We start from the raw sequence: 72,089 nt of genomic DNA, 5'->3' as shown, positions 1-72,089 counted from the left end.
ATGAGCTAATTTGAAGTAATTTGGATAGAGATAGTGGGGTGCAACCCCTCCACCAAGCAGATTTTAGGGGAATGTACAACGAAAATGGGATAAAAACTCTTGACACAAGGAAGTAGTTTAGATCGAGGGGAGATGCTGATGCGACTATCTATGATCCAGACACTTTGTCACTTTGTTTAGGGACTTCCTGATTTTACTTAAACCATCCTTGCCCTTATATTTGCCCGTTTACACTTTACCTCCTTATGAGGGAAGTGCCCCTTTACCTGACTTGCTGAGCTCCTGACTGATGGCGAATCAACTGATGTCCTGAGGACGAAGACAGAATCTGCTTGCTGACCTAATACGGAGGGTAACTATATGACAATGAAATTGTGATTGTCTATTTGCTTTTCCTTTCTCGGTACCAACTGCTTCTCTTTTGACAGAGACCATAGCTAGATGTTTTCTAAATTGGGGTTGCCAAATTGTTTTGCATGAAGCCCAACATGTCAATGCTAATTCGAGATTAGATGAGGGGTTCACTGACCAGACGCAAATAGACAAATGACTGAATCTATACTTTGTTGAACAATGCGTTAATGATATTCTGTTAAGGATAACCTATGTTGACGCTGTGTTATGTTCTAATATTTGTGATTCTTGCTTTGATGAAATCTTATCAGAGTTGTCATATTGTGACTATGCTAATGTGTTTCTAGGTTTTGAGATTAATAAACTTGCTAGTAGAATTGTAACCAATAGGGAATAAATATCACTAAATTCATACTAAACTGGTGTGGTTATTCATGACTGCAAGGTCATGGTGGTTTCTGAGTTTTATTAATATTTTAACTAATTTGAACTGTCTTATTCTGGTAAATATTGATGACGTTATTGACATATTGATTGACATGTTGATTAGCTTTCTTGTCCTAAGGTGTCTTCAATCAGGGTCAAAAGATTCATTGGCCTAAAACGAGTCCCAAAGTGAGTAAATTAGTCATAAAGGGACGCGTTAGCAGTTCTGGTAGCAGAGCGACGGTTTGGCCCTTTGGGGGCCCTAGGACGGAGAATCATTGTTTAAACTTGCTTTTCGAGATAATGCAAATTGAAGGTATGATGTGTTTCTAAATTCCCCATGACTTTCCTGGAATCTCGGAGCCTGCCTAAGTGAATTGGGTATGTTCTCAGTGTTTTAGCATGTGTGGTGTAGAATTTGCGCTTGCTCAGCTTATGCATATTGCAGGTGATTCGTGAAGTTTGTGTGTTTAGGCCAGGTAATGTTGTTTTAGTAGGAGTGGACGTACTCCGCAGTATGAGAGGAGGGAAGTTGGCGAAATTCATGTGAGAGTGGCACTTTGTTCTAAAAAATTATCCACGTGGTTGTTGGTGATGTACGGACCCGTCGTGGTCTAAGACTCCGGAGTATATTGACAAGTGTAGGAGACACTTGGGTTTATGTTGTAATTTGTGCGGTTTAGTAGGTCAATTGGGCATGGTTGACAAGTCGCGTTTGAGTCAAAGTGTGTGAGTGAAACCTTCGATGGAGATTTGGCAAGTTCTAAAGTGCACTAGAACAAACCATTGACAAGTCGAGAGTAGGATTTGCGGGTCGAATTCTGCTTGTGTATGCAGGAGCTGAGAAAGAGAGAGTAGTGGCCGAGGATCCAAGTGAAATCTCTGTAAAGTTCTGAAGCGATTGTGTTACCCTTCCTGTAGTAAACCGGCAAATTTGGGTTTTGTTGTTAAAGGTGCTCGCAATATATTGCATTAGTTTTGTGTGAGGAGGACAAGCTGCAAGACTTTGTCAGCTGTAGTGTGTGTGAGTGTGACGTCAGTGGTGCCACGCTGGGATAGGTCAGTTGTCGAGAGGGGTCGCGCATGGATTGGCAGCCGTCCATGAGAGGCAATAGGTTGAGATAGGTGGGTGAAGAGTGTTCTGGGAATTAAAGTCACTTCCTGATTAGATTCTAAACAAGATAAAAGACGCGAAAATTAAGTTTTTCAAGGCTCTAAAGAGTGCTTTGAAGGGAGATACATATATTATGGCGAGTGAAGGGGAGCCTACACCGCCTGAGGGTACTCCAGCTTATATCGTAATGGAGTAAAAGGGAGTCGTGCCACGCCTTTGGATGAAGCAGTGGCGCAAATTAACAAAGAAGGAGGGATGTTTGGCGTTTCCGGAGTACGGAACATTTAATACAAGAATTTTTGAAAATTTGAGGTGGATGTTAAGTATACAAAAGCCACCTCTGAGACTAGCTCAGTATGAGGCATTAGCAATCTGGGATTTAATGGCCATACGACAAAGACAGCAGAAATTTGAAAGGAGAATGAAAAGAGCAGAAAAGACTTTAGCTGAGGCTAGGTGGGACAATGAGAGCAAGATGTGGAGAAGGGGAATAGTGTACAGACTTAAATTGTTTCCGGCAATAACACAAGAAGATGAGACACAGGGAAAGAAAGCCACCTGTAAGACAGACAAGGGCTCTAGTAAGCCAAAGGAGACACAGAGGTCTTGGGTTGACACAGATGACTCAGACGACAAAGAGTTTCTCAATCAATTGTTACATGATCGCCCGCCACCATATGCTATAAATGATAACGCACAGAGCACTAGTGTGGGTTCTGAGGACCGGGCACAGAGTAAGGGTATCTCAAGTACAGTGCAGACAAGTGATACAGTTTTGATACAGAATGGTGTCAGTGTGCCCACTGCATCAGAAACACAGATACAGTTGCAGCCACCACAGATTCAAAGGATTTATCCAGATGTCCCAGTACTAGAGACAACTACGAGTCTGATGGTGCAGCCTGATCCCGTATACACGAGATCAAGGCTAGTGCAGATTGAGCCAACTCCGCAATTGCTGCCTCAGCCGCAGCAACAGCTGGTTCCGAATTACAATGCAGTCGCAGGATTGCAGTCAGTAGCTACAGCTATGGGAGTTAATGCTCCACAGGGTTTGGGACTTGGACAGTCACCAGCTGCCATATCATTGCCAATTACTGTTGGTCCACCAGTACCGTTGTATGCGCAAGGTAAGCCTGGCGTATGTGAACAGGGAGTAATGACTCAAGAGGCAATAAGAGGAGGGTTCACAGGAACTTCCCAAGGAATGACACCAGTGAACAGATAGCAGAAGGATCTAGATCTTTGTTAGACTTTAGTCCGATTGGGGTTCCTTTGGAGACCATGAGGCAAGCAGGGTTAGGTGCACTAACCCCACAGATAATGAGTACAAACACGACACAGACACCATTGGTGCAGTCTGGAAATATCTCATTGCAAGGCTTAACAGCACAACAGTTGAATGAGTGGTTAGACAAACTCAACCCTTCGCAGACTACTGCAGTGACTGCAGAGAGGTCAGAGAGGGATGAATACCTGAACTTTTGTGATGCTATTAATTGTGTTTGACCAATGACTTTGTGTTTCACCACTGCGCATATTAATTGCTCAATGTTCACCAGTAGCACATTACATGTTGTGTTCAGTTTAGCTGCCTATTGACTTTGACATGGCATTAGCCATTACATTTTGTATTCATTTTAGCTGCCTATTGGCTTTGACATGGCATTAGACATTACATTCTGTATTCAGTTTAGCTGCCTATTGGCTTTGACATGGCATTAGACATTACATTCTGTATTCAGTTTAGCTGCCTATTGGCTTAGACATGACATTAGACATTATATTTGATATTTAGGTTAGCTGCCTATTGGCTTTAACGTGGGGTTAGACATTGCAGATGAGCTGTGTTTTTTTCCAAGCTGTGTTTTTCCACATGGTAGACCAAGCAGTGTTGTACACACCAGACCTTAGCTGATAAGAGCACGTAGATTTTGTGTTTACCTCGCAATTCAGTCTGAGAGCGAGGAGTTCGGGAGAATTGGCCACTCTCCAGGTTTCTTCGGTTCTCACACTGAGTTTGCTTTTATGGATGACTCTGGGCTACAGCAGAGTAGATTGAATCTGCTTTGACTTCAGACAGGAGCTAGACGTCAGTTGCCTGTCTCCCGTTTGGGTAGAAAATCTCTTTCTTGCAGTTGACCGGAGTCATCAACTTGCAGACCCCAGAAAGATGAAGCTGAGCTATAGGCCCTACGGTGATGAATTTTGACTTTTATGCTTTGCTTTGAAGTTATGCTATGATATAATCACCTATATTTGCTGTGTACATTGCAACTTAGAAGTACTTTGATATATTTTGCTTTCATTGCTGCGACTACTTTTGAACGTGTGCTTCCAATCTACTAATTTCGTCTCTCAGGAACCTTGCGGTGGAGAATTAATAACAATAAATGTCTTCTTTAAACTCAGAAGTGCATTCCAGAGAGGTTCTGTAAGCTTGGTTATGAGGTAAGAGGGAAAGCAGAACAACTTTGTGAGACTGGGTGTAGAAGCCATGGAATTAGTGGAAGGAACAATGGGAGTGAACAGGTTAGAATCATACACAGAAGTAGAATTGAGGTATCTATGCCCCAAAATCACTAAAGAAGTGGGCAAGGTACATCAGAGGTTGGCAAACCTGGCAGACAAATACGGCATAGATATTGAGAATACTAAGCATCTGAACAGGAGCTACAGATTAGACTTTGAGTCTAAAGATTTTGATCACATGAAGTCTACCGGAATGAAAGCACATCTTAAAGAAATACTGCAAAGTGCTCAAACTTGGGGAGCCTTAGAGAAGTGGGAAGGCAGATGGGCAAAGAAGAGAGATAAAGAGAAAGGAGATGGTCCAGAACCAAAGCAGGTTAAAGCCGCACCGGATACGGGGACAATAAAAATGTTACCAATGAGAGAAACAGCCGGAGGGATTTTAGTCCATGTACTGTGGTCTAGAGGAGACATTCTGTCATTCACAAATGATTATCCCAGGTTGAGGGAGAAGCCGATAGAATGGTACCAGCAGACAGACAGGTTTGTGAAACTTGCGAAATGTCTCTGGGAAGACTTGAATACTCTGTTTGAGATTATAGTTCCACCCGATTTACGGCTTGAGTGCAAAAGAGGTGTGGACTGGCCGACAGAGGAGCCAGCAAGGGACAAGGTTACTGGAGCACCATCACAAGAAGTGATGAAGTATTATCATAAAGTGATTGAGTTTTTGAAGCAGAAAGTGTCGCCGAAAGTGACTGATTGGCAGAAAATAGATCGAACCTCACAGGAAGCCAAAGAGTCGGTTCATGCTTACTATAAGAGATTGTTAAAAGCATTCAAACACTACAGTGGTACTGAGGTCATTGAGCCGAAAGGCATGAATCACCTAGTGTTCAGATTTGTTGAAGGGTTGAGGACAGAGATTAGCCAGATGATTAAGAATCATTTGATCTGTTGGCAAGCAAAGCCGATTGATGAGGTGTTGCAGTATGCGAAATACTGTAGTGACGAGATTGAGTTGAAGCAGAGAAAGTTGAAGGAGTAGGTGATGGTGATGCAGATTAAGGCAGCGCAATCAGGGATGCAGGGACACGGAATGCAGCAGGTGATACAGCAACAACCGCAGGGGAAAGGAGTGTTTCAGGCACAACCGAGAGGTTGAGGACGAGGAGGTTTTGTGAACCGCGGTCCAGACTTGAATACTGTTGTGGTTCAAAATGATGTCCAGGGGATGAAAAAGGTGTCACCATGTCACACGTGCAGGGGCGTGGGGCATTGGAAGCGGGAATGCCCAATGGTGGTGCAGGATGGTGTTGTTCAACAAAGCAATGATGTCAGGACCTTTCAAAATGTGAGGGGTCCAAAGATGAGGGGTCAAAATCCAAACTTCCAGAATAACATGGTTTAGATGCAGGGGTTACAGCCCATGCAGCAGATACAAATGCCACGTGTTCAACCAGCACAAATGCAGCAGGTACAACAGCAGTTTCCCATGGTACCTAGACAGCAAATGGAAATGCCTTTAGCTCCAATGGGACAGCAATAGGTGATGCTTCCTCAACAGCTCACAGGCCAAACTATGAGTCAAAATAATACAGTACAACAGTTCCCATTGCCTGGTGAGGATAGAATAAACGATGAATGGTCGGATGATTGTTTAGACAGTGAGGAGTGCAGGCTTGCAGCGTCCCTAGAGCTAGATCAGAGGGGTCCCTATGTAGAGGGAAAGGTAATGGGACATAAGGTTTCATTCCTAGTTGACACAGGAGCTACACGCTCTACAGTCAGAAGTGCAGAGGTTCCTAAATTGCCACTTTCGGGGCGTACTATAAGGGTGGTAGGAGTAGCAAATCAGTTCCTGACAAACCCGATTACAGATCCAGTCCAAGTTGAGATTGGCAACTTTTAGGGATTACATAAATTTGTAGTCTGTGATTCTAGTCCTGTATCCCTACTGGGAAGAGACTTATTGTGCAAAACAAGGTGCTCGATTACCTGTTCCAATGAAGGGATTGAGGTGCAGACAAACAGTGATGACGAAGGAGATGATGGTCAGTTTCCAGAGTTAGAGATGGATACCGCAAATGAGGAATACCCTTTGATAACCTTATTCCCGATGCTTACAGTGACTGACTTACCACCTGAGCTGCAGGGAACAGTGACAGAAAAGGTGTGGGACCTGACAGGAAAGGAAGTGGGACTGATAAAGGGAATAGAACCGGTTAAAGTACAGTTAAAGCCGAATGCAGTGTTCCCACAGGTACCGCAGTATCACATGGCCCAAGATGTCCAAATTCAGATAGCGCAGATAATTGCGGACTTTGTGAAGCAAGGGGTCCAGAAAGAAGTGCTGAGTAGCCCGTGTAATTCACCAATAATGGGTTTGAAAAAGCCTTGTGGGAAGGTACGAATTGTACAAGACTTGAGGAAAATCAATGAGATTGTGGTGAAATGTTGCCCCATGTGCCAAATCCAGCTGTGATCATGTTTCAGGTTCCGTGTGATGCAGAGTGGTTCACAGTTGTGGACCTGTCACAAGCATTCTTTTCGGTGCCTCTTCATGAGGATAGCCAATTTCTCTTCAGTTTCAAATTCCTGGATACGGTGTACAGTTGGTGCAGCATTCCTCAAGGGTTTTCTGAATCACCTTCCATCTTCAATCAGATATTGAAAAAGGATTTAGAGTCTTTGGAACTGCCTTTCAGTTCGACTCTAGTGCAGTACATTGATGATTTGTTAATTGCGTCCAGGACAAAAGATGACTGCAGGTCTGACCCCAATTGCCTTATTGAAACATTTGGGAAAGAATGGGCATAAAGTGTCCCCAAAGAAGCTGAAATACTGTCAGAAAGAAGTGAAGTACTTAGGTCACTTAATTGAGAAGGGATCTAGGAGAATATCCAAAGAGAGAGTGACAAACTATACTGCAGATGAATCCCCCGACCACAAAGAGAGATGTCAGGATGTTCCTGGGAATGGTGGGTTACTGTCGTCAGTGGATCCCCAACTTCTCGATTAACTCTAAACCTCTAGTGAAGTTGACGGTTAAGGAAGTACAGGATGACCCGGGTACCATAACCATGTCCGAGAAAGAGATAAAGGCATTCCTGGAGTTGAGGGAAAGCATGTGTAGGGCATCAGCTTTAGGTATGCCTGATTACACAAAGCCTTTTCTACTGTTTTGTCATGAACGTGATGCTTGTTCTTTGTCTGTCCTGACACAGGTCCATGGAGGTGCAAATCGCCCAGTAGCATATTTTTCAGCTACTTTGGACCCTGTCGCAGCAGCCTTACCAGGTTGTTTGCGTGCAGTTGCACCAGTTGGTCAAAGCCTCACTCAGTGTGAAGGTATACTGATGGGACATTCCTTAACAGTAATGGTCCCTCATTCAGTTGAAATTCTCTTAACCCGAACCAAGACGCAGGACATGACAAATGCGAGGTTGACTAAGTATGAGACAATCATACTGGGGTCACCCAATGTTTCCCTTAAGAGATGTACTGTATTGAACCCAGCAACTTTACTTCCCATTGAAAATGCAGACAATGATGATGCTGAGGAGGTAGAACATGATTGTCTTGAGGTAACAGAACTGTGCACTAAACCAAGACCTGGCATTAAAGATACCCAATTGGAGGAAAATGATTACATTATGGGGGTTATTACAACTTTGGAGGAGGTGTTAATCCGTCGCAAAAGTGACGGTAAAGTGACGGATATACCACCAGCTGTATCACGAGTTCCATAGGATATAATGTACTCGTAATACGGCTGGTGGTATATCCGTCACTTTACCGTCACTTTTGGGACGGATTAACACTTCCTCCAAAGTTGTAATAACCCCCTATGTTTGTTGATGGTTCATGCTTGAGAGACTCAGTGGGAGTACTGAGAGCCGGATATGCTGTGTGTACAATCACTGGTATTTTGGAAGCTTCCTGGCTCAAAAGAATATACTCTGCTCAAGTGGCTGAATTAATTGCTCTTACTAGGGCATGCCACACAGCTGAAAACCTAAAAGTCACTATTTATACTGACAGCAGATACGGATTTGGAATTGTACATGATTTTGGCCAGTTATGGTCAGAAAGGGGTTTCATGACCTCTTCTGGTTCACCAGTGAAAAATGGCGAAAAGATTAAGGATTTGTTGCATGCAATTCAGTTACCTCTTGAAATTGCCGTGGTTAAATGCAATGCTCATGTTAAGTCACAAGACTTTGTGTCAATGGGAAATCGATATGCAGATCAAGTTGCAAGGTTTTGTGCATTGAACTGTATATTGTTTTGAGATCAGTGGGGATTTGTTACCTGAAACTGAGAATGAAACATGCTTAAACTTTGCATTAAGGGTAGTTGACACATTAGATGAGCTAACATCACTGCAGGGACATGCCAGCAATGAAGAGAAACGCTCCTGGCAGAGAATGCAATGTGTACAAAGGTCTGATGACTTATGGGTCTCAGAGGAGGGTAAAATGGTTTTGCCAAACAGTCTTTTGTGACAGTTTGCAAGGTTTTACCATGGTCAAGCACATGTTGGGAGAGACACAATGATCAGACTGTTCAAAATCGACTGGTTCAATCCAAAATTCAGAAAAGCTGCAGAGGTTATCTGCCATAGGTGCATCATCTGTCAGCAGATGAATGCGGGAAAAGGGACTGTGGTGAATATGAGCCACATTGGGAGAGCTGGAGGTCCCTTTAGCAGGATGCAGATGGATTTTATTGAGATGCCTGTGTGTGGAGGCTTGGGGTACGTGTTGGTAATTGTGTGTGTTTTCAGTCACTAGATCGAAGCTTACCCAACACGTAGGAATGACAGTCTCACAGTAGCAAAGCTGTTGCTTAGGGAATTGATACCACGTTTTGGATTCCCGATCTCTTTAGAATCACATAGGGGCAGGCACTTCGACAAAGAGGTGATTAAGCTCTTGTGTGCCGCGTTAAACATTGAGCAGAAGCTGCATTGTAGCTATCGCCCAGAAGCATCAGGACTAGTGGGGCAGATGAATGGTACCTTGAAGTCAAGAATGGCAAAAATGTGCGCAGCTACCAATTTGAAGTGGCCAGATGCATTGCCCTTAGTGCTGATGTCGATGAGAAATACACCTGACAAGAAAACAGGACTATCTCCTCATGAGATTCTAATGGGTTGAGCTATGAGATTGCCCGCAGTGCCTGCAAATGCTCTTGTGAATATCACGGATGATATGGTGTTGGACTAATCAATCAATTAAGAAATTTGTATAGCGCGCTACTCACCCGGAGGGTCTCAAGGCGCTGGGGGAGGGGGGACCGCTACTGCTCGAACAGCCAGGTCTTGAGTTGCTTCCTGAAGGAGAGGTGGTCTTGGGTCAGACAGAGGTGGATGGGGAGGGAGTTCCAAGTCTTGGCTGCCAGGTAGGAGAAGGATCTTCCTCCCATGGTGGCTTTTCTAATGCGTGGCACGGCGGCGAGGGCGTGGCTGGTCGATCGTAGCTGGCGGGTGGGAGTGTAGAAGGTCAGGCGGTTGTTGAGGTACCTGGGGCCCAGGTCGTGGAGGGCCTTGTGTTCGTGGGTGAGGAGGCGGAACGTGATTCTCTTGCTGACGGGGAGCCAGTGCAAGTCTCTCAGGTGTCCGGAGATGTGGCTGTGTCGGGGGATGTCAAGGATGAGGCGTGCGGAGGCGTTCTGGATGCGTTGGAGTCTTTTCTGTAGTTTGGCCGTGGTTCCGGTGTAGAGGGTGTTACCGTAGTCCAGTCGGCTGGTGACGAGTGCCTGGGTGACCGTCTTCCTGGTTTCGGTGGGGATCCATTGGAAGATCTTTCGGAGCATGCGTAGGATGTTGAAGCATGATGATGAGACGGCGTTGACTTGTCTGGTCATCGAGAGGGAGGAGTCCAGGATGAGGCCCAGGTTGCGTGCGTGGTCCGTTGGTTTGGGTGCGCTGCCCAGGGCAGGGGGCCACCAGGAGTCGTCCCAGGCAGAGGGTGATGATCCAAGGATGAGGACTTCCGTCTTGTCTGAGTTTAGTTTCAGGCGGCTGTTCATCATCCACTCGGCTACGTCTTTCATCCCTTCGTGCAGGTTGGTTCTGGCGGTGGCTGGGTCGTTGGTGAGGGAGAGGATCAGCTGGGTGTCGTCGGCGTAGGAGATGATGTTGAGGTTGTGATGGCGTGCGATGGCTGCGAGGGGGCTCATGTAGACGTTGAAGAGGGTGGGGCTGAGTGATGATCCTTGTGGTACGCCGCAGATGACTTCGGTGGCCTTGGATCTGAACGGGGGGAGGCGGACTCTCTGGGTTCTTCCGGCGAGGAACGAGATGATCCACTCTAGTGCCTTCTCTTGGATTCCGATGTTGCTGAGGCGCTGCACTAGGGTGCGGTGGCAGACAGTGTCGAACGCTGCGGAGAGGTCCAGGAGGATGAGGGCCGCTGTTTCCCCGTTGTCGAGCAGGGCTCGGATGTCGTCAGTGGCTGCGATGAGGGCGGTCTCGGTGCTGTGGTTGGCTCGGAAGCCGGACTGCGAGTGGTCGAGGGATCCATTAGTCTCGAGGAAGGCGGCTAGCTGTCTGTTGATGGTCTTCTCGATGACTTTGGCAGGAAACGGGAGGAGCGAGATGGGGCGGTAGTTCTTGAGGTCGGTAGGGTCTGCTGATGGTTTCTTCAGGAGGGCGCTGAGTTCGGCATGCTTCCAGCTCTCCGGAAAGGTTGCGGTGTTGAAGGAGCAATTGATGATGTCCCGGAGATGGGGTGCAATGACGGAGTCGGCCTTGTTGAAGACGTGGTGGGGGCATGGGTCGGTTGGTGATCCGGAATGGATGGTGTTCATCGTGTGGATGGTGTCTTCGGTGCTGACTGGGATCCAGGCGCGGAGGGTGGTGTTGGGGGGCGTCGGTGTGGTGGTTGGGTGCGTGGTCTGTGCGCCGAAGCTGTTGTGTATGTCGGCGATCTTGCGGTGAAAGAACGAGGCGAGTGAGTCGCAGAGGTCTTGTGAGGGGGTGATGTCGTTGTTTCCGGCGCTGGGGTTGGAGAGCTCTTTGACGATGCTGAAGAGTTCCTTGCTGTTGTGTGCGTTGTTGTCTAGTCGTTCTTTGAATGCTGTCTTCTTGGTGGTGTGGATCAGCTGGTGGTGTTTGCGGGAGGCGTGCTTGAGGGCGGTCATGTTGTCTGTAGTCGGGTTTTTTCGCCAGGCTTTTTCGAGGGTGCGGCAGTTCTTCTTGGAGTTCTTGAGGTCGTTGTTGAACCAGGAGGCTTTCTTGCTCTTGGGCCTGATGGGATGGGTTTTCAGAGGTGCGAGGTTGTCAGCGCAGTTGGTGATCCACTGTGTGAGGTTGTTGGCTGCTTGGTTGGGGTCCGCTGAGCTGGCGGGAGGGTTCTGGCTCAGTGATGTGGAGAGCTGGTCGGTGGTGATCTTGTTCCAGCTTCTGCGGGGAGCCTGTTGTGGGTGGTGGTGAGTCGTGGTTCTTCTGAAGCTGAAGTGGACGCAGCTGTGGTCTGTCCAGTGGAGTCCGGTGGAGTGGCTGAAGGAGATGTACTTGCTGGAGGAGAAGACTGGGTCAAGCGTGTGTCCGGCGTAGTGGGTGGGGGTGTTCACCAGTTGCTTGAGTCCGAGGTTGGCGAGGTTGTCCAGCAGGGTGGTGGTGTTGTTGTCGTTGTTGTTCTCCAGGTGGAAGTTGAGGTCCCCTAGGAGGATGTAGTCAGCGGAGGAGAGGGCGTGAGGGCTGATGAAGTCTGCGATGTCTTCGCTGAATTGTGTGCGGGGTCCTGGGGGTCTGTAGATGAGGGAGCCTCTGAGTGTGGTCTTGGGGTCGGTGTGAATCTGGAAGTGGAGATGTTCGGCAGCTGTGAGGGTGTCGTCGGAGTTGGTCGTGATGCGGATGGTGTTCTTGTGGACGATGGCAATGCCTCCTCCTGTCTGGTTGATGCGGTCCCTCCGGGTGATCTTGTATCCGTCCGGGATGGCGATGGCGATGTCGGGCGCTGAGGAGGCGTTCATCCAGGTTTCTGTGAGGAAGGCGACGTCTGGAGATGTGGTGTCGAGCAGGTTGCAGAGTTCCACGGCGTGTCTGTGGATGGAGCGGGTGTTGAGCAGGATGCACTTTAGGTGGTTGCTGCTGGTGCTTGGCTTGGCGGGTGCGGGTCTGGATGCAGGAGAACTTGCATGATTGGCAGGCGAAGGGTCCGTGGGTGCGTCTTGGGTCGGCACGGCAGCACCCGGGGATCCGGCTGGTGTTGAGTGCGAGGAGGGTGCCGGTGTCGTAGGTCCGGCGGGTAGGCTGGCAGCGGCGGGGGCCAGGGGGTCTGGCACTGGGCGCGGTCCAGGCGCGGATGGGCACAGACGGGCTTGCCTTTGGCGCACCTTCGGCGCGCCCGCTGCGCGGCCTCCATATGAGGGGAAGAGGGAGGGAGGAGCAGCTGGGAGGTGGGAGCGGGGCGGCCAATGAGGTGCAAGGGGGCAGAGCTACCGGGACGCGGCGGCGGGAAGAACGGGCGGCGAGGGGGAGACGCGGCAAGACGAGGGAAGCTGAGAAAAGGGAGCACAGTCAAGGCAAGGCAACAAGTAAGGGAGAGCAATCAGGGCAACAATAACAGTAACAATACCAGGGACGCAGGCACTCGGGGCACAGGATCGGCGGACACTGGCGCTCGGTCACAGGAGGCAGGCACAGGCAGTCAGGGCACGGCAGCGAGAGCGGTCACACTGGGGACTGCGTGGCGGTGAGGGGAGTGACCTGCCTGGGAACCAGGGACTACTGCAAGGGTCTGGCTGATGTGGTCCGCTCTTTCTCTCACCAGGTGGAGGTTACTACATTGCCACCGATAAGTGATCCAGGTCATACTCTGAAAGCCGGTGACTGGGTTTTTGTCAAGAAACACGTGAGGAAATCGTGCTTGGAGCCGCGTTGGAAGGGGCCATACCAAGTAATACTGACAACCACCACTGCTGTGAAATCTGCAGGCCTTCCGAATTGGATACATGCCAGTCACACAAAAAAGGTGACGTGTCTGACTGATGAGGAACTTGAAGTGTCCAAAACAACAGCTGCAGAAAAGGAAGTCTCAGGGCTGGAGAGTATTCAAAGGGGAACTGAGACTGAAGGAGAGCCCGCTGAGGACGGCTTAGTCACTCAAAGTGAGCTCCTGAGGGGTGACGGTGAGCCTATCTCAGCTGAGGTAACAGGGGAACCGAGACAAAGAGAGGTTCTCCCAGAAGCAGATGGATACAGGTTTGAAGTTGAGCCCGTAACAGACCCTGAAGGCGAAGAAGAAGAGCCAGAGGGAAGTCAAAGTGTTCCGACTCCTTCTGAGCCGCTTGCAGGTCCATCAAGAGAAAATACCATAGCACAAGAGGAGGGTGCTGTTCAACGTCCTGAAAGGCCAAGCAGAAAGAAAACACTTAAAGGAGATAATTGGCCGGAGCCACAAGTTGCAGGAGAGAAAGTGGTCCCTAGTGAAACAATAGAGGAAGAAGTCGACACAACCAGAAAAGAGGATCTCAGCGAAGGAGAGTTGCAAAGTGAACGCAAACTGAAAAGAAAGAGAGTCGCACACCGAAAGTACGCAGGTCCTGTATGGGCGTATGCAACATCTGCTGAATGGCAACAAGAATTCTTGGCGTTCTGTTTTGATCGAGAAGTTCCAGGTCAATACTACGGCACCTGAATTCAACTTTAAAGAGAGACTGTGTTAAAACTGAAAGTAAAATTGAAAGCTGAAAAGCTGAGAAAAGAGACTGATAAATTACCGGATGTGACACTGATAACCTGAATTGATTCTGAAAAACCGATTATGACAAGCTACTAAACCTGATTTACGAAAAGGATCTTGGATTGAGTGAAACGCTGTAAATACTTGCTGAAAAAGAAAGAAAAAAAAAAAAAGAGCTTTTATATCGTCCTCAAGTTGATTGACTGTTTTGTATTATTCTGCTATCTGATACTTTACAGATCATGGGTTACACTAAAAGTAATAGTAATAAGAGTAAGATGTGTGGTTGGTTGAGTGCTATTCTGGGTATTGTGTGTGCAATAATAATTATAGGCGTGATTGTGGGAATGCCGTTGATGGATAAGAAAGTGACTAATAATGCTTCAAATTCTGAAACTGCTGCAATAACACCATGGGAGAAGTTTGAGCGGGATACTAAGTACTTGCATGAGGGAACTAATACTAAAGGTGAACTATCTACTAATGTCTTTTATCGCTTATTGAATGGGTATGTTGACACCATGGATGCGAAGAATTGCTATGTGTGCACAAAGATTCCTTCATCAGTACAAGAAGGGGTTACTTATCATAGTCTGCCATTAACATACGGGATAAACTGTAGTTTACTGTTAACAAGGGTATTATGATCAAGAACATGTTCAATACTTCTACTCTAACTTCGATGTAGTGTTTTCCTTTGTTCCTTTAATTGAGTTTCTAAACAAATTAGCTAAAGAACACAGCATAAAATTAGTTAGGGGTTTCTTTGAGCCAGCACTGACATTTGGGACAGCTTATGCGCACCGCAATAATCTAACCTGCTTATTAACGCCTGTAGAAAAGAGCTTCTTAGATCACACTGATGATAGACGCAAAGCACTGAAAGAAAGGCTAGAAAAGGGATTAGAAAAACGCACATTCGTAAATGATTATGCTTACACCGCCATAAAGACACAGGGCAAATTAGCTATAGATGCATTGCATGTAGGTAGGCTTTGTATATATAGGCTGAAATCTGAGCATGACACTTTATTTGTAGGAACGAGTGAATGCAGGCATGTGTTTTTGTTTCAGAGTAAATGGACATTCACGTTAAATGGACAGGATCCAGCGATCCCTGGGATCTATTATACATGTGGACTTAATGCTTATTACCGTCTTCCTAAGGGATGGTATGGGACATGTTATTTGGGAATAGTTTTCCCAAAGATCTACCAGATTGATGACTTAAAGCAAATTCCTAAAATGTCTGAATTACACCATGCTAGACAGACGAGAGATACAGCGGCTGCTGTCATAGGTGACATATTTGGAGTCATAATTCCTTCAGTAGGGGTTATCTTAAAATCCAAAAAGATTCGAAAGTTGTCTACTATTGTGGATAACATGCTGACAAACTTCACAGGGGCTATACTCCTGATGGATACTGAACTTGCTGCGGAAAGAGCTATGACTCTTCAAAAACAAATAACTGCTTTAGATATTCTTTTAGCAAAGAGTGGCGGAGTCTGTAAGATGCTTAACGAGCGCCATTATTGTGCGTCCATACCTGATAACAGCAAAAAGATTAGAAGTATGCTTACTAACCTAACAAGAGATAGTGCAGATTTGAAGGAGCTGAAAGAACCTGGAGTTTGGGAAAAGGTTGGAAAGGGACTCGCTAAAGTGGGAAGTTGGTTTAGTAATATTTGGCATGGGATATTGGCAAAAATAATACAGGGAATATTGATTGTTATAGCTTGCTTAATTGTATTATGGCTGTTATGCAAAATTAGCAAAATAATTAAATTAAAAATGGCAAAGAAAAATAGAGGAGGGAAGAAAAGAAAAGGGAGAAAATGTTCAGAGCAAAATTAGAAGGGGCAAAGTTGAGGGAAGAAATTGAGATGAGAGAATTCTAAGACGCAAATTGTGAAAGGAAAAGGTTTGTGTGATGACAAGAGTCATCAGAGGAGGGATTGTTGGAGTGTGACTTTTGAAATTTATATTAACATGAAGAGCTTGCAATAATGTGTAATGAAGCCGCGTAGAAGATATGTTAACCTAGAAAAAAAATAATGTACGCGTTTGAAATGTGCCCACGGGGAGTGGCCATCAATGTATACAATGATTGAGGAAACTGACTAATAATGATTTAACAATACACTAATGTATGGCTTTGTATTAGCCTTAAAAGTTATGTAGTAGGGTTTTGCCGAATTAATCACTAGGCCTTAGTTAGCAAGGGTCTGGGCTTAGCAGCCTGGTCTCATATTAATTGTGTTTTTCTAACGTGCAATGTGCTGCCTTCCTGAAGGACACAAAGCTGTACTTTTCCAGAAGCTAGAGATATGTGTGTAGCTGTAGTAAATTTGAAGGAGCTGGAGGAACCTGGAGTATGGGAAAAAGTTGGGAGAGGAATTATCAGAGTAGGGAATTGGTTTAGTAGTATTTGGAACGAGGTACTTGCAAAAATATTAAGGGATCTATTGATTGTCCTGATTTGTTTATTGGGATTATGGTTATCATGCAAAATTAATGAAAGAATTAAAAGAAATTTGACAAAACGAAATAAAAGAAATGAAGAAAATGAAAGAGAGAAAATGTTCAAAGAAATTTAGGAAAGCTCACACAAGGGGAAAGATGTTGAAATGCGTATAATGAGAAAAGTGAAAGGTTGAGAAAGGAAAGGTTTTGTGTGATGACAAGTGTCATCAGAGGAGGGACTGAGAGAACATAGCTTATATAATCAATATTAACATGAAATGTTTATTAACTAATGTATAATAATACCGCATAGAAAATGTATTAATGTATTTTGCTAAAACGCGTGCTTGAAATGTGCACACGGGGAGTGGCCGCCAATATATACGGGGACTAATGAAAATGACTAATAATGATGAATTATTATGTTAAGACATAGTTTTACACTAATTATTATAGGTTATATTGCTAAAGTTTGCTAATAAATCATTAGGCCTTAGTTAGCATGAGTCAAGGCCTAGCTGCCTGGTTCTCATATTAAATCTGTTTTTCTAACGTGCAGTGTCCTGACTTGCTGAAGGACATGAATTCTTGTTTTCCAAAGCAAGAAGCTGAATGTAACTGTAGTAGATCCGTTCTCATGAAATCTGACTTGTTTGTAGAAACATTTTAGCTGAATGCAACAGTGTAGATTATTATCTGGTACAAGGTTGCATGAACCGGTACAGACAATGGAGCAACTGACTGAAGATGTGCAAAAGACCACAAGAGGATGAAATCATACCGGTCATTCTTCCCGCTGAAGACGTCAATCATAAGGACCAATAAACAATGTGAGAACAGTTATGGGGTGACAAATTTGATGAGCTAATTTGAAGTAAATTGGATAGAGATAGTGGGGTGCAACCCCTCCACCAACCAGATTTTAGGGGAATGTACAACAAAAATGGGATAAAAACCCTTGACACAAGGAAGTAGTTTAGATCGAGGGGAGATGCTGATGCGACTTGCTATGATCCAGACACTTTGTCACTTTGTTTAGTGACTTGCTGATTTTACTTAAACCATCCTTGCCCTTATATTTGCCCGTTTACACTTTACCTCCTTATGAGGGAAGTGCCCCTTTACCTGACTTGCTGAGCTCCTGACTGATGGCGAATCAACTGATGTCCTGAGGACGAAGACAGAATCTGCTTGCTGACCCAATACGGAGGGTAACTATATGACAATGAAATTGTGATTGCCTATTTGCTTTTCCTTTCTAGGTACCAACTGCTTCTCTTATGACAGAGACCCTAGCTAGATGTTTTCTAAATTGGGGTTGCCAAATTGTTTTGCATGAAGCCCAACATGTCAATGCTAATTCGAGGTTAGATGAGGGGTTCACTGACCAGACGCAAATAGACAAATGACTGAATCTATACTTTGTTGAACAATGCGTTAATGATATTCTGTTAAGGATAACCTATGTTGACGCCGTGTTATGTTCTAATATTCGTGATTCTTGCTTTGATGAAATCTTATCAGAGTTGTCATATTGTGACTATGCTTATGTGTTTCTTGGTTTTGAGATTAATAAACTTGCTAGTAGAATTGTAACCAATAGGGAATAAATATCACTAAATTCATACTAAACTGGTGTGGTTATTCATGACTGCAAGGACATGGTGGTTTCAGATTTTTATTAATATTTTAACTAATTTGAGCTGTCTTATTCTGGTAAATATTGATGACGTTATTGACATATTGATTGACATGTTGATTAGCTATCTCGTCCTAAGGTGTCTTCAATCAGGGTCAAAAGATTCATTGGCCTAAAACGAGTCCCAAAGTGAGTAAATTAGTCATAAAGGGACCCGTTAGCAGAGGCATCTTGCCGGTTCTTCACCTTCCTCACTAGGGATGTAGATTCTAATACCCTCTTGAGCTGTAACCTAGATGCATCCCACAACGTTTTTGAGGTCTGCAGAAACTCAGCAGTGAGGCAGCAACATGGAATCAGTGTCTTTGCGACTGACATTTCCTTTTAGTCCTCTAAGGATCCACCTGTTTGGGATTGTGCTTTGACCAGAAAACCAGCATGCACCAAGTGGAGAGCGAAGACTTGAGTAAGGCCCACCTCCATGTGTGAACTGCTCTGATGCTGCCCACTCTATCTCATCCAGCGGGGTTGGTAGCCTTGACAGAGGTGACCAGCAGTGTGTCACTCACTCATTGCCCGCACAAAGAAGTAATCTTTTTCTGGTTTCACCTGACAAATTTTCATCTCCTTCTTAGTGCACTTTTTGAAGTAAGACATGAGGAGTAGGATGGGCAAGGGAAATATACAGGTCAGTGGTGCAGAGCTGGCCTTGTGCCAGCCTGTCCAGTACTTGGGTCCCTCAAGGCTGAGTCTGCCTGCTAGGTTCAGGATCCCCCAAAAAGGACATTCTTATTTCTCCTACCACCATCCCTGAGTGGGAAAGTAATGCCCTACAGCCCTGCCTCTCAGGCAGCTCACCTTTGAGGTTCTCCTCTCTTGTTGAAAAACAACAAACTGCACTGTTGTCTGGCAGAGCTCTCACACCTACTCACTTGAGGAACACTGTTGCAGGCACACACCCAATTATCTCTATGCAAGTGCTGACAGTCATTCCTGACTCAGTCCAGGCATAGCTGATTACATCATAGCTCCTTCTTCACAGAGGTGCATTGTTTAGGCTTTTTAGGTAGGTTCACTAACAGTGTTCGCTAAGAGGCTTGCATAACCTGCTGCAATCTTTCCATCCAAACATTCATACCCTGTGGAAGACAGCCTTGCAGTTAAGAGAATGAGCACTGCTTTACAGTTGTTCTGACAGCCAGTGAAATAGCATACTTGTTGAAACATCCACGCACAGCTTTGAAATCTAAAAGGGTTGACCCCGCAATGTGTCTCAGAACTTCTTTATTTTAATCTCACTATTGACATACCTTTTGCTATCCTTCTGAATGCCCTATTGTTCCACCAGGGCATATTCCTTGCAAATGGAGTATCCTTCTGTACAACTTTGATCATTCCTTTACACATTTGTCCGACCTCCCAGAAAACAACACAAGGACAGGTACCTGGAATATTTCGTCTCATAATGAGACCTAAGAGCGCCTCTTGAACAGGCATACTTTTCAGTAGCTTTCTGCTGGACTTGGCAGGGTCACCCCCAAACCTTTTGCTTTCACCCCTCCTGCTTTCTGATCCCATTTTTGTTTTCTTTAGGACTATGTGCTGAGCAGTGCTAACGTACTTGTGCTCACTCCTTAAAACATGATAACATTGGCTTGCACCCAGTTGGCACATTTGATTTTCTTATAAGTCCCTAGTGCAGTGGGACTATATGTACCCAGGGACTGTAAATTCAATGCTATTAATGGGCCTTTAGCACTTATTGTGCCACCTATTTAAGTAGCCCTTTAAAACATATCTCAGGCCCACCATTGCGGTCCATGTGCAGTTTTAAGCTGCCAGTTCGACCTGGCAAAATAAACCTTTTGCCGGGTTTAAACCCCCTTGCTAATACATATAATTCACCCATAGGTTAGGCTCTAAACAGGCCATGGACAGGGTGCATTGTATTTAAAAAGCTGAACATGTACTTTTGAGTTTTATATGTCCTGGTTGTGAAAAACCTGCTTTCACTACTGTGAGGTCTATCTCTCTCATAGGATAATATTAGGTTACCTTATTTCATTTAATAAGTGCTAATCTTTGATTGGGAGCAGGTGAAAATGTCTTGCTCAGACTCAAACAAATTATAATTTATAATCCTCTGTAATGGTAAAATCGGATTTTAGATACCAATTCTGAAAATGCCACTTTTAGAAAGTTGGAATTTTCCTGCCATAAATGTTTTGAGTCCTTTAAGGAGTTTCCAGCTGCATGGCCTGTTAATTGCTCCCCCATCAGGAAAGTGTATTGGGTCTAGAGAGTGAACAATAAGACCCAAGTGTAGCTGGGAGAGGGCCATCCTGCCAGCATGGGAGGGGTGGAGCTGTTCCCTGTCCCACTTACATTTCCAATGAGCTGCCTCAGATTACTCGCAAAGAACCTGCCACCATGCTTTTGCCACCCTAGACATCTTGGGACCTGGGCAGGGAGGAAAAAAGTTCAAGAACCATCTGTGAAGTTTCTTCCACTTCAAAGCTGGCACCAGATATAAAGAGTGGACACTCAGATCAGCTCTTCATTACACTCCTTGACCTGCAGAAGACTACAGAAGTTCTACCCTGTACTCCAGAAGACTGTCTGCTGCTTGAGGCATGCCTTGTTTCTCAGAGGACTGTCTGTCTACTTGAGGCCTACCTTGTTTCTCAGAGGACTGGCATGCTGCTTGAGGCCTGTTCTTCGGAGGACTGCCATGCTGCTTGAGGCCTGCCTTGTTTTTCTGAGGACTACACTGCTGCTTGAGGCTTGGCTTGCTACGTGAAGGAGAGAGGACCATCTCCTTTACCCCAGGACTACCAGAGTGACTTCAAGGGTGGGTTGGCTGACCTGTCCTGAACTACAGAGACACAACAAGCTCTGGAGGCCTCCCTTCAACTGCACAGCTGGACTGCTGCAACTAGTCCTGCCAGGACCTGCAAATGGACCTGCCTGTATCTGAAACTTGATTTGCCTGAGGCCTGCTGGCCTCTGCTGGAGTGAGTTACTGGTCCCTAAGAGGTGACTCCCTAGGTCCTTGACCCTTGGCTAGCATAAATGGAGTATTTCATGTGCGCTCCTCAAGTTTTGCACTCTGCACCTCACACTTTGAGTAGGTAACCTTTTCATTTGGACTAACATGGTCTATATATCTGGCCCGCATTCCATTGCGATCTGCCTGAACTTGTGACTTTATCCCAGGCTAATGTGACCAGATACCCATACTACTGATTGGATTTGTGTTATTTTGGTTTCATTTAAAAAAATATATAATTCTAAACTGGTTTGGGATTTTTCTAGTGACGTGTTGTCACTTTATTACTGTTTGTGTGCTGTATAAATACTTAATACATTGCCTCTAAGTTAAGCCTGACTGCTTTTGAGCCAAGCTTCCTGAGGGTTAAGCACATGTTATTTTATTTTGTAGTTCACCCTGTCAAGAATTGTGGTTGTAGCCTGTGAAGGGTTAACACCCTCTTCAACCCAAACACAATTTCTCCCAACTGGTTTCCTCACCAAACAACTACATAATATTAGACAACTAGATACTATGCAGTTCAACTCAGTGTCCGATAATTCAAAACCACGGTTCCCAGTGCAGCTTCAGTGTTAAATTTCTCTCAACTCTTTTTACCAGGCCACACTAGAAACATAAAAATCTGGAATTACTCCCTAAATTATCTAAGCGGCACAGGAGCCATCAAAAACCGCGTGGAAGAAACACAATTTGTGTTAAACAGTCACTCCCCATCACCGCCAAGGGGAATGTGTTCCAAAATTCAACTGATAATTTCAGTTTAGCCAGCTCCTTGCCCATATTCAGGGAGTACCAGGCCTCCATATCATGTGCCACCTGAGTCCCCAGGAATGGAAACATAAAGTGTCCCTTCTTATGTGTAATTTTGGGTAACACTCTGTAGTGTGGTAGGTTTTACATATCCTTTGCGCGTTAGCTTTAGGCTTTAGGCCTTTGTGCACTTTGCCCTGGATGTATTTTATTAATTTGCTGGCAGCTTAGAGCCTCAGTGCACTTTGCTCTAAATGCTTTTTATTAGGCTTCGTACTGTTATTTTTCAAATAGCCAGTTCTACGGTGTTGTTTTTTATTCATATCACACTGTTTTGCCTACTTCAGCACTGGAGTTCTCCATAACATATTCACTCTGTGCTTCAGTCAAGGATACAGTCTGGTACATTGCCGATAGATGTGGTAGGAGTTTAGACTTGGCATTCCTGCGTAGGGACATTTTGTGATCACGATGACATGTTAGTTATAAAATCACTTCCTTGTCCCAATTCACGTTAGAGGGAGATTCCGACCAGGGAACCACAACTAGACGCTGACTGCCTCGTTGCAGATGCTGAACCAAGATCACAGGCCTTTGCTCAGGTATGAGGGCTGATGTCTCCCCAGTGATACAGACAGGCAAGATAGAAGCTTAACATGCTGTGCTCGAAATAGAACAAGCAGAGGGAGAGTAGAAACTATTATACACGATTATCGCTTTGTTCTTATTTTTTACTCTCCTCGTAACTATTTCAATCCTACTGTGTTGTATGGTTCTGGTTATTGCGGCTCATGCCTTATTATCTAAAATACAGTCGTTTTATTAAATCATTATATAAAACTTATACTGTCTTTGTCATTTGTATATGAGATCATATTGTAAATGAAAGAGTTGGTTTGGATCTGAGTGACCACGACTTCCCTGAGAAATTCCAAAGATGTCATGCGCTCGGCTGCCCAATCATCTCTTCCCCGTGGGAGAAATGAGGCACTGCTAGTTAGCCGGAGCAAAAACCAGATTTAGGGTGACAGAGTTCCTCACACGCGGGTCAGACTCAGTCCCCCACACCGTTATCGATCCTGCTGCCTAGAAATCCAGTAGTCTCATTTAGGATAATGAGAGCCCACGCGACAACTCAGACCAGCTTACAGGAATGGAATGGAATGGATTCTTTCCAATATGTATGTAAACCAGAGACCTCAACAAATCAAGTCACTTTCTCAAAAGTAATGGTACCGAACGAGTAGGGTTACTCAAATTAGAGTATTATCAGAATGGATACCACTTTGGTCTTGGCCCTCACCCACAGCCTCGCAGGCTTGTTATTGACTGACATCCCAAGGCCTCTAATGCAAAGGCAAATAAGAAATGTGGAAAATGGCATGTTTCTCATTCTCTCATGAGAGTCCAACTTTCAGATATCAACTAACTCGTCCTAACTCGGGCTGTTGGTTTGGAGCATAGCAACTTCAGTCTGTTCAAAAATATTGCTCCAAAACTAATATGCTCAAGAGCCATCCACACATACTTCCATCCCATGGTATCAGATGCTATTCCGATGTCTGATACTACCAAAGCATAGTATGTTTCTCCTGATAACAGGATGTGCATGATCTGAGCTGGGTATCTCACACTGTGTGTGGTTTCTTCTATGAGGCACACATCCACAATCATCACTGTTAATAGCTGTCAACACTACTGGATTTAAACTAGTTGCCAACAGTTACTTAATTTTTTAACATCTGTAGGAGTGCTCAACCACCGCTCCTCGAGTAGCCCACTGCTGCCGGACTCCCAAGAGGAAGAGTCCCTCTGCAGAGGGGCTTAAAAGGCAGTCTTTTATAGCCCTGAGATTGCCAAGAGCAGGGCAAGCCAACAAGCCCTTGGATAACTCCTGGGGCACAAAGAGAGCAGCAGACATGAAGGCCAGCACAAAGGTTCAGTTGCAGAGCGGCAGTCCCTCTAGCAGCTCAGTATGCAGCAGACCAGCACAACAAAGCATGTAGCCCAAATGGCGGCTACTCCTGGCAGCACAGCAGTCCTCAGGCAATGTGCAGTTTGTAGAGCCAGCAGCGTCTGGTTACAAGTCCCATGCAGTGTCTCACAACATGGTGTACGAGATCCAGTTCATATACTCCAATATGCCTTTGATGTAGGGAGTGACTTCAATGGAGCCCTCTAAAGTGCACAAAGATCCCTTTCTGCCCAATCCTGGCTTCAAATGATCAGTAAGGGGCAAATCAGCCCTTTGTGTGAGGGCAGGACACAACCTATTGACATTTAAGTGTGAACCATCTCTCAGATGAAGGCAGATGTATCTCTTGTCACACCCAGCCCTCCCTGTGTTGTGGCTGTCTAGAAAGAATGTACAAAGTGTAGCTGTCACCAGGACAGACATGTATTGAAGACAGGCTGCAAGGCACAAGAGTTATAAACACAGAGAAATACCTGCTTTCTAAAAGTGGCATTTCTAAAATAGTAATGCGAAATCCAATTTCACCAGTAAGTAGGATTTATCATTACTATTCTAAACATACCAAACATGATAAAGCTATTCCTTTCTGATCAGGAATTGCCACTTAAAGTGTATAAGGGAATTTCCAATGATAACCTATGACAGGAGCAGGCGTCACAGTAGTGAAACACAAAAAGGGCTGTTTGTCACTACTAGGACATGCAAAACATAAAAGTACATTTACACAGCACTCTGACCCTAGGGTTACCTAGTGCCTACCTTAGTGGTAACCTATGTGTAATAAAAGGAGAGTTTAAAGCTTAGCAAGTAGTTTTAAATGGCAAGTCTAAGTAGCAGTAAACCGCGTACACAGGCCCTGCAATAGCAGGCCTGAGACAGGTTTAAAAGGCTACTTCTGTGGGTGGCACAAGCAGTGCTGCAGGCCCAATAGTAAACCTTAATTTAGAGGCCCTGGATATATGGTATACCTCTTTACAATGGACTTAGAAGTAAATCAAATATGCCAAACAGGTGTGAATTAATGATACTTTGTTTAGAGGAGAGAACACATGTACTTTAGCACTGATTAGCAGTGGTAAAGTACCCAGAGTTCTAAAGCCAACAAAAAGAAGGTCAGAAAAATAGGTGGAAGAAGGAAAAATGGTTGGGGTAAGGGCCAGGTCCAACAGTGTCCTGTTTATTTTCTGGACAATATGAGAGAGATGTGCATGCCTACTTTTGTATACTTTTCTCAGTATCATCTCTTAATAACAGGGCTGACTCGATCTTTGGTGGTTGGTCTAAGTATATAAAGAAGTCCAGGTTTCTGTGAGCTGGTCTCCACAGGGCTCTGGGTATCATTTCCCTCCTCACTTGAGTCCTTCCTTCCAGTCCCTGCACCTAGGTTCTCAAATTGGGGGCCTGGTCTCTAGACTATTTTTTTATCGACTAAGTTAAGTTCTTCTGATAAATGCACCATGTTCGACCCCAAAAATCCTAAAGATAAGGATTCCAAAGGAAAGCTGAAATGTACCAAACAGGAACTCTCACTCCCAGAGTCCCCGGAAGACTGACAACTCCACCACAATGAAAGCCAACATGGAAGAACAGTCCCCACTCATGAAGCACCTCTATTTCCAGATTCACGTCACCCCCAAGTCTACTGTTCATAGTACACTCATCTACAGGCCAGCCAGCCTTCAGCAACTCTATCATCGACATCGTCTCTCCTTACGCTCTCCATGCTCTCGCCTCCTCAAACTACTTCTTCCTCGGTGACATCAACTACCCCATTGACAACAGCAACACCGCTTCCCTACTCAATAACCTCAAGTCAATAGGACTAAACCAACTGGTCACCTCGCCAACACACACACTCAATGCCATCTTTTCAACCATACCATCAATAACACCTCCACGCTTCACTGGACTGACCACCGCTGCATCCATTTCACCATCGCCTCACTGAACATCCACCTTCACACACTTCAAGCCCCCAGCAGAAAATGGAACCAGATCACTGAGGAACAGTTCACCAACACCATCAGGAAGTCTCCCCCCCTCTCACCACAGACGCTAACTTCTCAGCACGGAACTTCCACCAATGGATCTCCAAATGCACCAACACCCTAGCACCTCCCTGTAAGACCTCAGCCAATCTTCACCTCAAGAAGACAAGCTGGTTCCCCCCTGCACTCCAGGCACACATGTAGATGGCTAGAGAAAAAAATATAGACACCGCAAGTCCTCTGAAGACTTCAAGGGCTTCAGAGATGTCCCCAAATCCCACCACCTCATCAGAGTCGCCAGGAAGGCCGTCCTGCAGGACCGTATCAGCTCACAACACAAAAGAGCTCTTCGTCGTGGTCAAGGAGTTTGCCAAACCCCAATCGGAAACAACAAACATCCCTCCATCTCAAGACCTCTGCGACAGACTAGCCACCTTCTTCCACGGGAAAATCAAAGACATATATGACAGCTTCGGACCCCAAGACCCTCACCTCGGACGAGACCTGTACCATGATGAGCGGCATCCACTCCTGAGCCCCTACGTACCCCTTCCCTCACCACATTTTCAACCCTTAACCGCTCCATAGATACAGCCACCTTCCCAGAGGACTAGAAGCACGCGGAAATCCGCCTCCTCCTGAACCTCAAGAATTACCACTCCATTTCTTTGCTGCCTTTCTCAGCCAAGGTCATTGAAAAGGCCACCAACACCCAGCTCTGTAAGCACATTGAAGACAACAAAATCCTGGACATAACCCGATCAGGAGAAACCACAGCACGGAGACCGCCTTCCTCACCACCACAGATGACATCCGCTCACTCCTCGACCACGGCCATACATCAGCCCTCATCCTACTGGATCTATCGGCAGCCTTCGACACAGTTTCACACCTCACCCTCTGCTCCAGACTCCAGCAAGTCAGCATCCACTGAAAGGGCCTACGATGGATAAATTCCTTCCTGTCTGTCAGAACCCAGAGAGTCAGACTCCTGCCTTACCTGTCAGAACCTACGGAGATCCGCTGCGGAGTTCCACAGGGATCCTCCTTGAGCCCCGCACTCTTCAACATCTACCCGGCCCCACTCACATCCTTTGTCAGGAACCACAGGCTGAACATTGTCTCCTACACCAACGACACCCAGCTGATCATCTGTGGAAGTGGAACCAAAAACCCCACAAGTGTCAAAAAGAATTTTCACAACGGGGTGAAGCCGTTGCCGCCTGGATGAAGGATAGCTGTCTCCTGCTAAACTCTGACAAGACCGAGATCCTCATCATGGGACCCTCCACATCAGCCTGGAACAACTCCTGGTGGCTATCCACTCTCGGCACTCCACAACCCCCTACAGAGCACGCACGCAATCTCGGCTTCATCCTGGACTAATCGCTCACCATGACCCTCCAAGTCAACTCAGTCGCATCCTCCTGTTTTCACACTCTCTGACTGCTCTGAAAAATCTATAAATGGATCCAAAAGGATTGCCGCAGAACGGTGACCCACGCCCTGGTTACCAGCAGACTTGACTATGGCAATGCCCTCTATGCCGGCACCACCCAGAAGAGCATGAAGAAACTACAGCCTCCACCAGACTCATCCTGGATATTCCCTGACACGAACACAACCTGATCACCTAAGAGGCCTTCACTGGCTTCTTATTGAGAAAAGGATTAAATTCAAACTCCTCGTACACATATACAGGGCCCTCCACGACCTAGGTTCCTCCCACCTCAGCCACCACATCACCTTTTCCTCCCCCACCAGACATCTCCGCTCAATAAGCACTAGTCACTGTACCCCGCATATGGAAGACCTCGGCTGGTGGAAGATCCTTCGCCTTCCTCACGGCAAAGAGCTAGACCACCCTGCCCCCTGCACCTCAGGCAGTCACCATCGCTGCATCAGTCCAGGAAAGACCTTAAAACCTGGCTCTTCAACTGAAGCTCAAAAGACAAACCCCCTCAGCACCTTGAGACCCTTACAGGTGAGTAGCTGTGCTTTATAAACATTGATTCGAATTGATTTGAAGAACTCTTGGAATCTGAAGAGGATAGACTCTGGTTGGATAAGAAGATTTCACAGTTCCTAAAGGAAAATACTAAATCGGTTTCTTCTCTGGTAGTTTCATAGGATACTTAGAAATGCTCCACTAGGGGTTTCTGTATTAGCCGGATGGCTAAAAAGAACAAAGACGTCAAGGCTTCTTTGTGTGATCATGACAAGGCGATTGAAGAGAAGACATCCCTATTTAGACACTCTAGAGATCCTTTGTAATGGCAGAGATTAAGAAACTCAAATATGAATATAATTCCAGTGTTAAAAGGAGAGCACATTTGGCAGTTAAGGTCCAAAAAAGTAAGACACTTTTCTATTTAAATAAAGCTGGTAAATATCTAGCATCTTACTCGAAATTTAAACATAATAGCCCCAACATCACAGCAATCAAAGATTCCCAAGGTGGTAAGAAAACTAAAACTTCAGATATCTTAAAGATCTTTAAGGATTTCTATGCTTCTCTCTACACCCCAAAGAATGCAGTCACTCGAGACTCCTGTGCGTCTTTTCTGAGACATTACCTTTTAAAGCCCTTTTGGATATAGAAGACTCACCTCTCAACAGACCAGTTGAATCTAGAGAAATTATTCAAGCAATCAAAATTATTCCCAGAGGGAAAGTTCCTGGTGCGGATGGTCTTCCGATCAAGTTCTACAAATGCTTATCTGAATCGATCTTGTGCCTCTGGAATCTTTTTTTCAACATTTTGCTCTTTCTGCTAGTGTATCTGGTTTGGCCGCTGAGGCTACCATAGTTGTTCTTCCCACGGAGGGAAAAGATAATCTCGATACTAAGAACTATAGACCCATCTCCCTTCTGAATATGAAAGCAAAAATATATGCAGATTTTAGTCAAATGTTTGGAACCTTTGATCCCTAAATTAATTTACCAAACACAGTCCAGGTTTGTTAAGGGTAGACTTGCATGTAACAACACACAATTGTTCTGCCATGTCATAGAGAAAGCTGCCCTCCCTGCATCCCTGGCCACAATAGTCATTGCACTAAATGCAGAGAAGCCTTTTGATAAAGTATACTGGCCTTTTTTAAGCTGCCCTCGAATGCTATAAGTTGGGTTCTTAGCTCTCTTCGATGATCATTTCTTTATATACCACTCCTATTGCTAGAATTTAAAACAACTGCACTCTGTCTTTCCCTTTCTCGCTACAACAAGGTACCCATCAGGGCTGTCGTTTTTTCCCTTTTCTGCTCCTTCTGGCTACAGACCCCTTGTCAGTCTTAATGACTCTCCTGATGTTAAGGGAGTAACATTCGGACACATACATTTAAAACAGCCACTTATGCGGATGATATACTAATTTTTTCAGAGGGCCCTGACACTGCAATTCCTAAGGTAATCTCTTTATTCTAATTGTTTGCTTAATTCCCAGGCTATACTTTTAATAGAGATAAGACAGAGGTTATACCCCTGAATGATTGTTGTACTCCACTTGTTTAGGGCAGTCTGGCCTTCAATGGCAACAAAAAATGATAAAGTGTTTTGGTTTCTGGTTCTCTAATAACCTCTCAGAATCATTAGCAGTCAATGAGCAGAAAATCTTGTACAAAATCAAGGACCTTCTATCTTCTTGGTCCCCAAAATTTGTATCGTGTTGGGGTAGAATACACACCCTGTATATCATGATTACGCCACTTGTAAATTTTCTGGCCATGATGTTCACTGTACGCCTTTTGTCAATTTCTTTCTCTACAATTTTTTTTATTGGTTTCAAGCTTTTTGTGGTCTGCCAAAAAGTCTAGAATGAATCCTAAGAAACTCAGATTGCCACATTTGTTGGGGGGCAGTGGATTTCCTAACTGGTTCAATTACCAAATGAACTTTCTTGTGGCTCTTGGTGCATGCTGGTTGGACTCTCAATTTTCTTTAACGGTTCCCTGACTATTAATAGAACATTCATCTTATCTCCCCTTACACCTTGCAGGCTCTGCTATCAATGAATACTCTGACATTATCCCATTCCACACATATTTGTCTTGACACTATTTGCGCCCTTAAGATGGTGGACAAATTCTGCTCTCATAAGATATCTAAATCCTCAGCCACTTCTTTATGGAATAATACAAAAACATCAACTTTGGTTTAATCCAGAGTAGGCCCTGTTTGGGCCACTAAGAGCATCAACTTGGTATCAGACTTGCTGGAGGATGGTATCCCCTTATCCTTTGCATCCCCTCCAGGTAAAATATTCACTATCAAATATGGACTTCTATAACTTTCTAAAGATCAAAGCGAACCTATCTAAATTAGACATACTATCTCCACCAAGCCTTCTCCTTATTCATCAGATGAGTAGAGGTGGCCATATTGCGTCCAAAATGTATAAAGTCCTTCATACTTCTTCAATTCCCCTGTCCTCGCCCATCCAAGGTCAGTGGGCTAAGTATCTTCAGTTATTAGGTCTTTGTCCTATACCGGACTCTAGTTCACCACTTATCTCTAAAAACTTTCTTTGTAATAAACTGATTCCTTCCCTGTCTCAGACACGTTTTACACTGCACTTTTCGTATACTGCACACTGTCCAAAATGTTTAAGTTGAAGCTAATTGATTCTGAAATCTGTTGGTCTTGTGAAGAAGCGATTATTACTTCTGACCATATGTTCTTGCCCTGCAAACTTTTTCTAAATATTGGATGGAAGTTCATGACCGGCTTAGTAGTATCTTTAAGGTGTCCTCCTATCTGACCGTACCTCTCGTTCTGCTAGGTCCATATGCATTGACTCCTCTGCTCGATCTACATGATAAACATTTGGCACTTCTTGATTTACTCTTGACAGCGGCAATTAAAGTTATTTTGTTAGAGTGAAAAGCCTTCAATAATGTTTCGTTTCAGACATGGTGGGCCTGTGTTACTTTCCTCAAAAGTACACAAAAATGCTTGCCCATTTCTTCCTGCATGTCTGTCCCTTCACAATCATTATGGCACACCATGGACTGTTTTATGTCTAAGGCATAACGGCCCCTTCCTTGATATTTGTTTTTTCACTGCAAGGGGAGTATTCATCCTTGTCCTGTTGCTTCCTCACAGCATTTTTCACATTCTTTTATTTTTCATTTTTTCTTTCACCTCTCCTTTCTCTTCTTTTCTAGTTTTTTTGGTTAATTAGATTGCCTTTTCCTTCTATCTGTTTTCTTGTCACCCCTTCATATGGTAATGCAGTCATCTTCCTGTTGGCCATTTGTTTTTCTGAATTAGTTCTTAGTTGCTTTGCCCCTTCCTTGTTAGTGACAAGTCTGATTTGCTCTATTTGGTTTTTATGTTTACCTATGTCAGTGAATTTAACTTCGAATTATGTGTCTAAATATATAGGAAGCTTGATTGTCCCTATGCTGTTTTTCTGTTATTGGTCTTCTAACATCATATGGCTAATTTCCTGCCTGTACATTTGATTGTTCTCCATTGAAGTCACTAGCTATTTCTAATTCAGTTTGGGCCTTTGATACATGTTGTATTGTTTTTTTTTTTTTTCCTTCGTCTTCTGTAATTTCTTTATAAAAAAAACCTAATACAATATTTGGAACAAAATTAAACTGAGTATATATTAGGGGTGGGCATAACACGTAATTCTGTGTCGCATATTCATGTGGAATTACATAAGAGTTCCGTGAGATTACGCAGAATTATGCAAGAAGAGTAATTCTGCGTTTAGAGCTATTTCTCAGAGCAAAAATGCCCCTTGCATCCAAAATGAACTAAAAAATAGCACTAAATGCAGAAGAAAATGATTAGTGAGCCTGAGCGGCTGCTTGCATTTGCTAAATGTGCTCTTGGGGTAGGATTCCTCCCCAATTTACTCTCAGCATTTAGTGCTATTTTCTCAGTGCAAAATGCTGCCTAGTGTTCAAAATGGACGCAAAACTGCATTTTTTCCGCAAAGAAATAATGCTAAATGGAGCAGAACACAATTAGAAAGCGGCCACTCATTCTTTCTAAATGTGCTCTGTAGGATTTTTCCCTCAAATTATGCAAGTAGGAGTAATCGCATAATTATCAGTAATTCCCCATCAAAGAGTAAAACAGAAACACCACAATTACTCTGGCATAATGAAAATTATGCCCAGACCTAGATTATATCACAAAAGCCCACATTGAACACATTGCATTACAGTGTGATCAATGCTTATATATGCATTCTTTGTATCTGTGTCTGAGATAAAGAACCAGATTGGATTTATGAAATTGTATGAAAGTTTTTCGAGTCCGACTACATAGATGTGGCTCCCTCTGAGAGGGAAAGCAATGGCACAAGGTTTTGCAAGGTCTATCGGAAAGATCGATTCATTCCTATACTCCTTTTGCTTTTAAAGGTCAAGTTGAAAGAATCTAAATGGTACATTTTGACGCACCTTTAGAGAGGAAAATGTTCTGGAACAGACTGGTACTTTTAGCCCTAATCACACTGACTGTTGTTTTAAAGCGGGTTATTGAAAAAGGTGTTTCAGTCTGCAGTCACTGCTGTTAGTTTCAGTGGAGTGGTAATCGTATCCAGAGTACTCTATGATTTCAAGGGGCTGCCTGGAACGTTTCTTTCTCCGTGTGCATTGCCATTGTGGTAGACAGCAGTGCTGTTCAGTGTGTAGTGATTTGCTTTCTTTAGGACACATCTTTGTAACTTCTCTTTCTTTAACGTTGCCTCAAACATATCCCTTTGATCATATGTAGCATAGGAGGAGAGAGTCTGTCAAGAAAATCTTCCATTTGCTGCTTATGCACATTCGTGCCTTTTTATAAAAGTAGGCAAGGTTTTTTTTACATGTTTAATTAAGGAGTTTTTGAGTTTGAGGTCTTTCTCTTTTTAGAATCCAGAACGGTGATGTCCACCTCCCCCAGAAGCCTCTGCGCTTGTTGTTTTTGTAAACCTATCCAGAGCAGGTTATGTGTTCTTCTGATCTCTTTTGACAGTCACTATCTCAGGCTTCATTCCTAGGTTTAACACACACCACTTCCCTTACCAACTGCTAGAACTGTGCTTCCCGAAAGGGAGAACACTCTTTCTAGTTCTATTTTTGTGCCATAACTCCTCATTATGTAGCCCCTTTTACACCATTTTGAAGGCCTCCCACTGCTTGGTTCTGCTCGTGGCCTTGCCCCACAATATTCAAAGTATTGCACTATGAAATCCGCAGTCCTTCACGTGAAGACCTGGTTCAACAAGGCCTCTGTCCTGAAACTGCAAATGGGAAGCCTAGCCCTACTCTAAACTTTGGCATACTAAACCTGCAAAGGGAAGTAATGAAGAAAAATGATGGTAGTGCACTGGACTACTATATTTTAAGTCAACGTATTGTTTAGCCTGCTGTGAAAGTTATTACTTATGTGCTGATGACTAACAACATTACAACCTGTTGATCGAGTGACACAGTCTCTAATTATCTAGCATGCCCACCTCCTCCATAACAGCATTCATTGTGTCGATCATTCTGGGTTTAGTTTTACTGCAAGGTGGGAACCTATCCAAGCGCCCATCAAGGGTACAATTCATATACTCTCAGCAGGATGAACAAGTTACTTACCTTCAGTAACGCATTATCTGGTAGAGACTCTATCTAGCTGCAGATTACTTACCTTTGAATTCCATGCCGTCAGCTTCGAATCCGGAATCTTTTTGCTGAGCAATACCCTGCGCGCGCGTTGGGTGGAGTCGTTCAGTTCTGCGTGCGTCGTCCAGCTCCACGTGGCTTCACCAGCATCGTTGGAGCCGTCTGTGACATCACGGTCATCTATATAGACGCCACTTCGGCGTGCGTACATACATCAGTTCTTTTATCCACAAAACTTCCACGCCAGAAGCGCAGAGTCATGGATAGAACCAACATTTGTCTGTGCAAAACTAGGGCCCTGAAAAGGGAGAAACCCTAACCTACTAGTCATAGCCGCTGAGTGGGGAGGCATGGGTGGGTGTAAGGAATCTGCAGCTAGATAGAGTCTAGATAATGCGTTACCGAAGGGATGTGGTGGAGCAAAGGAGGTGGGCAGGGTGATGTTCTGACCCAGATGAAATGGGGTCACCACCTTGAGGAGGAAAGAGGCACGAGTTCTGAGAACCACTTTATCTGGATGGATTGTGGGATACAGTGGCTTTGATGACAGTGCCTGCATCTCACTCACCCTCCTGGCAGACGTTATTGCCACTAAGAAGGCTGTCTTGATGGTGAGTAGCCAGAGGGAACAGTTGTGCAAAGGCTATAAGGGAGCACACATGAGAAATGTGAGGAAAAGATTTAAGTCCCATTGAGGCATAATAAAGGGCGTAGGGGGAAACATATGTACAAGCCCTTTGAGTAATCTATGTACAATGGGAGATTTGAACAAAGAAGGCCGGTCAGGCTGCCGAAGAAATGCTGATAAGGCAGAAAGATAGCCGTTTAGAGTCCCTAAGGCAGAACCCTGCTGGGCTAGAGACAGAATGAATAGAAGAATGTCAGGAAGAGAAGCAGAAAGAGGGTCAATAGACCTTTCTGTTCAATAATATACAAAGCATTTCCAACGTTTTAGCGGAGGAATGCCTGGCTTCCAAAATAACCTTACAGACTTCCAGAGGAAGGTCAAAAGCCATCAACTGCTGCCGTTCAATCTCCATGCATGAAGGCATAGGTTGAGAGGTTCGGGTGGAGAACCCTCCCCTGCTACTGCGACAGAAGATCCTCTCGAAGGGGCAGCCTTATCGGAGGATTGATGCTCATTTTGAGTAGCTCTGGATACCAGACTCTTTGTGCCCAATCCGGAGCCACTAAGATGACTTGGGCCCGGTCGTTCTTGATCTTCTTGAGAACTTTGGGCAGAAGTGGTACGGGCGGAAATGCATATAGGAAGCCTGAATTCCACTCGCGACGAAAAGCGCTGGTGAATGATTGCCGCCTTGGAAACTCCAACACGCAATACTGCTGACACTGCGCGTTCTCTGCGGAGGCAAACAGATCTAACCAAGGCTCTCCCCACTGCTGAAAGAGTCCTTGCGCCACCTCCGGATGGAGATACCATTTGTGATCCGCTAGGCATTGATGGTTGAGTTTGTCCGCCCTGGCGTTCAGAGAACCTGCCAGGTGTTGAACAACCAGGGTTATACCCTGCTGTTCCAGCCATGTTCAAAGACGCAGAGCCTCTTGACAAAGGGTCCACGACCCCACACCACCCTGCTTGTTGCAGTACCACATTGCGGTGGTGTTGTCCGTAAACACCTGTACCTTTCACAATAGGAAGAAATGCTTTCAATGCTAGCCAGATCACCCAGAGCTCCAATAAATTGATATGGAGCCCGGATTCCACCAGAGACCAGAGGCTCCTGATCTCTGCCTCTCCCAGGTGGCATTCCCATTTCAGAAGTGACGCATCCGTCACTACTGTGAGATCTGGTTGGGGAAGAGAGATGAGTCTGCCTTTGACCCAATTGCAGTTCACTAACCACCACTGCAGGTCTTTTGCAGTTCCCTCTGAGATCTGAACCGTGCCGGTAAGATTTCCCTGATGCTGTGGCCACTGGAACTTCAGGTGCCGTTGCAGAGCCCTCACATGGCATCTGGCAGGTTTGACTAACAGGATGCAGGAAGCCTTGAGTCCCAACAGCCTCAGAGTCCGTCTCATTGAAATCCAGGATGGAGGCCGAAATATCAGTATCATAACTTGAATATCCTGGACTCGCTGCTCAGGAGGCTAGTTCTGAAACTGCACTGTGTCCAGAACAGCTCTGATGAAAGGGAGATTCTGAGAGGGAGTCAGGTCTCACTTCAGCACGTTTATAGTTATCCCCAGCGAATGCAGGAGGTCTGCCGTAGTCTGAAGGTGGGTGACGAGAGCCTGGGGCGTAGGAGCCTTCAACAGCCAGTCGTCGAGGTAGGGGGAAGACTGAAATCCCTAACCTGCGCAGATGAGCTGCCACCACCGCCATCACCTTGGTGAACAACGAGGGGCACTGGTGAGACCAAAGGGGCGCACGGTAAACTGAAAGTGCTCGTGGCCCAACTGGAACCACAAGTAACCCTGGTGGGCGGGCAGGATGGGGATGTGAAAATACGCATCCTGCAAGTCCCACGGTACCTTCCAGTCTCCTTGGTCTAGGGCAGCCAAGACCTGAGCAAGAGTGAGCATCTTGAATTTCTCCTTTTTGAGGAAGAGATTGACATCCCTTAAATCCAAAATAGGGCGAATACTCTTGTTCTTTTTTGGGATCAGAAAGTAGCGGGAATAACAACCACTGACTACTTCTGACATCGGGACCCTTTCTATTGCTCCCTTGGCCAAGAGAGCCGTAACTTCCTCGTGGAGTAAGATCAAATGATCCTCCGTCGTTCTTTTACCGGAGGGATAGAAGGAGGAAAAGACTGGAAGAGGAGGGAATAGCCCTTCTCTGTGATCTGCAAGACCCATTTGTCCAATGTTATGGGCCGCCAGTGAGGGAGATGAAATTAAATCCTCCCTCCAACTTGATGGACATGGTCTTACAGAACCATAATATGGGGGCCTGGGCGTTGTGGAAGATGGGGACTGGGTGGTGGCCCACCTCTGGCTAGACCCTCTAGGTCTGAAGGTAGCATGACCTCGTCCTTGCACGGGATGCTGTGAAGCCGGGGTACGGTGGATAACCTGCGGTTGGCGTAGTACCGCACCCCTCCCAAAGCCTCGAAAGGTGCGACAGGCAGACTGCTGGCGAACAAGCGCTGAAAGGCCCAAGGATCTGGCTGTAGTTCAAGAATCCTTGCATCTCTCAAGCGCAGAGTCTGCCTTCTCACCAAAAAGGCGCAAGTCATTGAAAGGCATGTCCATCAAGTTCAACTGGACATCCCCTGAAAAGCCAGTGGTACGCAGCCAGGCGTGGCGTCGGAGGGCCATGGTCGAAGAAATCACCCTGCCTAGCAAGGCGGTCGTTTCCAAGCCACACCTGATGGTAAACGTGGCTGCATCTATCCCATCCTTGACAGCCTGGGTGAGAGTGTCCTATATGCTCTCCGGGACCTGTGGCAGCACTTGTACCACCGTATCCTATAAAGTATGGGTAAAACGGCCCAATAGGCATTTACTGACCTCAATGCCAGGCTGGAGGAAGAAAACATCTTCTTTCCAAGTTGGTCCAGCCTCTTGGATTCCCTATCCCGGGGAGCAGAAGGGAAGATATCACGGGAAGTGGAGGCTTGGACCACCAAGCTCTCTGGGGTGGGGTGTTGGGTGAGGAAACTAGGGTCGTTTGGAGCTGGTCGATGGCGGTGGCCGATTGTCCTATTCACAGAAGCCCATGTGCTGGGTTTGGACCACGTCCCCGGAAGGACATCTGTAAGGGCTTCATTGAAGGGTAACATTGGCTCTGATGTAGCAACCCCTGGCTGAAGCACCTATATCAGGAGATTAGTCCTGAATGGCACTGTAGACAAGTCTAGGTCCAAGACCTCAGCTGCCCTGTGCACCACCATGGCATAAAATGCCCCCTCCTCCGTAGCCACAGAAGGAGGTGAGAGCATGCCAGCATCTGGAGAAGTATTCAGTCCACTGGCTTCCCCTAGCTCCTCATACCAGTCCTGCTCCTGCTCCAATCCATATTCGAAAGGGTCCTCAGACCCCTCACTCTCTTCACCTGTGTCCGGCTGTTCTAAATAACCTTCAGGCACTGATCTGGGCCTAGTCGGCACCGTTAAAGTCAGAATCGGCATCGTACAATGTAATTTCGGCTCCAGATCATCAGGAATGAGAATGATGGAGTAGCCAGTGGTGGAGGGAGCGTCAACACTGGGACCGGCGCCAGAGGAGGTTGACTGTGAGAACTCAGCATCAAGGCCGAAGCTGCCGGCTTTCAATCCGATGGGGCCCCTGCTGGCCCTGTGGGGTCCGCAGGCCCACCCCCGGGGGCAGTCCACTCAAAAACAAGGCAAATGGCCTCATAAAATTCCTTTACTTGAGCGGGGGTCGCTCCGACTCCCTGAAAGGAGGGGAGACGCAAATTCGGCCCTAGCAATGGCTCTGCGGAACTGTGCTCGGAACATCGACGTTCCCAAGATGCCTCGTTGGCCGACGGATGTGGCAAAGTCGAAGTCTGCTTGGACTTCTTCTTTTTGTGCCTCTTCCCTGAGTGGCCCAAGGACCTCGAGTGGGACGAAGAGGACTTTCGGCTCCTGGAGTGGTTCTGTGACCTCCTCCATGAGCCGGACCGTGACCTCCAAGGAGTCGCTCAAGCTGAATTCGACTGTCGGGCCGCCATGAGCTTTAGGGACCACGCCCTCAAAGCTTTCGGGGCCATGGCCGGGCAGTCAGAGCACGACTTCGAGTCGTGGTCTCTGTTGAGGCACCAGAGACCTACCTCATGGGGGTCCATTACCGACATTGCGCGATGAAAGGCACCGCACAGCTTGAATCCAGTCTTCATAGAGGACATCCTCGCACAGATGACAAAAAATCTTTGATAAAATATTTGAAAAGGCTTGCCAAAAACAGACAAAGGGTAGCTCGATCCCGGACCTGCACTTAACCGGAGCGGAAGGAAATGAACTGACGTATGCGCGCCAAGGTGGCGTCTATATAGATGACTGTGACGTCACAGACGTCTCTAACAACGCTGACGAAACCATGCGGAACCGGATGACACATGCAGAACCGAACTATGCCACCCGACGGCACACGCAGGGTATTGCTCAGCAAAAAGATTCCGGATTCGAAGCTGACGCCAGGGAATTCAAAAGTAAGGAATCTGCAGCTAGATGTCTCTATCGGATAAAGTTATCTTCATGGTGATTCTCTTACTCTTAGTCTGTGGGCTGTTTCCTATTATCAACTTGGGGTTATCGCTGCCACCTACTGGTTGAAATGGAAACTGCTTTTAAAGTTGTTTAATGCAGAGCTTTCACGTGCCAGTATTATGTATGCATGCATACATCACACACACATATAACAAGCATTTGCTATGTAATAGGTCTCACATTTGCTTGAGATAGAGCTATTGGCGCTGTAAATGCATAAGTGGACTTTTCTTGCTACGTGAATTGGTCAACCCTGCTACACACACAACATAAAAAATATATAAAAACGTATCTCCACTCCCGCGACACACCGCACCGTTCCTCTCCTCTTCCATCTCGTTCCTGCACAAGCTCCCAGCCTGCCCTGTGGCCAATACTGGAGCTGCTCAGAGCTGTCACGCCGCTGCGGCCGTGGTGGCCGCGGCCGCAGGCACAGGCCGCCGCAGCGCGGCATTTGGTGAACACAGCGGCCTGCCTGCAAGCCGCGGGGGAACTGCGGCTTGCAGGCAGGCCGCGGGGAAAGCCGCGAGTCCGGCCAGGGGTCGCGGCACTCGCCGTGCCCCCTTCTTTTGTTTCTGCCGCAAGGGCAGACGCGGCAGGAGATGAGACCCCGAGTTGGGTCTCAAACCTGCTGCGCATAGCGCATTTAGTGCGCTTTACATTCTGGCATTAAAACAACCTTCTTCTTCACCACTTACCAGTCTTAACAGGCAAAAGCCGGATACCTGCACATGGTGGTGTTTTTATGCATGCCTTTTCCCTTTCCCAGCATGCTGCCCACTTCCTCTCTTCCCAGCTTGCATTGTTTCTCTTTGTTAGACGCATGTTCTTTATTCAATGTTATACTCTTTTCCCCAATCCAAAATGGTGGTGTTTCTACTTCCTGTTTCCTACTTCCTGTCTAGGGGTATATAAGGGGAATTCAGATGCTTGCTCATTGCGTTGCAACACTCCTTTGGTGGTAGTCACGCTCCAGCTGGTTTCCTCTTTTGGATCCAGTATTTCCTGACCTGTCTTCGTCTCCAGTTTTCCTGTACCCTCGGATCTTCAGTTCTAACGCCCTTGTGTCCTCTTCCGTTTCAGGGAGTTCCTGTTGGAGGTTTTTTACCCTTTTGGGGTTTTTCCTCTGGGACTCCTTCTGGAGGGCACGGACTGTAGTGGCTTGCTATTGTCAAACAGCACCGTGGCTACCGGAAGGGGTCACCCCTACCTCGGCCAGAGCAGAACCTGCCGGAATCGGGGTCGTTCCCCAGCCCTCATCAACTTGGACGGTAAGCCCAGTGAAAATCGTGACAAGAGCACTGTCAGGATTGTCTGGGGGCGCCCAGCCAGGGCACTCCCAGGCAGACTGGGAGCCTGTGCAGGCTCTCTCGGTTGCTGGGCTGGAGAGACCCTTCTGCGCATGTGTGTTTGGCTGGCCCAAGACGGCTGGCCAAACATACATGTGCTGTGAGGGGGAGTGCTGAGCTCCCCCTCTTTGCTTGTCACCCCGTGGCCCACCCCTTTTCACCAAAAACTATAATAAACATAGTTTATTATAGTTTTTAAGGAAAAGTTTTGCAGGTACTGCTGCTGGCGGGGGGCAACACTCTTCTGCCCTCATGGAGAAGCAGCCCCTGCCATTAACTTTCAGCATTTATTTCCTGTGCGAAGCAGAGAAAATAAAATCTTAGAGAAAGAAAAGCTCTACTTCAATAAAATTGTGGGAGGTAATAACGTGCACTTTTCTGCAATGCTTAGCGCTGAGGAGCCCATGAGACGAATGCATAAGTGTCCCCTCCCCGTCCATGTTCCCAATTAAAGCCAGATGCCGTCACGGGACTGGGGCCTGCTGTGCAGCTTCAAGGAATGCAGGAGGGTGGAGCACATTTATATGAGACTGTATGTAAGTTAGCTTTTAGGAGTGAGATGAAAGATATGTTCCACTAAAAAGGAAGGGACAAACGGGTGGGTTCGAATGAAATCGGGGGATGGTTAAGGGGTGAAGGATAAGGCTCTAAAAGTTAAAACAAAAATAAACTTGCCTAGGAACGTGACATGCACAAAGTCCCTGTAATCTCAGGTAAGAGAAATAAAAGGCTGCGGGGAACATAGGAAGGCATGGTCTGCAAAGGAAAAGAAGTATGGACGGTGTGAAGCGGGCACCACAAGCCAAACCAAAAAATTAACACAAGTGGGAAGTGCTCCTTCAGAATTACAAGAGGGTGTGGCATATGGTGCAGAGCTGCCGACCCTGGGACTGGGAAACCGGGCTCGATTCTGGGTGTCGGCTCTCCCAGTTCCTCCATAAAATATGCTGATGAAAACAAATAAAATTAAAACAATGGCAATCTAAACAAAATACAGAAGGTAAACAACCACAACATTCAGAAAACACGAGGAGACACCACAAAATAGCCCGGAATTAAGTTATGGTGTGCCTTCCCTGTGAAAACAAAACAACAGTAAAACACAGAGATATAACATGCAGTAAATACGCATGTGTTTTAGCTACGAGACTGCTTTAGCCACCTGCTGCTACCCGAGGCCCAGCGGCAACTGAAGTGCGTGAACATAAGACAAATGGGCAGAAGTGAAAGGCTACAAGTAACAGGGCCAGTTGTCATGGGTGTGAGCAACACTCCAAAAGTAGGAACAAATGTAAGTGATTGCCCACAGAAAAGCAAGGATTATCAAAGGGCACAAAAAAGAATGAATTACAAGACGTAGCCTTTCGGAGGTGTTCTCCTCCTGAATAGCTAATTTTGCCACCTATCAGCCCAGACAGGGCAGGAAGGGATTTGTTCTCAAATGGGGGTGGGTGGCAAGAGATTTCACATTAAGGGCTGTGAAAGTCTTTGAGGCCCACTGCCTTGATCACTGTAAACACTAGCCAACCTGGGAGGGTGGTGTGATCTCCTTCCTGCCCAGGTCCTTTGTCTCCTTCCTGGGGGAAGTGTTATCAAGACCAGCAGAACGGCAAACTCTTATCTTGGTGGCAAATGACTCAGGAGACCCCACCAAGGCAAGAGAAAGCTGGTATCTTGGTGGGCATCCTCTAAGAACGCAATCAGGGTATATGCTAACTAATCCTGGGAACGAGAATCGTGTTCATGGTTAAAACGCATGGCGTTTGATACCAAACACAGGGGGAATTGGATGGGCCATCATGGAGCTGGACATCTGGGGACTGTCCAGGTGCCAGCCAATGTTATCCTGTGGACCACCGGTTACTTGTGAGTTTTATATGCCCACACTCATTACACAGTGCACCCTGCCTCCTGGGCTATAGGAGGCCTGCCTTAAAGGTGACTGTCCTGTGCTATGGGAAGTGAAGGGAGTCTGCCTGCACTTGGTGTGGGCAGGGTCAAACTCGAGCAAACAAGCTGCTCGTGCAGGCTAACATGGCAGCTCTGCAGGCTTTGCTTTAACTTGGGTCACACAGTGTCACAATCAGTGCTGCAACCTTGGTGCCCCCCCTTTACCGTCCCTGCCCTGGGTTCCACAGGTACCTTTTACTAGGGTCTACAGGGGTGGTAAAGTCCTTGCCAATTGGGTTTGCAAGAAATCTCACTACAATTTAAGGGAAAGAGCATTAGTACTGGGGTCTGGTTAGCGGGCCTCAGTACACGTTCTGTTCAAAAGCAACAGCATCCAGCAGCAAAAAGTGGGGGTTGACCACCCAAAAGGGGGCTTTATAACAGTAAAGAACCATGAGCTTGGTAAGTGAGAGAAGCACAGTTCACAGAAGATGTTCCATCCTGCCAAGCTCTAAATGACTCTAAGTTCATACAATGATTGGAATACACATGAATAAATGGCACAATTGCTACTGATTAAGGATAATAATTATATTGTACAAAACGTTTCGTGTCTGTCACTGGATTTTTTGTGGTGCTCACTTTATAAAAAACCGGATATATATTTACTCATGTAATTCCATGAATCGTAATCACGCAGAAGTACCTAAGATTTCTATGAGATTATGCAGAATTATGGTGAAAAGTAATTCTGCCTTTAGAGCTATTAGCACAAAAATGCCCTTCATGTCCAAAATGGATGTGAGGATGCATTTCTGCACTAAAAAAGGTGCTAAATGCAGCAGAACATGATAAGCAAGCTTGAGTGGCTAAGGATTTATCCCCAACTTACTCCCAGCATTTAGAGCAATTTTCTTGGTGCAAAATGCAGCCTTGCATCTAAAATGGAAGTAAGGCTGCATTATTGCATAAAGAAATAGTGGTAATGCAGCAGAACATGATTGGCAAGCACCGGCTCAAATCACTAAATGTGCTCTTGGGGTAGGATTTTTTTCCCCAAAATTACGCGAGTAGGAGTAATCACATATATATCTGTATTTCCGCATCAAAGAGCAATGCAGAAATACCAAAATTGCTCTGCTTACTCTAGCGTAATTGAAATTACACCCAGGCCTAGTATTGTATTGAAGCCATTTTAGTGATGTTTGTGGGCATGTTATTTTAGCGACTAGGCCTGCTGTCTGTGCCCTTTAGCCTAGTAACATTTTATTTCACTTCATTTTATTCCTTTAGAAACAATCACATTTGTGGTGATGTTTTCTTTTGCTTTATCTTGCTGTCCTGTTGCTTAGGAAAGCATTTACATTTCCTAGCACACCATTCTTTCACTCTGTGCTTTAGTCAAGGCAGCGACAAGATAGGGTTGTCAGCACAAGTGGTACACCGCATCTCTAACATTTCACAGAAACACACATGGATACACTTTTCTCAGGACAGTAGCTGTTTTATTATAACATCTCTTTATCCCCTGCGCGTTAGAGGGAGGTTCCAGCCAGATGACTACTACTGCATGCTGTCTGACTTTGTTACAGCTGCTGAGACTACCGGCTCCCTGGCTTATATAAGGTGTCTCAATAGATAGGCTCCTTCACTACTGTCATACTCAGGTATTGGGGATGATGTCTTCCCAGGGGTCCTGAAGGGCGGATTAGGGCTTATCCTGCCGTTGCCTTACATAGAACATTAGTGGCATAGGTAGGAATCACACATCTTGTATGATGACAGTATGGTAAGACTTTTCTTGTGTTTCACTTTTCATGTCACTATTCTGGTTCCAGTATGTTTTATCATTCTAATTATTGCAGTTCATGTTATTTTTTGTAGGATGCAGCTGATTAAATAAACCTTACTGAACCATTCCCGGTTTCTGTTTGTCTTTGCATGTGTGAGACAAATGTAACTGAGAGAAAAGGATGAGATCTCATCCACCAGGATTTCCCGGAGAAGTCACAATGCTATGCGCCCGGTTGCCACAGATCACTCCTGCTCTTGGGCATAGGTGAGACGCTGCTGACTGGATGGAAATGGATTAGGCCGACAGTTGTCACATGGTGTGGGATCAAACAGAGTTCCCCACAATTCATGTGATGCTGCTACCCAAATCCAGCAGCCTCATTGGTAAAATGAGAACCAATGTGACATGGCGCCGCCAGTCAGTATCTCTGTCGCACTACGTGCTAAAGGCACCTCAATACTATGTACAGAGATGTCCATGGTATTGAGGATTTCCTCCTCAGCTAAATAGGTAGTACCTATTCGATGCTGTAGGTTGTTTAAGCTTGAACCTTTAAAGGATCAATCCCCATTTGGTGTAGTTATTTCTGAACAGGTACATTTACCATGTCGAACCCACAATGGGTGTTAATTGCAGTAAAAATGCGACCTCCCCTCACTGCTCATTTATTAACTAATGGCCTTACAGCTGAGGGTGGTCCTGTTACCTTTGTAGTTGAGGCTCATCCAGCCTATACAACAGAAACATTTTATTCTTGGGTCAATTTTCCAGCAGTTGATGGGAACACTAATACATTTCATCATTATACACCTGCAAATTACAGAGTATACGCATACTTAGAGATACCTATATCCTTTCAAGATGACCAAACCCGGCTTGATGGCACACTACCCCACACAATAGTTCATGTTAGAGTAGGTCTTTTGAGTAATGACGGTATTTTCTGACCCTTATTGGCCACATATACATTGCATCCTGATGCATGCACTTTGGCAGTAGTTGAGGGTCGCTGCATATACATCGACCTTACAGCAATATATAGACTCTTAGTACATTATGTAATGCAGACATTAAATACTAACCAAGTACGCGCTGCTCCAGCACAACCGCACACAATCACACCACGAATTAACCCTGCAACTGTACATTCAATTATGGGAAGAAATTTCGTTTTGGTCAGCTCAAAAAATAAACAAGCTGGAGGCAGTATTTCCCCATTTGGGACCTCAAGATAAACATAGAATTCTCACTAAGTGCTTGCCATTTGGGATGGTTCCCGCAGTAGATAACTGCAACACTTGGGTCACAGTATTTGCCACGCTCTATACTACTGCACACGGTACACAAACACTTATAGGGCCAATCTTCCCGGAAGAGTTAAAACAAATTCAAGATGAATACAGGGCTGCCCTGGCCCTAGATTTGGGGATGCAGTTAATGAGCAATTTTGCCACTGTGTCTTCAATAATATCAAGTAATTTTAAAGGGGAAGCAGTAGCGCTAGCAGTGCATATGCGGTTCCGGAATGTTCCTGTACAGGATCAAGAACGCGAGCTGTCAAAGTTTATCGACGAGATCTACTCTAGTATTGGTCGGGATAGTCTGGGAGCCAATTGGATTTGAATATTGTGAGAAAAACCCACGAGGTGGTAATAGGGAATTAGCCTTAAGAAGGAAGGAATCCGTTTGGATTATGCGCTTAGGGGCAGTGGAGCATGGCTTAAATTCTGATCATGAATTGGAATATTTTCTTGGGGATACATAGATGGATGTTTTTTTATTTGATTATGGATATGTTTTTATACAGGAGGAAAGAAACATCTTATATACTTGGATTATTTTGAATACGAAGCGACTAATAAATGGATAGAACAATTATATATAATTCATGGAGAGCACATGATTGTGGTATAAAGTATAGCAGTTGAGGTGGTCAATAAGCATGAGATATGTAGGGTAGACACCCAACATATACGGTTAAATATTTTCAGGTATAGAAAGATAAGGTACACTGATGGTTTTCCTGTTTGACATATTTGCATGTGCTCTGGGTGTCGGGTGATGTTCGTTTCCCGATACTTGGCCGGGATGTTGATATCATTTTGGTTGAGTGTTGGGGGATGGGCACTGTTCGGCGTTTGGAGTGTGCGCGGGTGTGTCGTATAGGAAAATTATTTGGCCGTTGTAATTGTGAGTAATGGTTATGAATATGCTTATTCAATATGCTTATTGGATAATGCTAATGAGAATTTTAAGGCAGTTTAGTGACTACAGAGAAGCGCGATATAGAAACGAGTCAGTTTTTAATGTTTATGGCCAGAGACGAGTGGGCCGGTAAATGTTGAGAGGAAAACTGTTCTTTATGAAGATAACAATATTTTATGTACTCGTAAATCTGGGGTAACATATGCATTTATTGTGCGTGTTGGCGGAGGGCAAACAATGATATTCGTGACTGATAACAAACGAGAAGGACGAGATGATGACTAATCCGTCTTCTATGTTTACGAGCAGAGGAGGCAGGCATAAAAACACTGAGAGGAGAATCGCTCTCCCCTTTGATGTTTTCCGACGTACTCGCGGACTTCAGATAAAGATAAGGGGTAGAAGGTAAGTTGAGAACGTTAGTCGAACGATTATATTAGGTGGCAATTAATCCTCTGGAACGTTTCAGGATACACCTCTTCATTACTTGGGGCGCCCAGAGATACAGATCTCTTACTTTGTTAAACACACACAGTCAGGTAAGCGCTACGAGTGCGAACACTGCCTCACAAGTGGTGTAGAGTTCAATAGGATATGCAATTTGTTACTAACAAAAGAACATACATATTTTCAACATTACAGACTATGGGGGTTATTCTAACTTTGGAGGAGTGTTAATCCGTCCCAAAAGTGACGGTAAAGTGACGGATATACCACCAACCGTATTACGAGTTCCATAGGATATAATGGACTCGTAATACGGCTGGTGGTAAATCCGTCACTTTTCCGTCACTTTTGGGACGGATTAACACCTCCTCCAAAGTTAGAATAACCCCCCATATATGGTAGTACATTAAACATATTTGAAGGATTATTACAAACTTCGTCTTTGGGATTGCCAATCTTATGAGAAGGTACCAATCCCCTTTTTTTTTTTCCTCTGTCATTCTGACAGTAAAGAGCACACTGCAGGATGGTAGCACTAAGCATGCTCTTCTCTTTTGAAATGGCTTTGTTTAAAGAAGGCTATGTTAAAATAATTGGATATCAAATAATTGGGCTGTAAAATGTAGGATTCGCTTTGAAATGAACTGTTGCATGGATATAAGGTATTGGTATTGTGTAATGTAAAAAGGTATTTTTATGCACACTGATAAGTGTCACGGTTTTTACATTTGATTGTATATTAACTAAGTCACATTGGATGGTGAGGGATTCTTAGATTGATATATTTATTGTGTTAACTTTATATACAATGAAACTGTCTGTTGTAGGAAGTCCTGATGAAGTCAAGGGGTACTCTCTAGATGAAACGCGTGTTGACTAGGACGGGAACGTGAGCAATTTTTGGATACAAGAACTCTCAACTACTACAATGTTAGAAATAAAGATAATATAAAAACTCCTGATAGATATCAATATAATGATACACGCCAATCTCGTTCCTTTCAGGACTCACTGGATAAATGCAGTGAGAGAGGTGGTCGGTCAGAACAGCAAACGTAAATCAGAGAAAGGAGTCACCACACTCCTCAGACGTTTCTATTAAGAAAGAAGAGAAACGTACCCAACAAAAACCTCAATTCAAAAAGAAGATGGCAGCGATTTGTATATGAAATGCCACTCACGATGAGAGCTTTACTGAAGAACAGGAAGTGGGCACTGGTCCTGCTAGACTGCGCGGCAGAGGTCCCAATAGTTCGCTGGAATTTTCAAGAGCATCTGGAGATGAAAGGAGGATGAGACTGCAGACATAGACGTCTTCACACCCGGAAGGCTGTATAAACTGAAAATACAATTAGAAGGAGACAATGAGTGCACAATTTATATTATCTTTTGGGCTCACGCAACTACCATTTATGATATTTTATTGGCCAAAAAAGATTGACAGACAGAATTTGTCTGAATCTCCCATGTGGGGAAGACTTCATTGAACCATCTTTCTCGCCAATAGTTCCAGTAAAGCTCAGGGAGGCTTGCGCTATTGATTGGGCGTTGGCGTAGGCACCCACGCTGTATCGTAACCACGTAGGGTGGGATAAAGATTCTCCCTACCATATAAAACTAATTATATTCCAACCGCAACCCCAACATCCAATCAAACATGAAGCTAAAGCACTCATGAGAGAAATGCTCACGCAGTTAGAGTACCAGGGCTTAACTGAACCCTGCGCGTCTCACCAATGAATAACCTGTTGTTCCCCGTAGCTACACCAGTCCAATCATATAGAATAGTCTTAGACTACAGACATTTAAATAGTCACACACGCACATTTGCCATTCAAAATGCATACAGCTCTGCACTTGTTAACAATATAGTGCGCAATAAATACAATACAACCTTAGATATTTCCAGTGGTTTCTTCTGCCAAAATATAGCACCTGAAAGTAGGGATTTAACACGTTTTAGCCTTTTAGGCATTGAAAAAAAGTTTTGCAGACTCCCAATGGGGTATAAAAACAGTCCAGGATTGTTTTCAGCTCATGTTACTTCAATTTTACACGACATTGACCCTGAGGCATTGTCCTATGTAGATGATATCTACCTTACGGATGATGATCTTGTTCAACATTTAATACAGGTGAGCTGCATTGTTGCAGGATTTGCCAAATTAGGCTACAAATTTATTAAAAAAAAAAAAAAAAATAGCCTTCCTTCATGTCCTGTTTTTGGGATACAAATTATCAGATGAAGGCAAGAGCCTAGCGCCTCAATTTCTAGAAAAGTGCGCACAATTGAGACCACTAAACACCATCAAAAAAAGCTCCAGTCACGGTTGGGCTTTTTAAACTTTGGCACAACTTACATTCCAGATTATGCACAACACATGAATCCATTATATGATTTAATATGTCCTGATTTTTTAAGTACATATTGGACAGTCTAACACACAGGCTTTCTTAGAGCATTGCAACAAGACATGCTTGCAGCTAAACACTTACACACAAGAGACAACAAAACACATTTGGTCATCAGAATAACTGCTGGCGCCATTGGTTTCACCTGTGTAATGTTCAATGGCGGTGATAACATCCCTATAGCATACGAATCACATCTGTATTCTACAGCAGAACAACGCTTTGCTCCCACAGAAAACTGACTGCTGTTCAGATGGATGTCATTAAAGAGAGACCTCTGGACCAGGGGAAACGCATTATTGTCGTATCTCCAATCCCAGTCCTCGAGGCTGTCGCAAAATCCAGCATTCCTAATGACAAGGCACTACATGCACGTTGGAATCAATGGGCAACATCTCTGATGGCCCCTGATGTTGATTATGTTTTTGACCAAAAATTACGAAGTCAAGCATTTCTCCAATATGAACTGGAATACCCAGTTCCAGCAAACACTTTGCCTATTGAACAATATCATACAATCATTTACACTAATGATTCAGCCCAACTAGCAATAGGCACTAAACATCAATACTGCACTGCCTGCGCGGTTGTGAGTAGCTATATGAAGGGTGGTTAATTCCGTCCACAACATACCTACACACAGACCTTGGGGGACTGCACTGCACAATTGGCAGAGCTCAAGGCTCTGTTGATGGCGCTGGAACACACGGATCCAGGACAATTAAAATGAATCGTCTGTGATTCCTACTACTGTGCCCAGTCCTTCAATGAATACCTGCATTACTGACACCAGTATGGGCTCAGAGATTCAAAAGGTTAACACCATCGAACACAGCTTACTGTGGGGGAAAGTAGCAGATCTGAAAGAAATGATACCCAATGTCCATGTAGTTAATTCACTGGGGCATCAATGTGCTGGAATGCACATTACAGGCAATATCTTGGCTGATGAAGCGGCTAAATCAGCAGTGGCTACGGCTTCTGTTGCTCCAATAACTTGTTCACAGACGAGGTTGGATGATGAAACACTGGCTGCTGTGAAAGCTTCGGCTTCAAGCAAGCCCATGCCAAAGCCATATCCTGCCAAATATTCCTACTACATACCTTTCTGCCCTAGTATCAATACAATGGGTGGGTGATTGTGTGATCCCCCAACAAAGACCAAAGGCCTGAGTTGATGAAAGCAGCGCATGAGGAAGTTGCTTCTGCCCATGCTGGTGTGGCGGCTGCTATTTCTCTACTACAAGCATGTTACTGGTGGCCAGGTCTATACAAACAGACCAAACAGTATGTCCTTTGCTGTGACATCTGTCAACAGGTCTGGCTTTAGGGCGGTGCAAGTGGTGCAGTTGCACCGGGTGCTGACCTGGATTGGGGGCACTGACTTCAGGGGAGTGCTGTCTTTCGCAATGAATTACGAAACTTGCGATTCAAAAGCACCTGCTGAAACGTTCCTTGTGCGCCCAGCCTTCAGGAAACAATTAAAATGTCAAGGTACCTCTCGTGATTAATGTTCCTGCTACGGAGAGAGATGGGAGTTTTGTCTAGCAACAGCTTTGGCTCACCACAAAGTAGCATAGAGGTTTAATATGCCTGCTGCAAAGAACAGAACTATATTTCATGTGGATAGCTGAGTGGATTAGTAAAGCCAGTCTTTACAACTGCTTTAAAAGAATAATGTATGTGAAAGGGGGGCTATGGAGAGATGAGGGGCATATCTTCTGGGTGGTAGAAAGTGAATCCGAGGAGGTGGTCATGGGGTGGAAGGGCGCCTAAAAAGACTGTTGCACAGGGCGCCACCAGTGCTAAAGCCAGCCTGGTCTGTCGAGAAATAAAATAGTCCACCATCAAACTCCCACCGGCAGACACCCCACCTAATTTCCAACAAACCTCTACAATGTATGTACCTGGGCCATTGTGGTCCCTTAACACCTGATGGTGCATACAAATACATCTTAGTCGCTGTCGACTCATAGTCCATATTTCTATGGGTAGGGCCACAATGCTCAGCTGATGCTCGAACTGTTATTAAAGATTTGCAAGTCTTTATCAGCATGCGTTGGGCTTTCCACTCAGACCAGTGGCCTGTTTTCACCTCATGGGCATTCAGGGACACCATGGCTTTATTAAGGGTCCAACTGCACTATTCGTCTCTGTATCATCCTGAGGGAAATAGTGTTGTGGAGCGAAGAAACCGAGACTTAAAGCAATCCTTACCAGCGAGAGTATTAGACAGGGGCCGTAGTTGGCTTAATCACCTGTATGGAGTCCAGAGAGCACTTAAAAATCTCCCAGGAGGCGTACCCCATATGAAGTCCTGTTTAGAACACAAATGTATGTTCCAGGTCCTGTCGCAGAGGCAGCAGATATGCCTTTTCACATAAATAAAGGTGTCACTGTCTTGCAGGACTTACAACAGTTCCATGACAACGCATCTACCAGTGCCGCCTCACTGAGAATAAGGGATGCACCAATAACACTTACCAGCTGTATTTAAAAAGTTGGGGCTATAGTGTGTGAAAAGATTGCTGTAAAAAAGGAGTTTGGTCCTTCTTATCGTGCACCTGGGAATACACGGTACCAGAACTGTTATTCTACCACCGCTGCCTGGTTCGAAAGAAAACTGGGTTGTCTCCATTGATAATGTCAAGTTACACCATATGGCAGATCCTGCACAGCAGACCTACAGGACTCCTGGGTAGTCCCCGACTCCCTCTCACTACAGACCAGGATGTTCCTCTACGCTGACACTTCACAGAGCATGGGGAGGGTGGAAGATGATCTTTCATTAGTACCACTAAATTCTTCTGCGACAAAAAAAGCCCAAAGAAATTCACCTGAAGCGGATGGAATTGTTTACTATGAACCACCAAGGGAGACTTCTGCCAGTTCTCCTCATCCAAACACAGCTCCAGATTTTGACCTGACTGCTTCTGGATATCTTGCCGACGTCAATGACTCTTTTACTGACTCATCTGCCTCTTCTGCAACAAGACTGTCAAGAGCATGTGAGCTAATAAATTGGCTCAAAATTAATTTGTCCATGAAACTATCTGTGGCTCTTATTAACTGTACTTGCCTTCCTTCTTTAGATTGGGTTTGTCATTGTCTTTTTCTTATTAATACATGGTCATTACTTTCCTGAACGCTCTGCACTTGAACTGGTGGATGAGGTCCAAAAACTGCCTCTTTCCTCCTGTAAGGTCTGTTGTGATTTGCCCATGTGAACATTTCAGTTCAGGGAGTGTTTGGGATAAAGTATATTTTGATATATATGGCCCGACAGAGGTTATTCAAATTCCATATGTATTTAAACTTTCAATGAATGATGTAATAACACCTGAAGATGTTTCTGATGATTGGGACGCAAAAACACCTTTTCTATGTTATTTGAACTAGAGGATTTTACTGTATTTGAAAGTGAAGATGTTTATCAATCAAAAGAAAATTATGGAGACATGTTCTGTTACAATTTAATGACATAATTTCTTCATAGAGCAAAGACTATTTTTAATTACACACAATGGGAACATTGTCCAACTCCACCAGAGGGGATTTCTAAAACATACTCTGAAAAGTTTGCATATTTTTCTGGGCACAATGTTAAAAATCCTGAGTCAAATTACTTGAAATTAACTATAATGAAAATGCACAATGTTTTATTGACCGATACAAAATTAATTAATTATGGTTCCATTGTTTCCCAGTTGGCTATAAAAGGCTTTGAATACTGGCTTAAATTGATTGACTTAAAGAGTGTAGGAGGAACTAAGAACTGGCAAATAAGGTGAAAGGAAGCTTTATATACAGCATGCCTGATACCTATACAAATTAGATTATTTAATAAAACTGTACAACAGACAAGTTGTTTAGGCTTGGCCAAAATTAAGGAATTGAATGTGCCTAGTATCCCTGCTCCTGCAAAATTTTATTAATGGAAAAAATACATTATTGCAACTGAAGACCAGCTCAATGGGTGGGTCCAAAATGGAACATTGAACACATCACTTTCACATCCCGGCGGGTGGTTATTCTGGCCAGTAGACACAAATGGTTGTCATGCGCGTTTAGTAAACTCCACAGGAAGTTTTAGAACAAGTAAAGCAGACCCTCGCTATGTGTCAACAGAACATTCAGGTATAGTAACAACATACAGTGTAGGAAAATGATGACAGCAATGGTTAAAAAGTTCCTCACAAGATGCTGTGAAAGAACACCTCCTCAGTCTCCTGTCTAACAACACAGACTTGCAAGATTTCCTATTAGGCCCCAGAAGAAAATGTAAAAAGTGCTTCTTTTATGCAATTTACAATGAAATTTGGAAACTTTACCAGCAAGAAGCCGCTGACCAGTTAAGGAAAATAGATCAGCAAAATTTACAGAAAGCATTTGCTGTTGTAGATCATGGGATTGACATCTTGTCTGACTGCATATAATCTTTGAAAAACATTGTTTCATCTGCAGAAGACATTGTACTAAGTGACATGTCATTTCTACAACATGGACAGAGGCAGCTTAGGTCCATTATGCAGTTGGGATGGACACTACAAACATTAAAATCTGACTGCGTTCCTTGGCAACACGTTAGCGCAACTGACATATTTTCAGCATTTAACTTGATACACCAGCAACAAATAATGGATAAGAAGGAAGCAACTTATGTTAATGCTGAATATCAAAAAGTTAGAAAAGTTGCCTTTTACTGTGGCCGAAATAGCATCTGCTGAATGGTTAATACAAAGCTGACATTGAACATGTTGTATTACAGTGTGATCAATGTTAGTATTTACATTCTATGTATCTATGTCTGAGACAAAGAACTAAATTGGACTTTTGCAATCACATGAAAGTTTTTCAACTCCGACTACATAGATGCGGCTCCCTCTGAGAGGGAAAGCAGGGGCACAAGGCTTTGCAAGATCTTTCAGAATGATCTATTAATTCCTTTTCTCGGTTTGCCTTTAAAAGTCAGGTAGAGATAATCTATATGGTGCATTTTGACACCCAACCAGAGAGGAAAATGTTTTGAGGTCTTCCTTGGGACAGACTGGTCCTTGTAGCCCTAGTCATAGTGTCTGTTTCTTCTAAATCGGGCTATTGATAAAGGTGTTTCAATCTGCCTCACCGCTTGTAATTTCAATGGAGTGGTAATTCAATCCAGATTACTCATTATGAATTATGGGGCTAGTTTCTTTCTCCATGTATATTGCTGTGGTGGTAGACAACAATGCTGTTCAGTGTATCATGATTTTCCTTTCTTTGTGTCACATCTTTGTAACTATTCAAGTGAGCCATGCACTGAATACACCATTCTGCTGCATTTGCTTGCCCTCGTGATTGGTCTTTAATTCAATCAATCATAAGGAAACTTTTATGTACAAACAAATGTAAACGTAGGCATTCACAAATGCTATCTGCATGCATTTTAGGCACAAATATTTCATATTAAAGCCTGTTCTACTGGCTTTGCAAATGCTGGGAAGAAGCAAAAAAAAATGTTTGTTGTGTAAAATGCATACAGGAGAAATAGAACTGAATATGACTCACCGCATAGATGAGTTTATTTTATATAGCTGGAGTAGTCCCACATGCATTTTAATGGTAGCACTTCCTGAAAGGCAGATTGATACTTCACCAGCTGATTGCATAAGGTTTAAGAGAAATAATCCTCTGAGCAGAGCCAATATAAACCCACTCTATGTGTATTTTAAAGAATCAATAAAAATGTCATCCAGATAGCTGTACAGTCAAGCCAGACATAAAAGGGAAGAGTACCTTACAAAGATAGTCAATTATTAGGAAACATTGAGAATGGTAATGCACTAATCTTTGATGTATTTTATCATTCACGGACATACTACTTTGGGGAGTTGCTCAATCGCTAAAAGAATAAATGCTGGACTCAACGCTTTGTTCACAGCCTGTGGACAGTATTATAAGGTAACGGGAGTGCCAAATATCAAGGATCCATAGTCTTGATTCCTCCTCCTGCCTCTTTGTCCACCATCAGACACTCCCTGCCACTTTATCTCACTTTTAGGCTCTTTTTCATTCCTGCTTTCTCCTTTACTCATAGTTTTTCTGTCTTTCCCTCCATCTTTCCCCTTGCATGTTTCTCTCTCTCTTGCTGTGCATCAAAATCTGATGTGGATAAATAAGTTCTAGTCTCCACAGACGAGTGCCCGTGGGCTCCACCTGCAGCCACTGGCTCAAATTAAGCACTGCTTTGTAGGTTCATTTAGCATACGTGGGAAGCTGGAAAAACAGGTGAAATGTATGGAAAGTAGTTTTTATTGCATTTAATGCTATTTTTGCATTTAGAAAAAGTACTGCATTCTGTGCCTTAGTATCAGAGATGTAACAAAACTTGAGGGGGGCCCCCTGCAAAGTAAATGGGGGGGGGAGCCTGGAGCTTGCCCCCCCCCCCCCACACCGCAGGTGCTGCGGGTGCTTATGTTACACCACTGAAGAGTACAAGCAAAAATCCAGTACTAATTTTACACCAACAGTAGCGGAAAGACAGACAGAAACTACACTTGCACATTAATCTCTAGATTTGCAGTAATGTCATGATTACAGGTTGTGGCAACACTATTACGAAATCATGGTATAACAGCAAAAAAAATCAACAATTCTGTAAAATAGTCCATTAGTACTGTTGTGCTCAGTTCTCCCAAATGGCAGTGCAGCGAAGCTCCACTTTACAAGGGCAGTAGAATTCCTGAAAGAGCTGCTACTGATACCCTAAAAACGTTCTTCTAGGTCTTTAAAGTGGTAAGCTTTTCGTGTTGCACCACTAAAGACCTTATAATAACATCTCTGGTACCACCCTGTAACTCCTCCCCAGAATTACCAATACCACAGGCACGTAAAACTGAAAGGAGGTAGGTGGCAACAGGAATAAAAGGGATCACACGAGGGACCCTAAGGGCCCACTTAAAAATGAGAAATTACTAAGGGAATCAGTAACTTGGATCTAGATTTTTTCCCAGTATTTCACCCTTCGGAACTACCTGTTTTCAGCAGGGAGAGTCTCTGAGAAATATTTATGGGGTAGTGAGGAGTTTGTAGGGCCCAAGAAGAGTAGCATTAAGGGTTAGGATTTTTTTTTTATGGTTCATGGATGGGTGGAGTTAAGAGATTGTAAATTATTTTTAGGGTTGAGGGATGGGTAGTGGTAAGGATTAGTAAGGGGCTTTTAGCATTCAATGATGGATAATGGTAAGGGCCTGCTTTTTGGGTCCACGGAAGGGTAGTGGTAGAAGGTTCTAAGGATTTTTTAGGGTACAGGGTGCACAGGAAGTGTTAAAAAGGTAAGGAGGGGTTTTTAGGCACCGGAAATGTGGCATTAAAGGGTATTAAGGAGTATTAGTTATAAGGGAAAGATAGCGTTAAGGAGTAGTAAGGGATTTTTGGGATTCAGGTATGGGTTAATTAAGAGGTAGTAAGGCATTTTTAGGGTTCATAAAACAGTAGCATTAAGGGGTAATAAGGGATTGTTAGGATTCACGGAACTGTAGCATTAAGGGTTTAGTAAGGAATTTGTAGGGTTTAGGTAAGTGGCATTTTAAATTACAGTATACAGAATAAGTTCATGCAATTTAATATATACAATAGTAACTTTAAAGTAAATGAAATACACTAGTATTATCTGTTTAAAAAAAATAAGTAATGAGATTAATAATCAAAATAACTTTTTGGAATTTAAATATACAAAGCTAGAAATAATACTTACATTTGAAGTAAAGGCACCTCGGATATAAAAAATTGATGTAAATGTAAAAGATACGTCCTATGTACTTATCTTGATTTAATAACTTCTGATATACAGGGTTACAAAGTAACAATAGCGAGGACAGTGGGCATGAATAAGTAAACAGGATTAAGCAGCAGAAGCTGAGGAGCTTAAAAAAAGCCTCTAAATGCACAGCACCTCAGTCCATAAATCTTAATATTGGTAATCAGAAAGAAAAAACACCGTTCTTTGAAGAAGTGCCATGTTAAGACCTCTAAAACCGATGATGGAAATGTAAGGAGAAGGGGCTGGGACTGCAATACAATCCCTCCTGACTGCCCTCCTCCCATTTGAGCTGCTGCCACAGAAGAACACACACAGTAATTATCCAGGAGACATACAACATGGCAGTGGCATGTGTAGGATCCAACGGACAAGCTCTGTTGTAACACAATAACTTGTGTATTGGCTAAAAAACAATGACTTGATAAACAAGTTACTTACCTTTGGTAACTATATATATGGTAGAGACATATTCTAGTTGCAGATTCCTTACCTTAGAATTTCTCCAGGCGTCAGACTGGATCTGGAGATTTTTCTTCGAGCAGTACCCCAGAGCGCTGTCAGGTGGTGTTGGTCGACTCTGCGAGTGTCGTTAGCGTTGTGGTCACCATGATGACATCACAGTCGTATAAAGGCGCCACCCTGGAGCGCCGATGTCAGTTTCTTTTCACGACTTTACACGCCAGTAGCACAGAGTTATCAAGAACACTGAGAATTGTGTGCCAAAACTAGGCCCTTAAAGGGAAGTTCCTGTCCCTAGAAATAAGTTCGCAGAGCAGGGAGGATGGGCGGGTCAGTAAGGAATCTGCAACTAGAATATGTCTCTACCAGGTATATTGTTACCAAAGGTAAGTAACTTGTTCACCTGATAGAGACTTCTAGTTGCAGATTCCATATCTTAGAATTGATACCTGAGCAATACCATCCCCGGTGGTGAGCTGTGAACTAGGATCACACCAAAAAAGTCCTGCGGGACCGAACGGCCGAAGTAGCCATCTCTGCAGACCTGACTATCCAGGCAGTAATGTTTAGTGAACGTGTGCAGGGATGCCCACATCGCTGCCTGGCAGATATCCAGGACTGGAACTCCACGTGCTAACACTGAGGTAGCAGCAGTTTCTCTGGTAGAATGAGCTCGCAAACCCTCAGCAGGTTGCTTTTTTGCTAAAGCGTGGCACATTTTGATGTGGAAAATTACCCATCGCGAGATTTTAATCTTCTGCACCACCATTCCTTTCTTCGCACCCACACAACCCACAAAGAGTTGATTGTCCACCTGGAAATCCTTGGTACGATTGAGGTGGAACGCCAGCGCTCTTCTTGGATCCAGACAGTGGAGTCTCTCCTCCCCATGGGAGGGATGTGGGGGTGCGTAAAATGTAGGCAAAGTGATTCATTGGCCTACATGAAAAGGAGTCACCATTGTGGGAAAGAAGAAAGCCCTGGTACGAAGTGCCACCTTGTCAGGATGGACAGCCAGAAATGGTGGCTTTGAAGAGAGCCTGTAGGTCACTCACTCTGCAAGCAGAGGTGATGGCAATCAAGAAGGTCGTTTTAAGAGTCAAGAGCCACAGGGGACAGTTGTGCAGCAGCTCAAAAGGAGTGCACATGAGATATGTGAGGACCAAGTTAAAATCCCACTGGGGCATTATGAATGGGATAGGAGGGAACATGTGGGTAAGTCCATCAAGAAACCTCCCAACAATGGGAGATTTGAACAGAAAAGGTTGGTCTGGCAGCCTTAAAAAGGCAGAGATGGCAGACAAATAACCCTTGAGGGTGCCCAGAGCAGATCCCTGCTGGGCAAGAGAAAGAATGAAGAGTAGAACCCCTAAGAGAGGTGCAGAAAGGGGATCAACAGACTCGTTGATACACCATGCCACAGATTTGTTCCGACAGGCGTATACCGCTTTGGTGGAGGGACGTCTGGCTGCCAAGATTGCGTTACAGACTTCGGGAGGAAAGTCAAAAGCTGTCAACTGCTCAATCTCAAAACAAGGAAGCAGAGACTGGACAGGTTTGGGTGATGGACCGTCCGATGCTGCTGCGATAGAAGATCCTCCCAACAGGGGCACTCTGAACAGAGGATGGATGGCCATGCTCAATAGCTCGGGATACCAGACTCTTCGTGCCCAGTCCAGAGCCACAAGGATTACTTGGGCCCAGTCATTCCTGATCTTCTTGAGAACTCTGGGCATGAGTCATATGGTTGGGTAGGCATACAGCAGGCCTGAATTCCACTTGAGATGAAAAGCGTCTTCAAGTGAGTGCTGCCTTGGAAATTCCAGTGTGCAAAACTGCTGACATTGCCCATACTTGGAGGAGACAAACAGATCTAACCAAGGCTCTCCCTGCTGCTGAAAGAGACCTTGCACCACCTCCAGATGGAGACACCATTTATGATCGGCTAGGCATTTTTGGCTCGGTTTGTCTGCTGTGGTGTTCAGAAAGCCCACCAGATGTTGAACCACCAGGGATATACCCTGCTGTTCCAGCCATGTCCATAGGCGTAAAGCATCTTGATAAAGGGCCCAAGACCCCACCCTGCCCTGTTTTTTGCAGTCCCACATGGCAGTAGTATCATCTTTGAACACCTGAACTATCTTTCCCTTGATAGAGGGTAGAAAGACTTTCAATGCCAGTCGGATCACTTGGAGCATGTTGATGTGGAATCCCATTTCCACCAGAGACTAGATTCCGCCACCTCTCCCATATGGCCGCCCAATCCCACGAGTGACGCATCTATCACTACTGTCAGATCTGGTTCTGGAAGGTAAAGGGATTTGCCTTTGACTCCATCACAGTTCATTTACCACTACTGCAGATCTGTCCGAGATCTGGACCATGTCCATGACCATGTCGGAGGGACTCCGCTGATGCTGCGCCCACTGAAACTTCAGGTCCCACAGAGTTTGTATACGCCACCTGGCATGTGTCAACAGCAGGATGCAAGAGGCCATGAGTCCCAAGAGCCTAGTGAGTCAATCTCACCGAAACCCAGGATAGAGGCTGAAACATCGGTATCATAGACTGAATATCCTGGACTTGCCACTCGGGAGGATAAGCCCGAAACAGCACTGTGTCCAGAACAACTCCAATGAAAGGGAGCATCTGAAAGGGAGTCAGGTGTGACTTCAGTACCTTTATCATGAACCCCAGCGAATGCAGGAGGTTTGCTGTAGTCTGGAGGTGGGAGACGACAGCCTGGGGCGAGCCCGGCTTCAACACCCAGTCATCGAGATAGGGAAGACTGACACCCCTGATCTCCAAAGATGAGCTGCAACCACCACAATCACCTTGGTGAAAACACGAGGGGTGCTAGCAAGACCAACGGGAAATATGGTGAACGGAATGTGCTTGTGGCCTACCATGAACCACAGGTAATGTTTGTGGGCAGGCAAAGCAGGGATATGTAAATAAGTGTCCTGTAATTCTAACATTACCATCCAGTCTCCTGGGTCCAGGGCAGACAAGACCTGAGCCAATATGAGCTTTTTGAATGTATTCTTGAAGACTCGTAGGTCTTGGCTAGGGCGAAGACCCTTGTCATTTGTGGGAACCAGAAAGTAGTGGGATTAACAACCACTGCCTACTTCTGGCACCAGAACCCTCTCTATGGCTCATTTGGCTAAGGGAGCCGCAACCTCATCGCAGAGGAGGGACAGATGATCCTCCATCATCCGACCGTGGGATGGTGGCATAGAGGAATGGTTAGTCTCGAAGCGGACGGAGTAGCCTCTTCGAACATTCTGCAAAACCCACCTGTCCGAGGTAATGGGCTGCCAGTGGGACAGGTGAATCCTGTCACCAACTGGGTGCCCGTGGTGGGACAGAGGCAGACTAGGAGGGCTTAGAGGCTGCTGAGGGTGCAGACTAACTAAACCGCTGGCTACCTGACCTACGAGGTCGGTGGATCCTGCACCCTCGTTCACACAAAGGCTGGGCAGCAGCATGCTCGACACAGTGAGTGGAAGGGAACTGCCGTAATTGGAAGCCTCTTCTGTGGCCACATAAGGAGTGAAAGGCAGATTGGGGGGACAAAGGGCGGCGAGGACCTGATCATAGCCCGAGAATACTTGAAGTGCTCAAGCACCGAATCTGCCTTTTCTCTGAAGAGTCAGTGCCATCGAAGGACATGTCTATAAGGGAAGGTTGAACATCCCCCGAAAAGCTGTTGTTGAAACTGCTCTGCCTAGTGAGTCGGTCGTGTCCAGTCCACAACAGACGGACTCTTCTGTCTGCAACAGCCTGGGAGAGTACAGCTTGAGCCTCCTCCGGGACCTGTGGCAACACTTGCGCAATTGAGTCCCACAGAGTATGGGAATAACAGCCCAAAAGGCATGCAGTTTTCATGGACCACAATGCCAAGCTGGTGGAAGAAAACTTCTTCCCAAATGAGTCCAGCCTCTTAGATTCCGTATCTGGGGGAACGCGCCGTGGGAAGTTGAGGCTTGGACCACCAAGCTCTCAAGGCTGGGGCATTACGTGACAAAACTTGTGTTCCCAGGTGCATGGCAATGGTAGCGGACAATTGTCTTATTCACAGGAGCATCTGTGCTGGTTTTGGACCAGGTACCCAAAACGACATTCATGAGGGCATCATTGAACAGAAGCAGGGGCTCGGATGTGGATGCACCCAGTTGAAGCCCCTCAATCAAGTGACAAGTCTTGACTGCCACCAAGGGTAGCTAAAGGCCCCGGACCTCAGGTGCCCTCCTCACCACCACTGCATAAGATGCTTCCTCCTCCATAGCCATGGTAGGGGAGAAAGCATACCAGTATCTGGACATGTGTCCAGTCCACTGGCTTCACCCAAATCCTCATCCCAGTCCATTTCCTCCTCATAAGGTTGGTATAATAAAGGGTCTAGCGACCCCTCCCAGTCCTCTCCGAGGCCTAGCCCAGCAGAATCGGGCTCAGGACCCGATCTAGGAGGCAAAGTTCCTGTCAGAGTCGATGTCATGCAATACCCATCTGGTGCCGTGTCGGAGATGACAATGGGGATTGCACCGCTGTGAGGGTCTGAGTCGAGGCCAGTGAAGGTCGAGGTGGTATGACCGGTGCCGGTCCTGATGCAGGGCAGGATCCCTAGTAGCCCATTAGAGCCAAGTCTGAAGCTGCCAGCACGGAACCCAATGGGGCCCCCTCTGACCCCAGGGGGCCCAAAGGCGTGCCGACAGGGTCAGACTGCTCAAAAATAAAACGCATGGCCTCATAAAATTCTTTTACTTTGGCAGCAGTCACACCGGCTCCCGGAAACTTGGGGAGGAACGTAGTCGGCCCAGGCACAGGTTCCGAAGAACGAGGCCTAGGATGATCATGTCATGTCGAAAGAGGAGAAGTCGAAGACAGCTTCGACTTCTTACTCTTCTTCTTGTGCCTAGACTTACTCAATTGTCCAGAGGACTTGGGGCCTCGACCTGTGCAGAGTCACGTGCCAGGCTGCCATCGGCTTTAGGGACCGCTCCTGCAAAGACTTCGAATGGATGACCTGGCACTCAGAGCATGACTTCGGATCGCGGTTGTGCTTCAGACACCAGAAGCAGATGAAGTGCAGATCCGTCTGATGGCAGGATCTACAGGGCTTAAAATCGATCTTACATGACATCCCAACACACCAGGAGGAAAAATAAACGCTCAAAAACAGATTGACAAAAAGTCAAAAAAGGCCTGTCAAAAATTTACTGAGGGGTAGCTGTCTCTCGGATTAGCGCTGGCTGGTGCAGAAAGAAAAGAACGCACCTCGGCACGCCTGGGTGCCGCCTATATAGGAACTGCAACATAATTTCCAGTGCGGATGACGACGGACACAAAGCCAGTCGACGCCAACTACCGGCGTGCAGGGGTACAGTACACGAAAAATCTTCTGGATCCAGTCTGACACCTAGGTAGAGTTCACAGGTAAGTAATCTGCAGCTAGAAGTCTCTATCAGATGATGGTTTCTTTGTTGACCTATTCTCTTGCAATTACTTATAACATGATACATGTGGGGCCTTAAAAACAATATATATATATATATATATATATATATATACACACACACATAAACACACACCAAAATGTGTATACCTTTGTATATGGCTTTATTTGTATTAACAACATATTCAGACCCAATTCCTATTAATTTATTGTACAGTTCACGGGCTGTATTTGTGCTGATGCAATTGTGATACAAACATTGCACCCTAGAGTCACACATCTCACTTTTGCCTGAGCATCCTTTTTTTAATCACTTCACAGTTGCTCACACCCCACTTGAGATTTCGCTTGTGAAACCTGATTTATGGATCTTTCTATAATAAAAACATGGTTTTGAATTTGTAATATCGATTGGTATCCCATGTTCCTCCTTGTTTTCTTAAAGATTGCTGGTGTTCTATATTAATACATCCAATGCCTTTGGCACTTCGGTGATTAAATATACATAGACAAAAGAAGTCAGTGTTGGTAAGTGAAGTAATGGGTGATGCAACATGTTATCTTTATGGCAATGGTGATCTTAGCAGTCTTATAACTGGCATTAACATCACCAGAAGTCAAAAAAGGTGATCTGAAGAAACCTTTCTTTTATTCAGGAAAATCGGAGTACACACAAGACGTACAACAAGGAGTTGACAAGGTGCCATGTTGGAAGAAATAAATGCATTCAGGCAATTAGATGTGTTTTAATGGCCCCACTGGCTATGGAGAAGTCATTTGCAGGCCTGTTCCAGTAGGTTCCAATGTCTGAGAGCTAAGCCTTGCAGATGTCCACCAGCACTCCTGCTTCAGCCAGATGATGCAAAAAGTACATTACATTGTCTGAATGTTTGAGCAGGTTGATGTTCACAAATGGCAAGAGGCAGAACCACTTAACCTTGCATTAGGTTTGGAGGGCAATTTAATGGCAGCTGCAAACCTTCCAAGTTCTCTAGGAAGCATAGGTTGTGAAAAGGCTAAGTCTTGAGGAACAAAGTAATCATGCTGAGCAACAAAAGGAAAGATTGAAGCGCTCTTGCTCTCTGCATGGAAAGCTCTCATCTAGGGAAGACCCCAAATCCAGACCTGGAGAGGCGAGGCGGGTGCTACTAGGGTATCTGTGCATTTGTGACTTTTCTGAAGAACCCACAGAATCACAAAAAGGGAGCTATAAAGAAGCACCCCATTTAACCAATCATCAGGACATAACCCAACTAAGTGGATTCCTTACCCAGCCAAGAGATCAACCATTTGCATTTGGTGTTTTGGTACATCACAAAGTCATCTGCAGGTCACCGAGCACACACCTCGAAGAATAGGACTTTTTGGAGGACCTACCACTTCTGTATTGAGTAAACACACCTGTGCAGATGGTCTGCTCTGGAGTTCTAAATCCGGCAATGTGGGAGACAATCAGAAACATGATCCGTTGCAGAGCCAACTCCCATAGACCCACAAACAGCTAGTATGACTGTGGAGAGTGGGTGCTCCTTGTTTTAAGATGTAGAAAAGGACCATGGTGTATTTGTGGTGGGCCCTCAGCATCCTAGATTTTAACAGTGGCAGAAAGGACTTAAATACCAATATGATGACCTTTACCTACAACAGGTTTATGGATAGGGATGTATATGATTCTTCCTAAAAGGCATTCATGGAGATGAGTCCCTATATCTCTTTGAAAGGACTGGGAAGCCATGACCCGGGGCTGAAGGTTTTGAGCTGAGACCCAAGTAAAGGATTTGCAGTCAGAAGTTGAAACCAAGGAAGGATAGACTGGGATCACATTCTTTTCACAGCTGATCCCATGCTCTGCCAGCTGCGAATGCAGCGTACACATAAAGAGCTTGGGATACGGTTATCACCCCAATGCAGGATGACTGCAGTCCCAGCACCACTAGAGCAATCAAACTGACACTGTTTTGTTGATCAAAGTGCGCTTTGCTTGACTTATAGATGCAACACAAAATTGCCCCATGAACAAATCCTTGTGAAGAGGATTTAAAATAGTTCACTCATAAACCAAGTTTGTAGTAAGTCTCCAAAGACAGGGCTAGAGTCGACTCAGTACTCTCCTTGGACACCACTCAAAAGGGAAAATCAACTACTTAACAGGTAGCAGTGTACCTTCTGCTGAAGCAGAAATGCTGCCACTGGTTCAAAGACCTCTGTAAAGATTTGAAGGGTGGCACCGAGAACAAACAGTAGCTTCCTACAGTAGCAGTAATGGTATAGCATTGTGAACCTGAGATATTATATTCCTGCAGGACTGGTACATGATAGTAGGCATCTTGAAGGTCCATTAAACATATCCAATCATCACTCTATACAACTGCCAAAACCTAGGACGAAGATAGCACCTTAATCATTTGCAGGGGCAGGAACTTGTTGAGGTCATAAGTATACAGGATTAAAGTGGGAGATTTATGGCTGCTTCCTTTCTGGGGTGTGGGACTAGCTAGATTCCTCTCAAGAAGAAGAGTCTTTTCTACCTTCTGCATAACACTCCTAGGATGCCAACTGTATCAAAAGGTCGCTTGAATGAAAGAGGCTGTTGTAGCTGTACATCACAGCCTCTCTTCATCACTTACGGGCAGCAAGCAGCTTTGATTATCTGGTGTCAGTAGTTTGAGTGGAAAGAAAAAGTCTCCCTTCCTGGCACACTCATGGGAACATAGTCTTTTGAGTTAGTGCAGAGGGAGTAGCTGGTGAGCTTGGTGGAGGCTAGGGGAGTAAGCTTCTTCCATCTTAAAATGTTCCTCTTCACCTTTCAAGAGTTATGGGAGGGTCCAGCTGAGGGTGTGGTTCAAAAGGACTCCAGAACTCTGAAATATATACAAGCCTCTGCTAACTGGAAAGGAGGAAAATTTATGGCGGGTAGTGCTTGGACAGTGCCCACAGGGTTGCTGCGATAGTGCCCACCTTCTGCTGCTGCTGGAGAACCTTGTTCGTTGTGAGATTCAACAACTTCTTACTATTGAAGTGGAGGTCGATAACATATTCTTGAGCCTCTGGCTTAAAAAATTAACCACTACATGGACACAGCAATGCCCAGGGTCCTGGTAGTCCTGAAAACAGAGGCCCCTAAATGTCAACACTTCTGTAGATTTGTTGCACAGGCTGAGCATGAACCAGTACTCTTCCTGGGTAGTTCAGAATCAAGGAGGCATGGCATTCGAACTAGTAACAAATTAAGAACATAGCTCACCACAATGGCTTTGGCCAGCATCAGGAGGGATAGCCTACTGAACATTTTTCCCAGGAAACGCTAGACACTTGTTGTCTCATCCATGTTTGAAGCTACAATCAGCACAACAGAATCAGATAAGTGGCTCCCAGACACAAAATCAGGCAGGCCTTGGGGGTCCAGGAGTTGGTTCACAATGGTTTGAAATGTGCACGCTCAGAGGAGGGCTTATTCCACTTGGTGCCCTCTGTGGGGGCACATTGCACGCACCATGGTTTAAATGCCCTCATTCTCCAGCACTGGTGCCAGTGCTACAAAAGACAGTGCCTCCAATGCGTAAGCCAAGACTGCACGTTGGCATCTAGTCGGCTGGTGATCAGTTGTCCAGGTGTCATGGTTGATGTTCAGCTTTTTCAGGAGAGCCTTCTGGCTAGACAAGGGCCTCCCAGGTGACTCCAATATTAAATGGTGCACTCCTGGAGCAGCAGGTGTGACTGGGGCAGAAGTCGGAGCTGGTACCTGACTAGTGTCAGTTGGTACCTAAGGCTGATGTTCTAGTCTCAGAAGTTGCACCAGAGATTGTGGCAGCCACTCTTGAGGATACCTGTTCAAATTATATTTTTTAATGAAACTGTGCAACAGACAAGCTGTTTAGGATAGCAAAAATTAAGGAATTGAATGTGCGCAATATTCCTACCCCTGCAAAATTTACAAATGGCAAAAATATGTAAATGCAACTGAAGATCAGCTGGATGAAAGGTTTCAGAAAGGCACATTTAATTCCTCACTTTCACGTCTTGGGGGCTGGTTATTGTGGCCAATAGATACCAATGGGTGTCAAACATTTTATAAACTCCACTGGGGTTAGAACAAGTAGGCCTGACCCTCGCTATGTGTGATCTGAACATGTGGGTATAGTAACAACATACAGTGTAGGGATACTATGCCAGCAATGGTTGAAGAGTTCCTCACTAGACGCTGTTAGAGAACACCTCAGTCTCCTGTCTAATAACACTGGCTTACAGGATTTCCTGTTAGGCCCCAAAAAACAACGCAGAAAGTGCTTCTTATATGTAGTCTATAATGAAATTCAGAAGCTTTCTCAAAAAGAAGCTGCTGCCCGGTTAAGGCAAATAGATCAGGAGGTATTAGCTGTTGTAGATAATGGGATTAATACCCTGTCCGCCCGGATATACACCTTAAACAACATTGTTTCTTCTGTAATAGACATAATACAAAGTGACATGTCCTCTTTACACCGTGTCAACAAAGAGAGGGACTGGGAGGTTGGTGGTCCAGTGTACGGTCTCCCTAATAACTAGATATGCAAAAACAAGTGTACACTGTTCCAAAGACGATGAAAACTAGGGGGACACTAATGATCAGGAGCAAGAGCCCTCACACATCCAAGGGGATGTCATGCTTCATCATTGGGTAGCTCCTCGTCAGACCGGCGCTGCAATGTCTGACGGGCTCCCCATAAAGGGGGCTCTTTGCCGGAGATCTTTATAGGTGGCTGCCGTAGTGGAGGACACTAGTATCACGGTCAGGCACTGTTCCTAGCAGGAGAGTGACTCATAAAATTAGTTCCCAGTCCTAATAGAGTAAAAACATTTAATAAATCGAAAGATAAGACTGGAACCAAGATTAAACAACATAAGGAAAGTGTAATGTGTGAAATAATGCTCAACCACTTTCTACCTAGTGTTGGAGCTGAGAAAATTATCGCAGGTCTCCTAAAACATGGTCAACATGTTTCGCGTACAGTGGTCTAACAAGATCCTATTACGCTTCTTCAGGACCAATTAATAACAAAACTTCTCCTGTCTATATGTTACAAAAAGTTTGCGTAATTTAATTTGTCAAACGAGTACATGCAGTCACTTACATTGAAGTTCACTCTTTGTCAAAACTTTTTTTACGGTCGCTCTAGAAAACAAAACATTTTATCAATATACACGGAAAAATTAGAGGGAACACCCGTGATACAACAGAGTGTGGTAACCAGTCGTGTGGAATAACAAGTCAGTATGCTTACCATCCCTTGTTATGTGGGGAGCCCCTTGGGAAGTAGCATGCCGAAAGTGGTCACTACTAATAGAGAAATTAAACACAATGAATTTGACACACACAATAGAATCAAACACAGTCAAGCTCACTACTGAAGTACAGGTGATCAGAATGATTGTCAAATATATATTGATCTGTGTGACTCAGTTATTCAAAAATGCTCCCTTCTGTAGTAAATATAATAAAGTAAAATGCAGAGAGGGAATGGAAATACCAAACAGGTAGGTATATTCGTTGTCTATAAATTGTTGTCATTGGTGATTTACAGGCTGAGAATCACCCGGACCCAGTCTGGACCTCCATGTATCACTAAGGAACTAAAAAAACGAGCATCTGCTAATCTGTGAAAATGATTCAACAGAGCTCGATGTCTACCCCTTTAAAATAAAACAAAATACAGCCTTAAATCAAGGCCACTTACTTCATATGTGCCAGCAATCCACGGGATAACCTATCCTGGCGTGCTGTCCCGCATTGTAAACATACTGACTCGGGACGAGTCTTTTAACCCCTTCCCCGCCACGGACGTAATGGTTACGTCCATGGCAGCGCCCGTGTGGCGCCATGGACGTAACCATTACGTCCTGAATGCTTCCCTCGGGAGAAGCGCTAGCGCTCCTCCCGAGGGACGCCCCCCCACCCCCCCAGGTCAGGGCTGACCGGGGAATCCCTTCCCCTTCCACCCCCGACCCCCCCCCACCCCCCCCCCCCTGTGACGTCAGCGCGCGAGCGCGCGCTGATTTGTCACAGGGGCCTCCCTAGTCGCGCTGGAAGCTCTGCTTCCAGCGCGATTGAAAAAGAAATGCAAAAGCATTTCTTTTTCAATCACTTGGGAGGCCCGGAGGGGCTTCAAAGGGAAGGAAAAGTATTTCCTTCCCTTTGAAGTCCCTCAGAGGGTTTCAAAAGCCGGATTGCTTGCAATCCGGCTTTTGAAACCCCACTAGACACCAGGGATTTTTTTTTTTTTCTTTGAAATTGACTAAAGGGAGCGACCCCTTGGGCAAGGGTCGCTCCCAGGGGGGCATTTTTTTGAAAAGGCCTTTTCTGCCCCCCCCTGGGGGCAGATCGGCCTTACTAGGCCGATCTGCCCCCAGGGGGGGCAGAAAACTCTAGGCACCAGGGACCATTTTTTTTTTTGGTTCATTTTTTTTTATTGAGGTGGGGAGCGACCCCTTAGGCAAGGGTCGCTCCCCTTGGGGGAAAATTATATTTTGGCCATTTCTGCCCCCCTTGGGGGCAGATTGGCCTATTTTGATGAGGCCAATCTGCCCCCAAGGGGGGTAGAAACCACTAGACACCAGGGTTTTTTTTTATTTTTATTATTGTTATTGACAAAAGGGAGCGACCCCTTGGGCAAGGGTCGCTCCCAGGGGGGGGCATATTTTCGGGAAGGCCTTTTCTGCCCCCCCTGGGGGCAGATCGGCCTACTATTAGGCCGATCTGCCCCCAGGAGGGGCAGAAACCTCTAGGCACCAGGGACCTTTTTTTTTTTTTTAGTTTCATTTTTTTTTTTTTTGGTGGGGAGCGACCCCTTAGGCAAGGGTCGCTCCCCTTGGGGGGAAAATTATATTTTGGCCATTTCTGCCTCCCTTGGGGGCAGATTGGCCTATTTTGATGAGGCCAATCTGCCCCAAGGGGGGGTAGAAACCACTAGACACCAGGGAGTTTTTTCTTTGCGTGAATTTCACGCAAAGGGAGCGACCCCTTAGGCAAGGGTGGCTCCCTGGGGGGGAGGGGCAATTTATTTTAGGCCATTTCTGCCCCCCCTGGGGGCAGATCGGCCTATTATTAGGCCGATCTGCCCCCAGGGGGGGAAGAAACCTCTAGGTTTTTGTGTGTTTTTGTGTTTTTTTTTTTTGTTCTTTCTTTTTTTTAGAGATGGGGAGCGACCCATCAGGCAAGGGTCGCTCCCCTGGGGGGCAAATTGTATTTAGACATTTCTGCCCCCCTGGGGGCAGATTGGCCGATTTTAGGTCAATCTGCCCCCAAGGGGGCAGAAACCACTAGGCACCGGGGATTTGGTTTTTGGCGCCAATGTCACGCAGGGGGAGCGACCCCGTAGGCAAGGGTCGCTCCCGGGGGGGGGGGGGGGGTTTGGGGGGCAAATTTATTTTAGGCCATTTCTGCCCCCCCGGAGGACAGATCGGCCTATTATTAGGCCGAACTGCCCCGGGGGGGGGGGCAGAACACTCTAGGCGCCAGGGCAATTTTTTTTTTTGTGTGTTTTTTTTTTTGTTGTTTCTTTTTTTAGAGCTGGGGAGCGACCCATCAGGCAAGGGTCGCTCCCCTGGGGGGGCAAATTGTATTTAGACCATTTCTGCCCCCCTGGGGGCAGATTGGCCAATTTTAGGTCAATCTGCCCCCAAGGGGGCAGAAACCACTAGGCACCGGGGATTTGTTTTTTGGCACCAATGTCACGCAGGGGGAGCGACCCCGTAGGCAAGGGTCGCTCCCGGGGGGGGGGGGGGTGGTTGGGGGGGCAAATTTATTTTAGGCCATTTCTGCCCCCCCGGGGGACAGATCGGCCTATTATTAGGCCGAACTGCCCCCGGGGGGGGGGCAGAACACTCTAGGCGCCAGGGCAATTTTTTTTTTGTGTGTTTTTTTGTTGTTGTTTCTTTTTTTAGAGATGGGGAGCGACCCATCAGGCAAGGGTCGCTCCCTGGGGGGGCAAATTGTATTTAGACCATTTCTGCCCCCCTGGGGGCAGATTGGCCAATTTTAGGTCAATCTGCCCCCAAGGGGGCAGAAACCACTAGGCACCGGGGATTTGTTTGTTGGCGCCAATGTCACGCAGGGGGAGCGACCCCGTAGGCAAGGGTCGCTCCCGGGGGGGGGGGTGGGGGTTGGGGGGGGCAAATTTATTTTAGGCCATTTCTGCCCCCCCGGGGGACAGATCGGCCTATTATTAGGCCGAACTGCCCCCGGGGGGGGGGGGCAGAACACTCTAGGCGCCAGGGCAATTTTATTTTTGTGTGTTTTTTTTTTTGTTGTTTCTTTTTTTTAGAGATGGGGAGCGACCCATCAGGCAAGGGTCGCTCCCCTGGGGGGGCAAATTGTATTTAGACCATTTCTGCCCCCCTGGGGGCAGATTGGCCAATTTTAGGTCAATCTGCCCCCAAGGGGGCAGAGAACCACTAGGCACCGGGGATTTGTTTGTTGGCGCCAATGTCACGCAGGGGGAGCGACCCCGTAGGCAAGGGTCGCTCCGGGGGGGGGGGGGTGGGGGTTGGGGGGGGCAAATTTATTTTAGGCCCTTTCTGCCCCCCCGGGGGACAGATCGGCCTATTATTAGGCCGAACTGCCCCCGGGGGGGGGGGCAGAACACTCTAGGCGCCAGGGCAATTTTTTTTTTGTGTGTTTTTATTTTGTTGTTTCTTTTTTTAGAGATGGGGAGCGACCCATCAGGCAAGGGTCGCTCCCCTGGGGGGGCAAATTGTATTTAGACCATTTCTGCCCCCCTGGGGGCAGATTGGCCAATTTTAGGTCAATCTGCCCCCAAGGGGGCAGAAACCACTAGGCACCGGGGATTTGTTTTTTGGCACCAATGTCACGCAGGGGGAGCGACCCCGTAGGCAAGGGTCGCTCCCGGGGGGGGGGGGGGTTGGGGGGGCAAATTTATTTTAGGCCATTTCTGCCCCCCGGGGGACAGATCGGCCTATTATTAGGCCGAACTGCCCCCGGGGGGGGGGCAGAACACTCTAGGCGCCAGGGCAATTTTTTTTTTGTGTGTTTTTTTTTTTGTTGTTTCTTTTTTTAGAGATGGGGAGCGACCCATCAGGCAAGGGTCGCTCCCCTGGGGGGGCAAATTGTATTTAGACCATTTCTGCCCCCCTGGGGGCAGATTGGCCAATTTTAGGTCAATCTGCCCCCAAGGGGGCAGAAACCACTAGGCACCGGGGATTTGTTTGTTGGCGCCAATGTCACGCAGGGGGGAGCGACCCCGTAGGCAAGGGTCGCTCCCGGGGGGGGGTGGGTGTTGGGGGGGCAAATTTATTTTAGGCCATTTCTGCCCCCGGGGGGGGGGGGGGGGCAGAAACCTCTAGGCGCCAGGGGAATTTTTCTTTTTTTTCTTTTTTTTTTTTTTTTTTTAGAGATGGGGAGCGACCCATCAGGCAAAAGTCGCTCCCCTGGGGGACAAATTGTATTTAGGCCATTTCTGCCCCCCTTGGGGGCAGATTGGCTGAGTTTAGGTCAACCTGCCCCCAAGGGGCAGAAACCACTAGGCACCGGGGATTTGTTTTTTGGTGCCAAT

This window comes from Pleurodeles waltl, chromosome 3_1, assembly GCF_031143425.1.
Source record: "Pleurodeles waltl isolate 20211129_DDA chromosome 3_1, aPleWal1.hap1.20221129, whole genome shotgun sequence".
In the NCBI taxonomy this organism is placed as follows: Eukaryota; Metazoa; Chordata; class Amphibia; order Caudata; family Salamandridae; genus Pleurodeles; species Pleurodeles waltl.
The sequence above is the reverse complement of the archived record's forward strand: the minus strand, read 5'-3'. Positions refer to the sequence as shown.